Here is a 72,089-nt window from a genome sequence, read left to right as displayed (position 1 = left end):
ATCATATCATAAATAGATAAACAAACAATTCACAAGCAGTCCTACAAATCTACCAGACTAGCATATCAAGACTAGCGTGTATAACTATGTGATACTCAACATATCAACAATATTAGGTTATCAAAACAATGGGCCGACCTTGGTGCCTTCGAACCGAAAGTATAGTGAGGAAGACTCACCTCACAATGTCAAACTGAACTGAAACCTTCGACTTTCGACTCACCGAAAATCCTGAACTATCACAATAAACAATCACCAAATCAACAATTGGAATACCACTCTTGACTAAGGGCCCATAAATAGGGTAATTTTCCATTTACCTTTTCTCTAATTGGGCCAAGGCCAAAGTCTAAAATTTTACATCCAAAAGGCCCAACTATTTCAAGGCTCGTTATTGGCCCAATTTTTTCAAATTGGGCCCAAACCACTTATTGGGCCTCAACTAAAGATCCAGTCCTCTAATTAGCCTAAAACATTTGTCCAGATGGTCCATTAGGGCCCAAGCATCAAAGCCGCCAAACGGCCTAATACCCGAAACCCAATGTAGCTAAACCCAAAAGGCTGCACACGTGGGATGTACTCAGTTGTACGCTCAGCATACCCACCTTATCCAGAAAGCATGACACTGACCACCTACGCCCGACGTACGCCTTGGTACGCCCAACGTATGCTATGGCCATGCAAATCCCCATTAAGTTCTTGATATATCACGTCCAGACGTCACAAGTCAGATCTACACCCAAAAAGGTGTCCCAAACCAAAAAGTTTCCAACTTTATGCTTATGCATGCCCAATAAGTCCCTAGACTCAAAAATCTTGCTTGTCTTAACCACTTAAGACCATTATAACGTGCATGCAACCACTAAATGGGCCAAGATAGCATTTTTTTATGACCTAAAATACCCTAAATCTCCAGAAAGGACGGACCTTTTGGGCTTAGAGTAGCTTGACTCATCAAGACCAAGAAAAGGGACTTAAGCACACATAAAACCTTCCATGCAAGATCTAAGGGAAAATACAAGTAAAGGTAAAAGCTTTTTTACTTTATGGAGCTTCCCAAGGAAATGAAGGTCTCAAATCCAAAGCTTGAATCGACACCAAGGCTCTTTAAGGAATCTCTTTTTCTTCTTCTTCTCAACACAAAGAACCCTAAAACAAACTCAAACTCACACACACAAGGCTAGGGTATTGGAAAACGTCTCAAAGATATGGAGGCTAAAAATGTTAGGATAAATAAGCTATAAGGACGCTTATATACCACCCAAACCCTAAATATTAGGTTTTTATACAAGCATGAGTACGCTCATCGTACACATGTGTATGCCCTACATACTAGGGCGCGCCCTAGTATGCTCACTCTACCCTTATGTAAGCTTAGCATACTCCTCCTGACCAGAATTACCAAAATTGCCATTAGGGCACCCCATGGCTAAAACCTTCTATTCCCAAGGACTAGAAATTACAAAATTTATAATCAAGGAGGGATTTGAAATACCTGAAAACACAGGATGTTACAGCTCTCCCCCACATGATCTAGACTTCGTCCTTGAAGTCAGTTGCAGCAAACAGATCTGCGTAATGCTCTCGCATTTTAGCCTCTGGCTCCGAGGTCCACTCGGAGCCCCTCCAATGTTGGTATCGTACCTTTACCAAATTTACTTCCTTGCTCCTCAAATCCATCATTTTTCTCTCAAAAATAGCTATGGGCCTCTCAACATAGTTCAGACGCTCATCAACCTGAATGTCATCTAGTGACACAATTACATCCTCATCTAATACAAACTTCCGCAGCTGTTAAACATGGAAAGTGCTATGGATCTGATTGAGCTCCTTGGGGAGGTCTAATCTGTAAGCAACCTTGCCAAACATGGCTAAAATACGAAATGGTTTAATATATCAGGGGCCCAAATTCCCACTCTTCTTGAAGCGAATCAGGCCTTTCCAAGGTGAGAGCTTCAACAACACCATGTCACTGACCTGAAACTCCAACTTAGGTCGTCTTTGGTCGGTATAACTCTTATGACGACTCTGAGCAGTGTGTAATCTTTGTCTGATCTTCTCAATCATCTTTATAGTTTATAGAACCACCTCGTTCTGACCCATGACCCCGTGACCAACCTCGCCCCAATAGACTGGGGTGCAACATCTTCGTCCATACAGGAGCTCAAAAGGCGGAGCACCAATGCTAGAATGGAAGCTCATGTTGTAGGAGAACTCTGCAAGAGGTAGGTAGGAGTCCTATATCTCGCAAAAACCAATAACCCATGCTCGTAACATATCCTCAAGAGTCTGAATGGTCTGCTCACTCTGATCGTTGATCTGTGGATGATAAGTTGTGCTAAAATGTAGCCTTGTTCCCAGTTCCTCATGAAACTTCTTCCAGAAACGGGAGGTGAACCGAACATCATGGTCTAAAACAATGGAGTCTGGGCAGTCTTGGTCAATCGATCCACAATAACCCAAATAACATCAAAACTCTTTGCCGTCTTCGGAAACTACTGTGGTACCATATAAACTCTTTCCTAAGACTTGGCAGTGGTCTCTGCCACAGTCTCAGTCGTATGGTGGAGATCTAACACTATTGCGCCAATTGTTGCGCCTCAATCGCCTGGGCACACTCTGCCTAATATCTGGTCTAAAAGTCATCCCATGACATAGCATCAACCGCATCATCACTCAACGCACTACCAACCTCTTCCTATCAATCTCATGCTCTATCCCTGAGAAGACAGGGAGTATGTCAAATCTTGTCTCATTTCGAGAAAATGTATGGTACAAAAGTGTTGGCGGCATCTGCCAACCATCTGTTGCTAACAATGGGGTCCCTAACCCCCATGACAATCTGAAGCTTCACAAGCTCTGAACTCCCGAAACATCAATGTACGCGTCCCTATCATGATTGCCATCTCAGTGCGAAATGCACTCTGCCTCTCATCACAAATCTCTAAACTGCTCTCCTTGATCACAGGAGTATGATCAATGATACTGCGCATACTCTCATATGGAATGGACTCCCTCCTCAGATTATCAACCTGCCCGGCTCCAGAGTCCGATCCTGATCCCTGGTCGTCACCAGAACTCCCATCTAGTCTACCACATAGCGTCACTATACTCGATAATATACCATCACTAACATCACAATACTCATCAAAACTCGAAGGATCTCACACACTACAAGTTCCTTGGTCTTATCTCGGCCTTCCTTGATTCGAGTACGGATCCTCTGCTTTCAGTAGTACGGGCCCATACTATCTTCCACATCTATCCGTACTTTCCTCAAGAACTGCCTCGACGCCACCAAGTCCCTTTTACTAATACTACTGATCTCTTGCTAATCTCATCCTAGGCTTGCCCTAGGGTAATCACCAACCCACTCTCCGCCATCAGCTGCATAAGAAGTCGCTGCTTTATTCCCCTAACTAGCTCGTGAATACTATTACATACTACTCAGACTAGATTATTCTTCGAATGAGAGATCCTACCCTACAACGGTTGGACTCAAACGAGAGCTGCGAAATAGAGCTAGACCTAACCTTATGAAATTATTTAGTCCTTGAAATATGTAACTTATCATATTCGTTTACTAGTTAGTGAAAGACAACTAGAACTCCTAAAAGCACAAAGCAAGTAGCATTCAGGCATTGAGTACACAAAATCAAGCATATACTACTTTGGCTATCATACTGACTAATCTATACTAGCCTGCAGTTCTCAGTAAGCCGGTACACATATAATAGGCACATAAGGCATCCTTCCTAGTTCCTTAGTCCTGAACTAGCATGCAGTTCTCATAAAGTTGATACACATACCATAGGCACATAAGGCATCCTTCCTAGATCCTTAGTCCTAATCTAGCATGCAGTTCTCATAAAGCTGATACTCATATCATAACATGAACTTCTATGGGTAATTTGAGAGTACTTACTTGAGCTTAACTAATTTCATGCACCACACCCTTTTCTCTTTTCAAAATTCTTTTTGCTTTTTCTAAAATTCCTTTCTTTATACTTTTTCTAAAATTATTTTCTTTTCTCAAAATCCTTTTATAAACATGGTTTTTCTCTTGAAAACATTATACTACTTCCTTAGTTTGAGTTCAGACACACCCAAAAGTGAGCCCGAATCCCTCAAACCAAGGCTCTGATATCAACTTGTAACATCCCAAAAATACAGTCAAAAAATTTCGTTTTAATTTAATAATAAAACCATAGTTATCAAACATCATATAAAAATCATAAGCAGTGTATCTCAAAATATCGCAACAATTGTCAAAATATCAGAGTATAAACATCCCAAGCTGAACAGATGGTGTGTGCACTGCAATCTTCCCGAGCTCCTCTTTTAAAAACTGGGTACATGAAACCAAAACTGAAACTATAAGCAGGAAGCTTAGTGAGCTCCCCCAAACTACCACATACCATACAATAACATATAAAGAAACTACTGGGCTTTGCCCACTGCATCAGACCGAAGTCCGGAATAACTTGGGCCTCGCCCACTACATCGGACCGAAGTCCGGAACTACTAGGGCCTTGCCCTCTGCATCGGACAGAAGTCTGGAACTACTAGGGCCCTTCCCTCTGCATCGGACCGAAGTCCGGAACTACTAGGGCCTTGCCCTCTGCATCGGACCGAAGTCCAAAACTACTAGGGCCTTGCCCACTACATCGGACCGAAGTCCGGAATAACTGAACATAGCATAACTTAATCATAAACATATAATTATAACACATATACTGCATTAGGCTTGCCTGACATCGGACCACAGTCCGGAACACATAACACATAGACATGTCTGTATCACAAAGACATCAAGCATACATAACTACTTCTTGGGACCACCCCGGCATCAGACCGCAGTCCAGAACTACTATAATCTAAACGGGTTGGCATTGTGGCCATAGACCCATTCCTACTCGAAGGAAACTCACCTCTCACTACTGAAGTCCTACTGACAAAACCCTAGCTACTGGATGACAAATTCTTGAATCTGTCAATCATCAAAATAACATCCAATTAATAATTGAGTCCCAACATATATATTCATAAGTCCATGCTAGGGGTAAAAGACTGGTTTACCATATTCAAGCTCAAGGCCCAATAAAAGGCCCAATAGTCTAATAATGAACCAAGGCCCAACTATGGCCCATCTATGGCCCAATTTTCCCAATTGGGCCCAAGCCTCTACATGGTCTTGATCAAAGGCCCAACCATTTAGTCGAATCCATCATTTGGCATTCTAATGGCCCAATATCATATAACCATCAAGGCCCAAACTATGGCCCAATTTTCCAAATTGGGCCCAAACCCTCATATGGGCCTTACCCAAAGTCCATTAAATTATTCTAATCCATTTGCTTGTTCTTCGATGGTCAATTATTATCCCAATCACCAAGGCCCAATCGAAAGGCCCAACTCAAAGCCCAAGTGAAATTAGGGTTTCACATAAAATAACGATTAGGGTTAAGTGTTTCTTACTTATAAGTCCTTTACTCTACTAGATAAATGATATAGTGAAATTGGGCTTAATACACAATCCAATCTCAATGGCCAAAAAGTGGGTCCAATAAGTCTAAGGCCCAAATACTCACAATTAGGGTTTTTCACCCAAACATGGCCCAATAAGCCCAAAACTAATCCTTAAGCCCATTAGGGTTTTGCTAGGTTAATTAAGGTTTGCTTGTGGGGCACCACCCACTACCAGCTCGGGTAGTGGCGATCCACGGCGGCTCACAGCGGTGGCCACCACCTTACGGTTGTGGTTATTATTATTTTTATTATTAATCCAAGCTAATTACAATTACAATGCTTAATCCAAGAATAACACTCACTAACTATCTCACACACACACACAGCCACTCCGTGGTGGCCGGCGGTGACTCATGGCGGCAGCCAACACCTCACGGTGGTGGTGGTTATGATCTTGGGCCAACGCAACACCAAAAGTACTTCAATCATCAATCTAAACACACCGGAAAGCCTACAACCACCGGAGATGGTGGTTAACGGTGGCAGAAGGTGGCGGTGATGAGTTTTCTTCATTTTTCCTGTCCGAGAATATCAATACAATATTAAATCACGAACTAGGCCTGCACACACACTAAATGACGCACACAACCACCCTCCCACGGTGGCTGGTGGTGGCAAAAGAGATGGCAGCCACCACCTCACAGTGATGGCAGTTGCTTTCCGTCGAAAATATTGCTCAACCAACCCTAAAAACACGATCAACAACATATATACTCGAACCAATAAATATCCGGCCACCTCCCAAGTGGCTGACGTCACCGGAAAAGGCGAGATCAGCGGCCAACAGCCACCGGAGGCAGTTACATCGTCGATCAGGTGAGAGGAAGGAAGAAATGGCAGGTGGCGATACTTACCAAGGACCCTCAGGTCACGCATGACCCTCTCAACAGCAAAAACGGCGACTGCCACCGATTTCGGTGGCTCTCCGAGCTGTCAAAGACGTCTCCGACCAGCAGCAGTGTCGCGATGGCGTTCCAGTGGCGATGTGGCTTCGTCTGATCGGAAAACGAACGAGGAGGGGATGGATGGCGGTTGTGAGGCTCTCGTAAGGTAGCGGTGGCTGAAGAATGTCCGCATGGTGGTGGCGGCTGATGCATAACATTAGGTTTAGGGTTGAATGGTAAGGTGGTGACGGGTATAAGCCCCGTCAAGTATTAAAACTTTGCTCACTTTACAAGTATGGCCCTTCCCCATAGGATCCTTTCAAATTAAATCCGACATTTACCCTTTTAGCCCCTGATTCCATAATTTCTATTCATTTTGGGTCCCTAATTTACCAATCAGCCCCATAAGCCTTCAAATCACTTCAATTTAAGTCCATTAATTACCAAACGCACCTTGACTTCCGAAATCCTTATCAAATTAAATCCATAACTTACACTTTTAACCCCCGACTTTTAAATTTATAACCTTTGGCACCCGGAAGCCAACCCCACTAAAAATTACGGATTTAGGGCTATTATTCATATTAATTTTATCTATTTATTTCATTAATAAACGGGGCGTCACATGACAGCCCAATATGCTCGATGCTCTAATTTAACCGGTAATCGACAGGGTTTACCAAAAACAATTCGATATGGTGACATACCGATAGAAGTTTTGTATGATGTCCGGTGAGCCCATAACACATCATCCAATCGAATACTCCATTCTATCTTGACTGGATTTATGGTTTTCTCAATAATTCCCTTGAGCTATTTGTTTGAATCTTCGGTTTGCCCGTTGGTTTGCGGGTGATATGCTGTGGATACCCGATGTGTGACACCATATGTCTTAAGAACTGCTTCGAGGGTTCGGTTGCAGAAATACGTGCCCCGATCACTAACAATGGCCTTTGGTGTCCCAAACCTAGCAAATATGTTTTTCTTGACAAAATCAACTACAACCTTGGCATCGTCTGTTCGTGTAGCTTTTGCCTCGACCCATTTGGAAACGTAATCCACAACAAGTAAGATGTACACAAACCCAAAAGATGGTGGAAACAGACCCATGAAATCTATACCCCAAACGTCAAAGATTTCACATACCAAGATTGGAGTAAGTGACATTTGATTACGATATGTCAAAGACCCGGTCATTTAGCATCGTTCACAGGTTTTGCAAAATAGAAAAGAGTCACGAAAAATATGAGGCCAATAAAGACCGTTGTCCAAGACCTTGCGTGCGGTTTGTTGTGGACCATAATGCCCTCCATAGACTTATGAATGGCAAAAATTCAGAATTAACTTGACTTCATCTTGAGGCACACATCTTCTAATCACCTAATCAGCACAGTGTTTCCATAAATATGGCCCATCCCAGACATATCTTTTTACCTCCTTCTTTATTTTATCTTTATGGGCCCGGGTGAGATCTGAAGGGAGTTCTCTGGAGACCAAGTAGTTCATAATATCAGCAAACCATGGAGGGTTATGAATAGCGAATAGATACTCTTCAGGAAATGTTTCACGGATCGATGTCGGGTCTTCCGGTGGAGTGAGTCGACTCAAACGATCAGCCACCAAATTTTCTCTCCCATTTTGTCCTTGATCTCTATATCAAATTCCTATAGCAGCAAAATCCATCTAATCAACCTTGGATTTGAGTATTTTTTTGGCCAGAAGTTACCGAATAACTGCGTGATCAGAAAAGATTATAACTTTCGTGCGCAACAAATATTGTCTGAATTTTTCCAATGCAAAAACAATTGACAGCAACTCTTTTTCTATGGTGGAGTAATTTGATTGGGCGTTGTCCAAAGTTTTTGATGCATAATATATAACATGCGGAATCTGATCTTTTCTCTGTTCTAGAACAAATCCAACAGTAGTGTTACTGGTATCACACATTATCTCGAATGGTAAACTCCAATCTGGGGGCTGAATGATGGGGGCAAAAGTAATAAGATTTTTTTATCACATCAAAAGCCTTCTTGCAATCTTCATTGAAGTAAAATTCAACGTCTTTTTGCAATAACTGGCACATGGGAATAGATATCTTTGAAAAATCTTTTATAAACCTCCTGTAAAACCCTGTATGAACAAGAAAGGAACGCACTTCCCAAACATTCTTCGGGTAGAGTAAGTTCTTTATAACATCTATTATTGCTTTATCGACTTCCAAACCTCTTTTTGAAACAATATGTCCAAGAATCAGACCTTGGTCAACTATAAAGTGACATTTTTCAAAATTTAAGACCAGCTCTGTTTTTATACATCTTTGTAAATTTTTTGTGAGGTTTTTTCAAACAAATATCAAAGGAGTCTCCATAGACGGTAAAATCATCCATGAATACTTTTATGGTAGTTTCGACATACTCGAAAAAGATACTAACCATACACATTTGAAAGGTAGCGGGTGCATTGCAAAGTCCAAAAGGCATACGCCTGTATGCGAATGTCCCGAAAGGGCAGGTGAAAGTCGTTTTCTCCTAGTCTTCTGGAGTAACTGGAATCTGATGGAAACCTGAAAATCAATCCAAGCAACAGTAGTGGGATTTTCCAACAAGCCTCTCTAGCATTTGATCTATAAATGGGAGAGGAAAATGATCTTTTCGGGTGGTTGCATTTAATTTTCTGTAGTCAATACAAACGCGCCATCCGTTCTGAACCCGAGTTGGAACCAGCTCTCCCTCTTTGTTCTCTACCACTATCACTCCAGCCTTCTTGGGAACAACTTGAACTGGGCTGACCCACTTGCTGTCAGAAATTGGGTATATCCTCCCAGCGTCCAGTAACTTCATAACTTCTTTTTTAACCACCTCCATCATTGGTGGGTTTAATCTGCGTTGGGCTTCTCGCGATGGCTTATATTCTTCTTCCATCAAAATTTTGTGCATGCAAAGAGATGGGCTGAGTCCTTTGATGTCTGCAATAGTCCACCTAATTGGGCTTTTATACTCCTTCAAAATTCTAATCAACTCTAACTCTTCTTTTTCTGACAGCTTGTTGGATATGATAACTGGTAATGTTTCTTTTTCTCCAAGATATGCATATTTTAGGTGTTCTGGAAGTGTCTTCAGCTCCAATATGGGAGCTTGCACTACAAAAGGAAAAACCTTGAAGTTAGAAATTGGTAATTTAAGAGTTTAGGTACCATATCTCAACATTCTCTACTGGTCCATATGACCTACCATCTCTTGAACTTCTTTATCAACCACATAGTTTTTTGATAGAACTTGAGTTGCATCAATAGACAAATTTTTGTGGAGCACTAATGCTGGTGACTCACGGTTAGCAATCTTAAAACATTCTACAGATAATGGCTCAATTACATCAATTAAATTAAGGGTTGGAACATTATCAGGATAACACATGGCATCATAAATATTGAAGTTGATAACTTCACCATCAAATTCCATTGAACGGGTACCATCATAAACATCTATTTTGGTTCTTGCAGTTTTCAAAAATGGTCTCCCTAAGAGAATGGAACCTGAATTTGGTGAGTCGTCATCTCCTATATCCAAAACATAGAAATCAACTGGGAATATGAGTTCATTCACTTGAAGCAGAACGTCTTCCAACACACCTTTTGGGTGCACCAGAGAGCGATCAGCCAACTAAATGATGACTCTTGTTCTTTTTAAAGGCCCTACCCCGATAGTTTTAAAAAGTGAGTATGGCAATACAATTATAGAAGCTCCTAAGTCCAACATAGCTTGCAGAACTGAAAGGTTCCCCAACTTTCAAGGAACAGTAAATACTCCTGGATCCTTACACTTTGGGGCTAGCCTTTTCTGTAAAATAGCTGAAACATTCTCGCTTACTTTAACTGTTTCGTTTCCTTTTAATTTATTTTTTATGTACATAACTCTTTTAAAAATTTAGCATATCGAGGTAATTGTTTAATTGCATCAAGAAGGGGAATATTTACCTCAACATTTCTGAAGAAATCCATAATGTCTTTGTCTTCCTTTTCTTTTTTCATGTTTTTCAGTCTTGAAGGAAAAAGAGGAGGGGTAATTTTCACTTCAGCTTCAGCAGGTCCATCTTTTTTCTGCACCTCTTCAGTTGCCTTAGATTCTTGCTCAACCACGATCTCTTCTTCCTCATCTACTTGTTGATCTGGTCCTTTGTAATTTTTACCACTTCTGATAGTAACAACAAAAGTATTGTGCTTCGGGTTTTGTTTTTCTCAGTCTGAGATGAGAATTTTCCTTGGGTTTGTGCTTCTAGTTTGCTCATGGAGTTCGCGAGTTGTGATACCTGCGGCTCCAGATTTTTGATGTTGGACTTTGTTTCATTATGGAAAGCTTGGATATTGGTAGTAAGACTTTAAACTATGTCTTCCAAAGACATGCTGGAACTACTAGCTTGTGACGGAACAGGTGGTTGCTGAAAATTGCTTTGGTGTTGATTTTGCTGAAAAGATTGCCAAAACCCAGGTGGAGCTTGATATTGGTTTCTTTGCTGAAAGTTTGGTTGAGGTCTTGGCTAGAAATTGTTATTTTGAGGCCCTCCCCAAGCTTGGTTGTTGCGATGTTGATCAAATGGCCTTTGCTGAAATCCTCCCATAACCTGCACAGCTTCAGTATCTTCTTGAAGTAATGGGCACATATTAGTTGGGTGCCCGGTTTTGCAGCAGATCCCACAAGGTTTGACCTTTGGCTCAATACCTTTTTCTTTTGTCTACAAAAGGACAACTTTAGTCAATTCTAAAATCTGGGATTCCAGGTGGGCATTGCTCATCTCCTTGACTCCTCTTGGATGGTCTGGGTACCACTCTTCCTCGGTTGCTGAATGTTTTGATTCATTGGCCAGCTTCTCTATTAATGCTATGATCTCTGTTGGTATCATGTCTGAAAGTGAGCCTCCATTTGATGCATTTATAACTCGCCTCTCCATAGGTATCAATCCTTCATAGAAAAATTGATATAACTGATTATAGGGATGAGATTTAGAACCGGAAAACCGGACCGGAACCGGAACCGGAACCGTTAGAACCGGAATATATAGAACTGGTTCCGGTTCCAGGTTTAAAAATTGGCTTTATCCGGGTTCCGGGTAATCCGGGTTTGGGTCCATCGGGTCCGGGTAAACCGGGTCTAAAAACCGGAACCGGTGTTCGGAACCGGAACCACTTTTAGGACCGGAACCGGTTTTTGTGAAACATTTAAAAGATGTATATCTCATTCGTTTCTACTCCGATTGATATGCGGTTTTTTCCAACATGTAGTTTAGAGTTTGTACATGACTTTAGACTATAAATTTTCCATTTTTAGTTTTATATTCATTTACTTACAGTCCCCCAAAGTCGAGATATCAAAGCTGGAAGTTTTTAGTTTTTCAGTTTTTTTGTATTTGGTGAAAGTTTTAAAACATGCATACCTAATCCGTTTGAAGTCGGATTGAGATGTGGTTTTTTCCAAATTGTAGTTTACAGTTTGTACATCAGTTTAGACTATAATTTTGTCATTTTTGGTTTAACATTCAATGATTTACAGTCCTCTGAAGTCAGGATCTCAAAACTGAAAATTTTCAATTTTTCAGCTATTTGTTTTTTGTACTTTGTATTATGTGAAAATGTTAACACATGCATATCTCATTCACTTAAAGTCGGATTGACATGCGGTTTTTTCCAGAGTGTATTTTAGATTTTGTACATGATTTTAGACTATAATTTTGTTAATTTTGGTTTCACATTCAATGAGTTACAGTCCCCCAAATTCGGGATATCAATATGAAAATTTTCAAAGCTCAACCCACTAAGTAGTAAGTAATTACCAAAAAATTCCGGGTTTTCCGGTTCTAAACCCACTTTATCCGGTTCCCACCTACCCACTTTGACGTTTCCGGGTTTTTCGGTTCTAGACCCACTTTACCCGGAACCGAACCGGAACCGGTTCCAACATACCGGTTCGGTTTCCGGTTCTACAAAATCCCGTTAACCGGTTCCGGGTTTTCCGGGTCCGGGTCCATCCGATCCGGGTTTGGACCCACTTTCATCCCTAACTGATTATCACTAATGCCATGTTGTGGGCATCGAACTAATAGCTTCTTGAATCGCTCCCAATAAGTATGGAGAGCCACTCTTTTGCCTTGATTTATACTTAGAATCTCTCTACGTAGATTTGACACCTTCACCTCATAAAATATTTTTCTAGAAAAAGTTTGGCGAGTTCGTTCCAGCTTGTTATTGGACCAGATGGGAGGTCATATAACCATTCTTTTGCTGCATCTTGAACTGAGAAGGGGAATGCCCTTAATTAGATATGGTCTTCAGTAACCGTATGGGGCTTCATTCCAGAATAGACGACATGGAATTCCTTGAGAAATTTGTGAGGATCTTCATTCTCAAGGCCTCACAATGGGGGCATCTAATGGATTAAACCGAAATTGAGCTCAAAGTTTTGAGCCTCTGGAAAGGTGATACACAAAGGTTGCTAGGTAACCTCTTGTGTTGCCCATTCTTGAAGAGTGTTTTCAGCATCGTCTCCGTTTTCACTCATGGTGAATTCTATTTTAGTTTCAGTTTCAGAGGAGTCTATGAGTTCGGTTTTGTCTAAAGATGATGAGTAGTAGGATTTGAACAGACTGTTAAATGGTGAGGTAGGTGGTTGTTTTGGAAAAGGGTGAAATGAGGTTTCTGATTCGTTCCACAAGGGAGTGCCTTGTGGTGTGGGTGAGGTTGAGGTTCCTGCTTGTTGCTTTCGAAGTTTTTCCTCCTTCTTTAGCTTCCTTGCAGTCTTCTCAATCTCTGGATCAAAAATCAGATCACTTGTACGTGAAGATCTTGGCATAAAACTATTAGTGTTTTACCGTGTCCCTGGAAACGGCGTCAATTTGTTAAGACCGCTGTCGTACACGATTTAAACAAATAAAAATATAAAATAACATGCTTTATTGCACTAACAAGTAGTATGGGTAAGAAGGGTCAGACCCTCAGGGACATGTCCTAATGTTTACACCTCTTTACGTAAGGTGTGAACTAATTCTTGATGAATGCAATAAACATAAGGGGGGGGGGGGGGGGGGGGGGGGTTATTTCTGAAAATTAAACTAATAGAAATTGAAAATGACAAGAAAATGAGTAAATTTAAAGTGATGTAAATTCAAATAAGAGAAAGCAATTACAGTTTCGCGGTGACACCCTTGATCATACAATTAACCCAAAACACAGTATTTGACTATGCACTTGTTTAAACTGGTACTAAGGTTTGTTGGGGTGTGAAGTTATCCATGTATGGCTTTGTAATGGTTTGACTTTTGTAGACCCACTTGCATATGGTGCATTAGCCTTTTGACTTATGACATAGAAAGTGAGAGAGAGACATGTAAACACCTCTATATAAGGTGTTCATTCCACTTATGAAGGTGTGCTTGAGAGATATAAAATTGAGTGTGTAAGTGTGTTTTATTTATGTAGATTTAGATGTAGATCCCTTTTTGTAACACCATACATAATTGAATGCATCTCTTAAACACCGAAATCACCGTGTTCATTATGTGTTCTTTAATTCTGCATGCCAAACCAATGTTCGTAATTCAAATCAATTGGTATCAGAGCGGGTCTTCGAAGATCAACATGGTTTTTTGAAGTACGATTCTTGGTTTGGATACAATCATCACAGTTGGAATATTTATGGCGAGTCTCTCTATGATCTCTCTAAATCTCGTTGATTCGTGCGTTGCATTCTTGAAATTTTTGATCATTTTGACTCATTAGATCAATTTTTTTTGAAAAAACCCATTTGTTATGATCCAACAAATCTTTTTATTGATCAAAGTCCGATCCAATCTCATATTTGTTCGTTTGATTTGATTTTCAAATTGCAATCATTCGTTTGAATCAAAATTTGACCCAAAAACATTTTAAATCCATTACTGTCATTCGTTTGTTTTGAGCCCAATTATATGGATATTCCTGTTCATCGATCTTATTTGGGGCCCAAAATGCCTTTTAATCTGATATCATTTCATTGAGCCCAAATCAAGAATACTTACTGTTTAACACGTGAAGGAGGTGAAGAACAGTTGGTTAGTCACGTTATTGATCTGAAATTGGGCATTAGATTCATCAATTTGGTGTTATTTGATCTTTGACTTCGAAAAGTCAAATCCAAAAAAAGTCAAAGTCTATTTTCTGGAGTTGAATCAATGAATTGGTGACTGAAATCGATTGTTACAAGTTGAATATGGGATATGAATATCGAAATCATGTTTGATTTGGATTAAATTTCGAAAGTTGATTGAGTTTGTGTTCTTGTGTCGAACACAGCGACGCAAAGTGATATTGATGACAAACATTGTGGACTGATGATGGTTTGGAACGAACATATGTGTTCGGGATAAATTTTGAGTCATAATCGATTTTTGATATCAAATGACGATGACTGTTTGTAGCTTAAGAACGATTGTCGATTTTGGGTTGTTAACCAATCTATGTCAAAACGAATGTCTACTGGGTCTTGGATTCCAACTGTGAACTGGGTTTGATAATCGGAGAATGAAAAGAAGAAAAATACGGTGGCTGTGATTATGATTCGCATTGAATCTGTTCACATGTTAATAACGAATGGATAGATTTAAGAATCGAATGCCATGAGGTCAACTTTACTTTAGATGAATGAAGCCTTGGAGTAGAACGATTTTGATTTCGATAGTTTGGATGTCGATTGGTCTAACTCAAAAAGCGAATTTGTTGCTGATTAACGAATAGTCGATGGATGTTGACGAAGGCAAAGAATTGAGTTGGGGAAATAACGAATCGGAGGATTTGGTGATACCCGGACTAACGCAAGTTTGTAATTTTCGACATTTCAAGTAAAAAATTTCGTTAAAAATGGTGTTGTGGAAGACTTTGTTACCTGATTAACGAAGTGAAGATGAAATTCCGTTATCTGCATTTAATTTCGCTAGATTGGGGAAGAAAACAATCATTTGCGATTTTGGTCCCTGCATTTTTAATGAAGTGGCACAAATGGTCCAATTTCGACGGTTGGCACAAATGGTCCCTGAAATTTCGACAGTTTGGCACAACATAACCAACTTCGACATTTTGGGTGATTTTCGACATTTTAGGACAAAAAGCAGAAATTTCGAAATCAGTCATTGAAGTTTCGAAAGTTTGACACTTTTTGCCTAATTTCGAAAATGGACTGATTTTGTTGAGAAATTGAAGAAAATGAATTTAAGTCCCCTGCAGTTAATGCAAATTGACACTTTTTACCCAACTTCGATAAAGGGGGAGAGTTTTGCATTTTTGGCTGTTTTGGGCACACCGGGTCACTGCAGAATTTTGAAACTGAAAATTTCTACCCATTTTTGAGAAATTTTGTCAAAGGCGGTCCGTGAACGAAGCTAAAAATTGAAGATTTTTTCGGTTTTCCGGATTGAAGCAAAAAGTTTATGCCACATGTTAAGGGGGAGTTTTGACATGAAAAATTCTGAATAGAGCACATTCTCTTTCCTTGATGGTTTTATAATCAATTTTCGATTATAAAAAGGGGGAGAAATTTATATGGAAATTCGAAGTTGAATTTTTCATATTATGCGAACTTGAAGATCGAAGTGACCTTGAATTTTTGAAGTTTATGAAATGATGCAAATGGAGATTCAAAAGTGATTTTGGTTCGAGATGGGTTTGGATTTATTGAAGATTTTCGGGGTGTGTTTTTATGCTCAACTTTTGGGTGATTAATAAGAGTTTGAGAAGCTCGTGATCATTCGTTGATGCTCGGTTTGTATGGTATCACATCCTAGAGCCCAAATTGAAGAATCATGGAAGAATTGAAGATTTGAAGTTCATCTCAACATGTGCCACACTTGAGGCTCGGATTGCGTAGCTGCTCGACTTTGGAAGATTTGAAGTGGGTCATCCATTCCTAACTTTGAGGGGGAGAATGTTGGGGTGCAAAGTTATCTATGTATGACTTTGTAATGGTTTGACTTTTGTAGACCCACTTGCATGTGGTGCATTATCCTTTTGACTTATGAGATAGAGAGTGAGAGAGAGACATGTAAACACCTCTATATAAGGTGGGTTCATTCCACTTATGGAGGTGTGCTTGAGAGATGTAAAATTGAGTGTAAGTGTCTGTTATTTATGTAGAATTAGATCTAGATCCCTTTTTGTAACACCATACATAATTGAATGCATATCTTAAACACCGAAATCACTGTGTTCATTGTGTGTTGTTTAATTCCGCATGCCAAACCAATGTTCATAATTCACATCAAGGTTCATTAACAAGCTCTAATGACCTTTATTACAAAAATCATTTAATCAAAATAATTTCTTTGAATTAAATCTAACTTTTTACTGAATCAACCAAACAAGCTCTTGATTAACAAAGAAAAGTTGCATTAGACACAATATAATTCCCAATAAAGTTCAATACCTCTCATAAGCTCGGAGGCGTTAAAACTTGTTTGATCAGTTCATATTAGACTTAACCCTAATCTCAGAATTAATCCAATATTTGTCACTTTTAGTAATTAGTCTAGACAATTACGGATCTAAACAACCAGATGACTAGAATGATTCACAAACAATTTAAGTGGCCAATAGAAATTGAAATCAAAATCAAACACTCAATTAAACATAGAATTGATCAAACTAAACAGTAATCACAGTCAAACATAGTGCCTAATGATTAATCATATGAAAAGGTTACATCTTCCGAAACTGAAATATGAGTTTTTACCCTCACATGGCTAAAAATAGATTACAAACAATGGAAATAAAATGTAAACGATAAATCTTACTAAAGTAAGAATAGAAATCCAATCGTCTCCTTTAATGAAGTACTTTGCCATTTCGACGCAATTTAACCAACCTGTGATCGTAGAGGCACAACCTGCGATCGTAGGTATCTCTTTTCCTTAGCTGATAAATATTTTGGCACAAAAAAACCACGAAGGCAAGCTGTGACCCAACCTGCGATCGCAAAGGCAAACCTGCGATCGCAGGTACACAAGGTGCGATCGCATGTACTGCTTCTCGATTCTTTTGTTCATCATTCCTCCTTACAAGCAGTTCTTGATCATTTCCCGGCATCCTTCCTTGGTCTAGACTCCATTTAAGCTCCAAAGCACCAACAAACGCATCCCGAACTCGCGCAATCATCCATGTGCTCCAAATAGCTCTGAAAAGTCATAACAAATGTGAGCAGTACGGGCACTCTACAAAATAATCATGAAACAAGAAACACATAAGAATAATCGGGAGTTAGTTAACTTTTTATGATGAAATACAAAGGAAATTGTGCTAAAAGATGCATATAAAATGCATCTAACAATATGCAATTGACCCTATATCCGAAGCATGTGGGACACAATTCATAATGTCTTACATAAAGACATGATACTTGATCAATCTTTTGCTATAACATTTCTATTTTCCATGTTCTTAAAATTCGAACTATGAAGAGGGATGTCGTACTCATAATCGACTTTTGAGAATGCAAATATCATTTCCATATATAGAATTTCCTTATGTCGAATCTTTTCAACATAACATTCATATATGTCTTTGACTAAATTTGATTAAAAAAATATCAGTCTAAGCTTTTAGAATTGAAAAATTAAGTATAAGTTTCTCTCCCTTAATTATAGCAAAACAACTTTTTCAAACCCTGCAACTTTGCGAATTGAAAACTTTGTTTTCTATAATTAACATTGCTAACTTGCAACACTTACCATAATAATTATGCTCCGTCTAGCATAATAATTATTATCTTACTGGCATAATATTTATGCTCCCACTAGCTTTGACGTGTATCTAAATCAGTTGGACTTCTAGAAATCAATACTTATTGACTTTCTTACCAAAGTTCAGATTTCTGATACGAGATGCTTCGATAAGCCTATATCTAAGCTTCTTCAAAGTCATACACCTTTCCTTAGATAGCTCACATGTGTGTCTAAACTATTTCAGAACTTATAGCAATATGTTCCGAATGTTTAGACCTTTTTCCATTTCTCACAATTCAAACTATAAAGAGAGATGTCGTAGTCATAATCGAATTTGAGAATGCAAATATCACAATTGATAATTTTTTAAAATCTACTTAGTGAAAGCATTTCCTCACAATCATTTTCATGAATTGGAGAGAAACCTTATGACACTTAGATTTTATGGTGTATATGTTCCTATCCACATGAATTTGTCAAAACCATAATCACAAGACAGGGTTAGTGACAAATCCAAACTCATATGGATTGAACTTGTTCAATCTTAATTTTTGCCATCCGGCAGCACAAGGGCCTACCATTGCTTCCAGGTTGTTATGCAAACAATTGAGAACTCATAGAACTCATATGCATAGTCAACTTGAACTGGAATGGGCACACAAACAAGAATATGTCAACACAATAGGTTACCAACCTCAAGTCGTATGCTAGTGGTTAACAATAGGTTTATTCTTGATTAACTTTTGAAACTTATCAAGATCTTTAAGACTCCCACTGACCTCTTGACATCTAAGTCTCTCTCTGTCAAGACACATTACTTGACAAACAAATATTCAAGAGTTAGTGTGATTTCTTATCAAGACAAACACTTTTAACAATCGGTCTTAGTTGATCTTTGTTTTATCTAAAACCTTACAACTTACCAATTTCAAATGTACAAGAGAAGAAAACATTTTACTCTACATTTGCTGATATGTCACTTAATATACAATCTTGGAGGATGACTCTAAGATTTGATTTTGGAACAAAGTACGATTCATCTTAATTGATTTAACCATTTCAACAATTCTTGATTCCTCTTCTTATACAAACAAATGCACTAAGATGTCCTTAGAGGATCAAATTGTGATATGGTTTTCATAATCATTAGGATGATCATAAAACACGATACTCAAGTACTCTCCCATCTTTCAGATTGGAGAAACTTTTATCTTTCTGCCGACTTTGATTCTTTTTATTCGTTCTGCTATACATTGAGACTTTTCAATGACTAAGAATTATACTTAATCTTGTAAGCATAACCATATTTACTAACTTTAGTAAACCATAACGAATAGTCTTATCATTATTTATGGTGGACTTAACGAGTGCACAACAATGTGTACTCGATCCCTTAGTCCTTCACTTGACTCACATTTATATGTGAACAAGGAATTAGTCGTAATTTTCCAAAGATGAAGGTTCTCATACATCACACAATACAAGTTGCATGATTCCAAGTTTCTATCCAATTGAAACTTAGGTGATGAGAATCTTTCCTTATTTGTTAAATTTTAACACTACCACAAACAAAAGAATCAAATCCATATTGCTAAAAAATACAAACATCAATTTTTCACATATGTCATTACAAGGAAATATAAAACAATATAAAATTCAAAATTTCTTTATTTATAAAAATGTGAAGAAAAACCTTTCCTTACAATGCAATTACAAATGAAAACTATGTTATTACAAATTTCTAAGCAACCTATCACAACTCCTAACATCAGCTCAAAAAATCCAATCATTGAACCATGCGATTGAAATCCATCTCTTCGCGATCAGACTCTGCATGCCTTTCCTTTAAGCTTCCTTTAATTATACAAAATATCAAAATGTAATATTATCACATCATGTATTAAGAATCTACTAATAGGAGCTTAATAGAGTTAGATAGTTGACTTACCTGAAGCAGAGTCAAACCTTTTGATTCTACCTTCTCTTAGATCTTTCAGGTAGTCTGGGCAGCTTCGCTTCCAATGTCCCTTCAAATAGCAGTAGAAACAAATGGCTTCTTTTGCATTGGCACACTAGACAATCCCAGAATCGGCCTTTCTCTTGTGATCAAAGATTTTGACCATGGCCAATTCCTTTACTTTAAGAGAAGGAATCATTTCTGGACTATCGATGCCATTGCCTATGTACGTGGCAGCTTTGGAAGTAGATCTTCCAATCATGTTCTCTTGATCGTTGCGCCAAATCATTGCTGATTCAGCAACAAATAGCAAATTGGCAAGATCAATAAGGGTCATGTTGTGATCTGTCACATAGTAGTCTTTAATGAGCTCACAATATGACTTGGGAAGTGACTGAAGAACCAAGTCAATAGCCATCTTCCTCGGGAACACGACACCCAACATTCCCAGCATGTCAATATGCAGCTTCATGTCCAAGACATGAGCACATATAGACTTTCCATCTTGATGTTTCATTGCTAGTAGGGCTTGAGTTACCTTGAACTTTTCAAGTCTTTGAACTTGTGGGTTAGGGAGAATAATTGGAGGAGGTGGAGGAAATGAAGTATGATATTATGGAATATCATCTTCATGTGGAAAGCCTTTTCCAACAGATTCGAGAAGACCATAGTTGTTTGACCTAGACATCTATAAAGGGAGAAATTCAAGTTAGATGATTTAAGTCCTTAATATAACACTAAAAACGAAATATTAAGGCTAGGACCCAACACAATACTTTAAAATTGCAAAGAGGGATGTCGTAATCCAATTGTAAAATATATGAAGGTAGGTAAACGACGATTTACCAATTTCCACCATGAAAAACAAAATATATTATTAAGTTTAAATTGGATTTGAAATTCCTAGATCCTTTGAGATTCATTGAACTTTTCAATGGCATGTTTAAATCTTGGTGTGCCCTTCAAGTTTGTGACTGGGATGCCGAAGATCACAAACAAGGTGTGAATAACCATGAAAATTAGCTTGGTACACCCAATGTTACAGATCACCTAATCAATATGTCGATTAACCACACACGCTCCATTGATCTATGATTAACACAAGGTTACCCTTTTCCACATATTTTCATATTCGGATTAGTGTGCTGGTTAACCACACGCACTCCACTAATGACTTAACAAAGGTACAATGTGTAATTTCATGGATTAGCACCATTTTCATATTTTTCCTAAAGTAACTAAGATTGAGAATTTAATAAAGTTTAGTTACCTTATATTTATCATTATACTTTTAATGAAGGGAGAATTAATGTCCTATCCTACTCGTTCGGATAACGACCCTCCACCAGTCAAGGAAGCGGTGGGTGAGAGTGGACAGCCATTAAACTGCCATTTTATCGGCAGTAACCTTATACCCCCCTTATAGACCGGCTTCATGAATGACGCCTACTAACGGTAAGACTGACTTGTTCTTATATATATATATATATATATATATATATATATATATATATATATATATATATATATATATATATATATTAATTATTAAACTTACAATATTATAAAGTATAAGGGTTGAATTTTAACTTTTAAAACTCTAGGGTTTGGAATTAAAGTTTCATTTAATGAGACTTTGCAAATTCCAAAACTTGAGGGCAAGTTTGAAACTTGTCAAAACTCTTCATATCCATAACTTATGATTTTAATGTGTGTTTTATGAAAAGACTCTTGATAATCCATAACTTGAAGACAGGTTATGGAGTTCATTAAAAACATTTATGAAAAGACCTTTCAAGTTCTATAACTTGAGGATAGATTATGGAACTCATTAAAGAATACTTTACTCAAATCTAACATGAAAAAATTATCATGTAATATTCTAATGATTTAATCTAACTCATGTAGCAAGACAATTCATATCAAATAATACAAATAATTACCCTATTATCTTAATATTTGACAATTGTGCTTTCATTTTCATAACACATGAGTTTAATGTCATTTTAATGTATAAGACTTTTCATTTTCCATAACTTGAGGACAAGTTATGGAGGTCATTAACATTCATTTAGATCATTTTTCTAACAACTAAAATTATCATATAATTTATGATCTAACTAAACTCATAATCAAGATAATTTCAAGTCAACAATTTGAAAAGCAACTTTGTTTATCAAATAAAACAACAATTATTTTGAAAACTTTGACAATTATCTTGTGGTTGGATGAGTACAAGCACTACCATATCATAATAAACATTTCCAATGATCCAAAACAGTTTGTGGTAGTGTTCGTAATCCAAACCAGGCCAAGAAACTCGAAATTCTGCAAACAAGGCCTTCAACTCATAAAGTGCATGAATTGACTCGCCGAGTTGCCCTGTTTACTGAGTGGACCCGTCGAGTCTGTTCATGGACTCAACGAGCTCACCAGTCAGAGGCAAAATTTCGACCTTTTTTAAGCTTTGAAAACTAGTAAGCATCAAATATAATAGAAAACAATCCTAGGCTTTGATACCACTATTGGGCTTTGAGCACTATTACACTTCCTAACTGCACATGCAACCCTGAATGCTTTGGATCTATGTTTTCTCTAATTATACATGCATTTTTCTTTTTCCAAAGCATTCACCCTAGCTAGCATACAATTGAAGCTATATAATTAAACATAGTTAGGATGCTTACCTCTTAAGTAGGGTAGAGTTCTTGACCTTTGAAAGCTTGAGCACCTCAAGTGTGATGCCTCTAATGGTTCACAAACACCAATATGAAAAAGGAGGCTCTAAGAGAATAAGTTACTTGTGTCAAATGTAGGTGCGTCCGATTTTGGTGTATGGAGGGTTCTATTTATAGTTATGGCAAGTGCTAGGGTTACACTTTGTAAACCCTGATGATCCATGACTTTCCACATTCCTATGCTCCATAGATTTAACCTCCATGGACTATCCATGGATTATATTATTGGTTTAGCCCATCTACATAATCATGGATCACTTACCCATACTATAAGAACCATTGATTTACGTAATCAATCCCTCCGTATTTAATTAGTCTCTTTTGACCATAAAAATAATTCCAAATAAATTCTTGGACAATACTAATTAAATAACCATATTAATATATTATACTTATAATATATTAATAAGTCATAAGTAACCTTATTCTAAAAAAAACCATCCTATCAAATTGCATTGGTGAAGGCAACCCAAAAGGACCATGCTACTATCGGGTCAAGTACATACCAGTTATAGTTATGGGCTTAGACACCAAATCCAACAGACTGCCCCCAACATGGTGATGGACGCATCTCTGGAAAACCACAAATTCCTCGACTCCCTTGGGGAGGGTCAAAACTGGGGCCTCGCAAAGTCTCTGCTAAAGGGTCTCAAACGTTAAATGTTGCTTAGGGCCCCACCGTAAATCCACCCCCTTCCTCTTCGGACGAGTTAGGGTTACCACAATTTTGGATAAATCCTAAATAAATCTCCGATAGTACCCTGCCAAATCCAAGAAACTCCTGATATCCGAGGGAGATTTCGGAACCTCCCACTGCATCACCGCCTTGATTTTGGCCGAATCGACCAAAATCCCATCTTGGTTAACGAGGTGTCCAAGGAACTGAACCTCCCGCAACCAAAAATTGTATTTCTAGAACATAGCAAAAAGTCGTTCTCGCCTCAAAATCCCCAGAAGCTTGCAAAGATGCTCCTCATGCCGCTCTCTAGAATTAGAATACACTAATATATCATCAATAAACATGATGACCGAGTGATCGAGCATCGGCCTGCATACCCGATTCATCAAATCCATGAATATCGCAGACACATTGGTGAACCCAAATGGCTTCACCACGAACTTGTAATGCCCATAACGAGTTCGGAACGCGGTCTTCTCCACGTCCTCCTCCCTCACCCTGACCTGATGGTACCTAGACCTCAGGTTAATCTTGGTGAACCAAGTTGTTCCTTGCAACTGATCATACAGATCATCAATCTGTGGATGGGGATAACGGTTCTTCACCATTAACTTGTTTAACTCCTGATAATCGATGCACATCCGATGTGAACTATCCTTCTTCTTGACAAATATAATCGATTCTCCCCATGGAGAACTGCTTAGACAGATGAATTTCTTGCCTAACAGCTCCAACAGCTGAGATGACAACTCCTGCATCGTAGGAGGTGTTAATCGGTTTGACGCCTTAGCAATAGGGGCCACACTTGGCACATGGTCGATCCTAAACTCAACCTTCCTCTCAGGAGGCACACCGGGTAACTCATCTAAGAATACATATGTGAGCTCTCTGACTACAGGAGCACCAGCCACCGATACCTTATCCCCAACTTGTGTATCCACTACATAAGCCAAATAACCCGCACACCCGTGCTGACCTTAATGCCGAGCTCTGACCGCATAACAAAATCTTGAACCCATCCTAGTTCGCTCTCCATAGATAATTAGTTCTCCCCCACTTGGTGTTTGAACTATTGTGTACTAACCTTCACAATCAATCATCGCGCCAAAATGGCTTGGCCAGTCCATACCCACAATCACGCAAATATCCTCCATGGGGATGCATATCAAATCGATCGGATAAGGTACAAGAAATGACATATAAGGATACGAAATACATAAATATGACTAATCAAAGAAATAAACTCAAGATACCACTTATTGAAACCCAACAAAATTCTAAGGTTGACACAATACAGATCAAGCACAATTTAACCACAATATCACTACGAAATTGGGGATCAAATTACACACCTGAGATTTCTTGCAGCTTGACTTTAACCTCCTGAGGAATGATGAGCGTCAGAACCTGGACTCCCTCCGTCCCCAAAGCAGGACAACGGGACAGGAAATGACCTAGCTGGTGACAGTGAAAGCATATATGATCCTTCTTACAATCCCGATGCACATGTCCTTTTTCCCCACACTTGAAACACTTGAACTTGTGACAAGAAAATCCATGAGTTCCCCCACACTTACCACACACCACATGATTCTCCTACCTCCCAGTACCCAGGTCAACAACCTTAGTCTCCTCGATATCTGCTGAGAGAGTCCTTTTCCACTTCCCTAGTTATGTCCACACAACTAGATCTCCTCTAGCAGTCATCCCCTTAGCAGCACTGCCCATAGACTACAATGTTGTGATCTGCTCCTTGAGCCTGGCAATAGCTCTGCCCATGATCTGATCTACGACATTGGGCAATTCTTCTTGCAAGATCTAAAAAACCTCCATGGCATTCACCTTTTGCATCTAATCAACAAACAACACTGCCCTATCTTGGCCACTAGCTCCTGATCCTGATCTGGATCCCGCCCCCAATTGTCTCGTCATCACCGTACTGAACATAACCAGAGAGATATTAGATAATACACATATCATAACGGGGAACCAACTTCCAACAAAGTCCTAGGGGTTGTGATTTCCTTGCTACGCGTACGGGTCCTGTGCTTTCAGTAGTATGGGCCCATACTAACTTCCTCACTTAATCGTATTTGTCTCAAACATCATCACAACGCCCTAAAATTACTCATAATCATAGACGAACACTCAATCCCCACTCCCTATAGGAAAGACTATACATCTCACAACTGGCCGGTTAACCCCACACAACTCATCCTACCACTAACTGCCACACGACCCTCCATTGGTGCCATATAATTATTGTATGAATACAATCACATGTCGTACAACTTAAACAATCTTGGACTAAAAGATTTAATCCTACAATAGTTGGACTCAGACAAGATCTGCGCAGCAAGACCAAATCCCCTATCCTAAGATTATTTAACCCATATAGCAAGTGACTTGTCATATTCACTCAATAGTCAATTCACACACGAAAGACTCATACAACAATCAATCAAGTGCTATACAAGAGATAAGGCATCATATATCAGGCAATCCTAATTCCTAAAGATCCTTATCCTACTACTAACATGGTGTTCTAACATATCTCAATATCAAATAACAGTATGGTATTTTGGGGTCTAGTTACTGGCTCCGGCTGATCGTACACATCGCATCCTCCTTGAGTATTTTGAAAACCATTTTAAAAACATTTTGAAAATTCTTTTCCTTAGTTTGATATTGGATTCACACGAGCCTTCCTCCAATTCACCCAAACCAAGGCTCTGATACCAACTTGTAACATTCATAAATTTTTGAAAATTTTAAACTTTTTAAAACAACCACAAAACCTTCATTTATCACAAATTGTTTTCAAAATAAGTTTCACATCAGAGAAATCCCAAAATTGTAAAACAAGACATGAGGAGGTGCATGATCACCCCTTCGCTTTCTCACGATCCTCTGAGGTACCTGAAATATAATCCAAATTGTAAGCCCAAAGCTTAGTGTGTCCCCCCAAAATACCATTACATAGCAAATAGCACAAATATAATAAAAGCATGCAATGGGTCCACAACTTTGTTGGATTAGATTTCTAAGCCCATAACTATTGTTCGTATGTATTCGAACCAACTTGGCATGGTCCACTTGGGTTGCACTTCACTGGAACAATTGGATAGACAAAATGAGAAAAAGGATACCGGTGATCTGTATTAATGTATTATAAGTTCTAATATATGAATATGAAATCATATTATTTAATTAGAAGTGATCAAGAATTAATTTAGACTTAATCTAGTGATCAAAATGTACTAATTAAATATGGACTCTTATATATACGTGGTGGACCAAGTTCATTTAGGTTGGGCTAAGCATACATGGATAGTCCATGGAGTGTTTAACCCATGGATCCTATGGAAATGAAAGGTCATGGGTATCAGGGTTTACATGAATGTAACCCTAATCCTCCACACTATATAAAGAGGTCCTTGGTTGAAGAAATTGGCACTAGTGCATAGAAATGAGGGCAATGCCAATTTCATAAGAGGAACCTAAGTATCCTTATTCTCTAGTTATTCCAAGTTGGTTTTGGTGATTTGTGATTCCACTTGAGGCTTCCACACTATTGGGGCTAAGATCTTAAAGATCAAGACTTCAAGCTTCATCAAAAGGTATGTTATCTAACTAGTTTCTTGTAGTATAATTGCTTGATTGTATGCTAGTTAGGGTAATACCTTGGAAAGTTCAAGTTTTCATGTACAATAGAGAAAACATAGATCCAAGGTATTTAGGGTTGCATGTACACCTTAGGAGTGTTAAAATGCTCAAAACCCATCAGTCGTATCAGAGCCTAGGCTTGTTTTCAATTATACTTGATGAAAATTGTTGAAAAAGCTAAAAAAAAATCGATTTTCTGGCTTTCTGGACAATGGACTCGCCGATTCCATGAAGAAAATCATCCTACTCGTCAAGTAGGTTCATACACTTGACGAGTAGGAGCCCCAGACAACATATTTTTGAGTTTTTTCGCTGGAATTGTACTAGGAAAATTACCCTAAGTTGTTTTTGAACCTATAAACCTGTTTTTGATGTGTTAATGTTCATTCTAATCCAATTCAAAAGATAATTGTCAATAGATTCATGAATTGTATTAGTTTAATGATTAGGCTAATTACATGAAAAAGTGTTTGATTTGAATTATCTTGTTCTTATGAGTTGATTTAGATTAATAGAAAAGTTATGTGATAATATTTTTTCATTCCAAATTAATCTAAAAGTTGTTCATAATATGTGTTTTTGTAACTTGTCCTCAAGTTATATGAAAAGTCAAATTTATGATTATTAAAACTCATAAGATTTCCATAAGCTATGAAAAAATGGAGAGTCTCATTTTTAAATAATTTAAAGCCTTCCATAACTTGTCCTTAACTTATGGAACTTGAAGAGTTTTTTCATTAAAACTACTTTAAATACAAAAGTTATGGAATTGGAAAGTTTTGATTAATTCAAAACTTGCCCTCAAGTTTTGGAATTTGTAGAGTTTCCCTCATGAATACTTTAATTCCAAGTTAAGCCCATAGAATTTTAAAAGTTAAAATTCAACCCTTATACTTTATAGTATTATAAGTTAATAATATATATATATATATATATATATATATATATATATATATATAAGAGCAAGTCAGTCTTACCATTAGTAGACTTCATTCACGAAGTCGGTCTATAAGGGGGGTATAAGGTTACTGCCTATAAAATGGCAGTTTAATGAGTGTCCACTCTCACCCATCGCTTCCTAGACTAGTGGAGGGTCGTTAGCCGAACGAGTAAGACAAGGACTGGAATTCCCTCTTCATTAAAAGTATTAATGATAAATATAAAGTAACTAAACCTTTTATAAATTCCCAATCTTAGTTACTTTAGGAAAATGTGAATTTGGTGCTAACCCTTGAAATTACACTTTGCACTTCGCTTAAGTCGGTTAGTGGAGCATGTGTGGTTAACCGGCACACTAGCTTGATTTAACAAGGTAGGCAAAGGGTAACTTAATGTTTATCATAGTAGCGAGGGAGTGCGTGTGGTTAACCGACACATCGATTGAGGGGTAAATATTAAGTGTACCAAGTATATTTGCATGGTTATTCACACCTTGTTTTGTGATCCTCGACACCCCAGTCACAAAACTTGAGATGACACAATCGAGATTGAAACATGCCATTGAAAAGTTCGATGAATCTCAAAATATCTAGGAGTTTCAAATCCAATTAAAACCTAATAAATTATTTCGTTTTTCATGGTGGAAATTGGTGAATCGCCATTCGCCTACCTTCAAATATTCTATAGCTTGGATTACGGCATCCCTCTTCCAAGTTATAAAATATTGTGTTGGATCCTAGCCTTACTATTTCATATTGGGTGTTATATTAAGGACTTTAAACCAACTGTCTTGAATATCTCCCAAAAGATGTCTGGTTCAAACATCTATGATCTTCCCAAAAACTCTTGGAACAAGCTTTCCTTATGAAGATGATGTCCCAGAAATCATTCTTCACTTCCTCCACCTCCTCCAATTATTCTCCTTAACCCACAAGTTCAAGGTCACTCAATCCCTAACGGCAAGTAAGGTCTATGTGTGCTCACATCTTGACAAGTCGGGAGAGTTGGGTTACACAATCTTGAGAAAGTTGGTTGTCCAATCACTTTCTAAGTCACATAGTGAGTTCCTTTGGGACTACTATGTAAAAGACTATGACATGAACCTTAATGATCTTATCTATTTGTTTGTTGTTGCTGAATCAGCAATGATTTGGAGCACTAGTAGAGCAAATTTGATTAAGAAGATCAACTTCCCAGACTTCAATGGACATTGAAAATTGGTAACATTAGATATCCAGAAAAGTTTTCTCTTCCAATGGAAAGGGATCGGCCATAGTTAAATCGGTTGACCAAATGGTAAAGAGAAAGACAAGTCTGAGATAGTCCAGTGCACCATTCCCAAAGGGTCCATATGTTTCTGTTGCCAAAGGAAGGGGCATTGGTTGTGAAGCTTCCTTGACTACCTGAAAGATATAAGAAAAGGTCTAGTCAAAAAGCTTGACTATGCTTCAGGTAAGTCCACTATGTGGCTCTCTTAAGTTCCTATTTGAATATTCTTAATACATGTTTAATGTATGGCACGATCAAGCAAAGGCAAGGGAACTTAGAGAAAAAGTATGTTGAATCTGATCGCGAAGATGGATTTCAATCGTATGGTTCGAAGATCAGATTCCTGAGCTACTACTTAGAGAGTTATGATAGATTTCTAGGAAATATGTAATAGCATAGTTTCCATTTAAAGTTTCATTATAAGGAAAGTTTTTTCCGCATTTGATAAATAAATAAAATTTTGTTTTATTTTATATGTCCTTGCAATGACACTTATGGAAAATTGATGTTTGTATATTTCTAGCAATAATGGAAATATGAATTTCTTTCATTTGTGGTAGTGTCTAAATTTACCAAATAAGGAAAGATTCTCATCACCCAAGTTTTTAGTTGGATAGAAACTTGGAATCATACAAGTTGTATAGTATGATGGATGAAAATTTTCACCTTTGGAAAATTATGACTAATTCCATGTTCACATTTATATGTGAGTCAAGTGAAGGACTAAGGGATCGAGTACACATTCTTGTGCGTTGATCAAGTCCACCACAAAAGATCGATAAGACTATTTGTCATGATTTACTAAAGCCTAGTAAATATAGTTATACTTACAAGTTTAAGTATAATTCTGAAACATTAGAAAAGTTTCAATGTATGGCAGAACAAATGTGAAGAATCAAATTAGGCAGAAGGATAAAAGTTTCTCAAATATGAAAAGATAGGAGAGTACTTTAGTATCATGTTTTGTGATCATCTTAATGATTTAGAAATCATGTCACAATGAGTCCTCTAAGGACATCTTAGTGCATTCCTATGGCTAAGAAGAGGAATCAAGAATTGCTAGAATGGTTAAATCAAGAAGGTGAGTCATACTTCATTCCAAAACAATTCTTAGAGTCATACTCCAAGATTGTAATTTGAGTGACACATCTTAAAGAAGGTTTATTAACACTAGTCAAATGTAAGAGTAAAAGTGTCATACTCTTGTACATTTGAAATTGGTAGGTTGTGATGTTTTGGATAAAACAAAGACCAACTAAGGCCAATTGTGTGAAGTGTTTGTCTTGATAAAGAATCCGCACTATCTCTTGAATATTTGGCAAGTGAGTCTTATATGTCAAGAGGATAGTGGGAGTCTTAGAGATCTTGGAAAAACTTCAAGATCTAATCAAGAATAAAATTTGTAGTTTATCACTAGCACACGACGTGAGGTTTATAACCTATTGTGTTGACATTTTTCCTATTTTTGTGCCCATTCCAATTAAATTTGGCTTTGCATATGAGTTTTGAGAGTTCGTAATTGGTTGAATAACAACTTGGAAGCAATAGCAGGCCCTTGTGGTGCCAGGTGGCAAGAAGTTAAGAATGCACAAGTTCAATCCATATAAGTTTTGGATTTGTCACTAACCTTTTCTTGTGAATATGGTTTTGACAAATTCACAGGGATAGGAACAAATACACCATAAAAACTAAGTGTCATAAGGTTTCTCTCTAATTCATGAAAATGATGCTGAGGAAACGCTTTCACTAAGTAGATTTTAGGTAGATAGCAATTGTGATATTTGCATTCTCAAATTCGTTAGTGGAGCGTGTGTGGTTAACCGGCACACTAACATGGACTTGTGAGAAATGGAAAAGGTCTAAACAATTGAGACTATGATTACAACATCCCTTTTCATAGTTCTGAAATTTTTTAGACATATATGTGTGCTATCTAAAGAAAGGTGTATGATTTTGATAAAGTTTTTTTTTTATCAAAGCATCTTGTATCAGAAGTCTGAACTTTGGTAAGAAAGTCAATAAAGTATTGGTTTCTAGAAGTCCAACTGATCTTTGAGGACATCTCAAAGCTAGTGGGAGCAGAAGTGTTATGCTGATATTTCTCATGTTAGTGAGAGCATGATAATTATGATAAGTGTTGCAACTTAGCAATGTTAATTATAGAAAACAAAAGTTTCAATTGGGAAAAAGTTGTTTTGCAATAATTAAGGGAGAGGAAATTATACTTCAGTTCAATTCTAAAAGCTTAGATTGAGGTTTTAATCATCTTTAGTCAAGGATATATATATATATATATATATATATATATATATATATATATATATATATATATATATATATATATATATATATATATATGAATTTTATGTTGGAATGGCTCAACATAAGGAAGTTCTATATATGAGACCATTATTTGCGTTCTAAAATTCGATTAAGATTACGACATCCCTTTTCATAATCTAAATTATGAGAACTTGGAAAATAGAAATAGAAATATTATAGCAAAAGACTGGTCTAGTATCATGTCTTTATGTGAGACATCATGAATCGTGTCCCATATGTTTCGAATATAGGATCGATTGCATGTGCTATAATATTCATCTGTTATAAATTTTTCCAAATGCCTAGATCATTAAGAGGGAAAAAGTACTAGAACTGGATATGACTAATTTTATTAAGCAATTGTCGAGGACAATTTAAGGTTTACCAAAGATTGGTTGCTTAGGGACAGTTGGAAGTATAGTGTTAATTTTGGAAGGACCATATTGACATATTCTGAAAGAGGCAACTCTTGTTCAGAAGTGATAGTCAAAATGGAAATATGGAGATGCATCCATAGGTGGAAGTTATTAAATCTGTGTAAGATTAGGAAACTTAATGCATGAAGGATGTTCAAAGCAATGTACTTTGAATTTGAGACTTTGTTTCCATGGAGTGATCACCGGTAGAATACTCTATAATGTCTGTTGACAAGTCTTTGTGACTTTGTGCATTATCATTACTAGAGGATCAATGCATATAAGTTTAGAATCAAATAGATTTAGGTAAATGGCAGGAATTTGGAATTCTTGCATTTGCGGTAAGGATTTGGGATTGTGAAATGAGAATCATTGGAATTATGTTCAATCGATCTATTTCACAGAGTAAAGATCATAGACAAAAATTAGTGTGCATACATGGTCTATGGCATAACTAATGTTTGGAAAAACATAATGTGCATACTTGGTGTATGGCATGACTAGTGTTTAGAAAAACATAGTGTACATGCTTGGAGCATGGGACAACTATTGTTTTTAATTCAAGTATAAAGTTGATTGTTTGAAACAGTATGCAATGAATGATGGGTAATCAATATGGTGATAAATAAAAGGTATTTTATTTATATTCATAAGTTCTGAGACCATATTGGATTCGATTATTTTTGTGTTTCACTTTGCATGTTTTGACTTCCAGAATAACTAGGCCGTTCTTCCTGAATGACTAAGTTATTCAAACTATCCACATTCGGTCATATGTTGGAAGTAGATATGAATCAATACTATCATGAAGTTGGTTTGTAGATGTCCAAGGTAGAGGACATAACAAGAGTTGCTGCAACATTCAAGACTGCTCATAAATTTTGAGTATTGGATTCAACCCACGCTCATTTGACTCACTTCATGGATTTTATCACGAGTGATCATGAGATGATAATATCTTATATTCTTCAAACCTATAGATATGACTTGTTGCCTATGAGTTTGTAATGCATTGATTGTACGAAAATGCATCGGTAACTCGATGTTATAAAACGTGCCTTTGTGTATGATTCAACAAGTAGTAGAACAAGCATATGAGTTGAAGTTTATCCATTCCTTTTACCCTTAAACGGATAAAAGCGATATCTGTGGGCCCCTCGATGATTTAGTGATGACACCTCGAAGTGCTTGGCCAAACCAGGACTAATGTTATTTGTTCAATTAGTCAGTCGTCATAAATTGGAAATCGAAAAACAACAAACAGACAGAGAGAATGATTATAATCCATGTCTTGGTCCATATGATATCTAGAATGGAGGAATATATGATCCCTTATCTAATGGACTCGTCATTGATTTGTTCAGAGTACGGCAGCAGCTTTAAGAGCTACGATTGCCAGTTGGGTTTTGGAGTCATACGCAATGATAGTTTTAGACTTATCCAAGTGGGAGACTATTGGATTAGATTTCTAAGCCCATAACTATTATTGGTATATATTCGACACGACTTGGCATGGTCCATTTGGGTTGCACTTCACCGGAACAATTGGATAGACAAAATGAGAAAAAGGATACTAGTGATTTATATTAATGTATTATAAGTTCTAATATATTAATATGAAATCATATTATGTAATTAGTAGTGATCAACTCGATTAAGAGATTTTATCTCATCAATTGGTATCAGAGCAGGAGGCTGTGTGACAACCGTCAATTTTCGGTCAAGTCAAAGTCAACTAAAGTCAACAAGTCAAACCGGTCAACTCGATTTGCCCGTAGGTACTAGATTTTACGTTATGTAATTTCTAAACAACTCGCTATTCTAATGAGAGATCATAAATCGAAAAGTGCGTACATCTAGATCTCCTTAACCTAAAACTGTGGTATGTGGCAAGCCAAACCGATAAAACAATGTTGCATTCTCATCGGGAGTATGCAAGATCCTTAAACAAGGCTTAACGGGGTTTACGGACCTTGCATTGCGAAGCCGGACACTCACATTCGTCACACACAAAACCGCTCTCAATCGTTTTCACTCCATCTCTTCTTATCGAGAATCTCTCCCAAATCTCTCCAAGAATGTGAAATCTCTCCCAAATCTCTCTAAGTATGTGAAATCTCTCCCAAATATGTCTATGTATGAGAAATCTCTCCAAGAATGTCAAATCTCTCCCAAATCTCTCTAAGTATGTGAAATCTCTCCCAAATATCTCTTTGTATGAGAAATCTCTCCAAGAATGTCAAATCTCTCCCAAATCTCTCTCAACTTTATATAATCATTTGGGGCATTCCGACCCTCGAATTTGGCGAAAACAGCCCAAAAACGGAAGTCTACGCGAAAAACGGACTTAAGGAGTCGAAACCCCTCTTAGGACCCGAAAGTCCTCTTAGGACCCGAACCCTTCTGAGCCAAAGGCTGCTGAACCGAACCTCACTCAAAGAACCGAACCCGAAGGTCCTCTCGGGCCCGAACCTCGCATGCCACACCCGAACCCGAACCTTCGGTTCATTTCGGATCATGGTGCCCTCGGTCTAGTTCGCTTCTGACCCTTCGGACCGAGCCTTCGGACTGACCCTTCGCCTCTCACTTCCTCCCCCCCCCCATTCGCTTCGTGCCTAGCTGCATTAGGGACCGAACCTCGGCCTAGGACCGAGAGGTCTCGCTGGAATGGCCTTTTTCTCCCGGTTTTCGACTAATTTCGCGTTTTATTTTAGGCCCGTTTTTAATTGTTTTAACACGGGATTTTCACCCAAAACTTTATTTTAACATATAAGGACCCATTATTATTAAATTATCATATTTTTTTTGGATAAAACCTTATCCAAAAGAGTGGGTGAAGTACAAAGGTGGAGTGTTGACTTTCCTTTATTTTATGACACAAGCAACCTCCCATACCCACTCCATGTCACTATTCCCCATCAGCCCTTACCTAGTCACTTCATTGTACTTTTCCCACCTTTTTCCAACCACACAATTGGTCAAAGGCTAGAAAAGTCTCCTATCTCCTCACTTCTCTCATTTTCTCTCTTTTCACCAAAAAGATCAAACTCTTTTCTCTCTCACTTCCTCTCTCTAGAATTCGAGATCCCAAGGCTGATCATCAAGTGTTCTTCCACTCTTGGTAAGTATAATTCATCCTCCTTGTGATTATTGCACTTCATTCTACTCAAATCATTGATTGCTTACACAAACTCCATAACTATGATGCTAGATTCTCGAAAATCTTCAAGGCATCTCCAAGTGTTCTTGAGTTAAACACTTCCATTCTTCAACAATAATCTACTGAAATCACTTAAGGTGAGTTCATACCCCTACATTTCCATGTTTTCTCAAGTTTTTAGGGGGGGAGGGGGGGGGGAATACAAGTAAAACACCAAGAACAAAACTAAACTTTTCTAACAGCCTTCATCAGAAAAGTTCAACTCCATTCACGGACTGTTTTCGACAACTTAAACATTTTAGTTTTCAAAACTGTTTTAGGTGCAAGTAGTTCCACTTCTTAGCTTTAAAATGACTACTTGCACATCTCCACACGATTTTTCTAAAATTTATGGTGATTTTTACAAAACAGCCTGTCTTTTCAAACACAAATCCGGACCAGTCTGTGAATATGAGAATTTTAATACAAGTTAAAGGCTTCCAAAAATCAGGATAAAAATTATGAGTAAACTAGACACAATTTAGGAACTCTCAGAATTTACGGATCTAATTTTCGACTCCGTATGATTTTTCTATGATTTTTCCAAAACAGTGCAGAAAGGTTAAAGTTAGTTAACAGCATATAAATTTCATAACACTTTGTATTATGTTGAGCAAAGTGTATAACAATAAGTTCTAAATATTGAATGTGTTTCCTTGTTATTTTATCATCATAAACTGAAATTTAGTCATTCATGATAAGATTATTCATTCATTTAGAACACGAATATTAAGCTATAATAAGCATGGTTTATGGATTATAACACTAATGCATTTTCATAAAAGAGTTCTTATACATTACAAACGTTTTGGATAAACTATAATAGGTATAGTTTATGATTCATCACATAACACACTCGTACAAAAAGGGTACATTCATACAAAAAGGTTCTACACTTACGCACACTACACGTAAACTTGTTAACTCAGATTGTGAGACTTTCTCTCCCCGTACGTCCGAGTGCGGGATCCAAATTCCTGTAAGTTATAACCAAAATCTCTTGTAGGGAGAGCGTGATAATTGTGTATAGATCTATATTGGGGTTGACATCCCACACCTCGCTGCTAGCTACAGCCGGACCGACAGGTCTGCGGGTGACAAGAGTCATAGGATCAGGGCGTCTAAAAGACGTTGTGCAGGTTACCTCTAGTCATAGTATGGTTATAGCGACTCACATAGGGAGCTAACAATACATAAAGTTTACGGTATTTTTATAAAACAAAAGGGGTTTTATGTCGATTTAAAATCACTTTTATATCAATAATTACAAATATTGCTGTGTATTTTCAGTCTTGGTATTTAAAACTACACACCATTCATTATGGGAGTTTTCTCAAATCACAAAGGGTTTTACGCCAATTTGAAACCACTTTTATATCTTTCAGTATGGTAAATACTTGTTATCTCTCGGTCTTGGGATTTAGGACTACATATACATAATAAGAAAATATTGGATTTTCTGGATACATACTCTATCGCTTTTACAAGGAAAATGGTTTACTTCTCTAACAAAATCTCTTATGAACTCACCAACCTTTGTGTTGACACTTTTTCAAAACTACTTGTATTCTCAGGAATTCAATGAAACAGGAAATCAACCACGTTTTGAGGATGGGACGATAAATCGTCAAACAGTTCATTTTGTATCATAATGTAATTGATTCGAATCATGTAAACATATACTTTGGTGTAACTTTTCAATTATATTTATGATGGTTGTATTTACTTTGAGCACTATTATACTCGTTGTTGTGATACTCTACATGAAGTCCTCCACCCCCGGACGTTTCCGCCATCCTTGGTTTGGGGGTGTGACAGGCTGTGTAATTCATACACTTCTCTTTTGTTGAAGAAGTTATTAGGGTTTTCCACATTGATTGATATTAATTGAGCCGTCATTCCTCATTGGCGTATCTCATTAATTGTTGCTCTTGCCCTAACGATAAATTACAAGTCTGATCTTAAACAGGTTATTGATCAAACATCATCACAATGTCTATGGACGATTCGCAATCCAATCCAATCAACATCTCCAACAGTATTGGATCAACAACAAGGATTCCAATCCTATATACTCTAGATTATGAAGTCTGGACGCACCACTTCGAAGATTATGTAATCGGTTCAGAAGATAGTGGGTATTTGATCTGGGAAGCAATCACAGTTGGTCCGTTTGCTCACTCAAGCACTTCAAAAATTGTCACAACTCAAAAGGAGTATAATCAGCTCGTGAACGATGTGAAAGACATTCATCAAGACAATAAAGAGAAGTTTCAGTGCAACATTAAAGCCTTAAGAATGATTAGGTTTGGTTTCTAATCAGACACGTTTTGATTGGTGAGTTCATGTGCTACAGCGAAAGAGATATTTGATAGGTTAAAGGAATTGTATTCTACTGATGAAGATCTGGAACATTCAATTCAAACTTTGTTACTTTCTGAATTTGGTGATTTCAAACAGAAGTCCGAAGAGAAACTTATTCAGGCTTTTGATCGATTTAATCATCTTCTCAGTAAGATGATAAAGCATGGGATCGAAAGAAAGTTATTGAGCAGAAGGTTACCTTCATGAATGGTCTCAGACCCGAATGGATGGGAGTTGTGTCTACAGTAAAGGCACACGGACAATTCAAATCCTATTCTCTGGTGAAACTGGTGGGAATACTGAAGTCCCATGAAAGTGCGGTGACAAAGGAAGTGAATGTGGTTTCCAGCTTGGGTTCGTTAGCTCTAATCTCCAAAGGAAAAAGTGCTGTTGAAGAAGAAGAAGAGTTAGATCTTTCTGACTATGATCTAACTGGTGAAAAGCATGCCCTGATGGTTTCCGATCCAAGATATTTCATCAAAAGGAAGTTCCCCGCCAACAAGAACAGAAACTGGAAAGGAAGTTATAGTTCTGAAAAGGTGAAGGAGGAACTGAAGATGGGTTCAAAGTCTGAAGAATCTAAGAAGGAAACGAATATTGGTGGTGACTCAGGTTTTGAATGACATTATTGTGGAGGCAAGAATCACTTTGCCAAAGACTGCATGCTGAAGAAGAAATCTGAAAGACTTGATGAAGACGATGAGGAAGCGAACCTCCTGAAACGATCGGAGGAGATCAAGAAAAAGAAATCAGTAGCTAACAATAACACCATGAATGCTTTGATTGTACAGGATCCAGGTGATAATGATGAATTTGGTGGAGCGCAGGTGTGTTCCACAGATTCAGAGGATGAAGAAGTAAGAATGCCTACTCATGGAAAGGCTCTGCTGGTGAAAGAAGAAAAGGTTGAGGGAACATGTTTGATGGTGACGGAAGGTGTGTCACAGATGCGAGGATACAAAACAGATGGTGGACTGGAAGACGAGAAGGAGCGAGAGGACAGATGTTTCGATGCAAAACCTCTCAGTGCACAGATCAACGAATGTGATGAGTTGATCAAGAAGGTACACACTATTCTCATTTCTCTGAAAATTCCTATTACTAACTATGAAAAGGAACTAAATGGACTAAAATCTAAATTTTATAGTATAAGTAGCAGTCTTACCCAAACTCGTGTCATAGACTCTAACCTGACTGATCAAATTAGCAAGATATCGTTGAAGAGTGAGGAGAGGAGAATTTGGATTGAGCAGAAGGAGAAGGAATTAATTAGGTCTAGGGATGAGTCAATCTATTTGCAACGAGACAATCTTAAACTTTTAAAGCAACGAAATGTTTTTTGTTTGATTGCGAAAAGATTATATTTTAATATCACTCAGTTACATCTCGATTGTGAAATAGGAAAGAAGATACATCGCATGATTTTACCCTTCCTTGAGTTGAAGGAGGATGAAGTCGATGCTGAAGCTTACAACTATGAAAATGTTGTATCTTCTGATGAAATATCTCCTGCCTACAAAATTGATCTTGACAAAATAGAGTCCTACATAAAGTCAAAAGACCATAAGGACATGCTCAAAAATCTGTTGGATGAAAACGCTAAACTGAAACTGAGAACCGAAACTGTACAGAAATTTGACTCATTGAACGCCAAATTAAGTTCAGAAAATAAAATTGATGTGGAAAATGCATCTGAACTTAATGAGGATGATGACATGAGTGAAATCTCTGTAGAGGATGTGGTGGACTGTTCTGAATTTGTCAAGTGCGAACCCGAAACAAGTAAATATCTCATTTCTGAAAACTATGTTGAGTTTGCTCGCTCATCGATAGACAAGAACAAAGTCCTCAAGGGAAAAGTTGTTGTATATCAAAAGGTTTAAACCACTCCAAATCAAGTTTACACAGTTCAAGGAGTCACACCACAACAAATTAACAGTCGAACTGACAGCATTGGTAGAAGAAAATAATGCTAATGGATGTGATGATTTTTTCTGGTGAACACCGATAGATAACGCTGATGAAACAGAAGGTCTATCTCAGAAAACATCATGGAGAGTGAAGAGTGGGTATGTGAAAGAACCACTTAATGAACCTATACGATATGATGTGCCGAGTACAAGTGGCACCAAAACTTCTTCAGGCGAACCAGTGATGGCATCTAGTGAGACATGTTCGTCAAAGAGCGAAAGTCATGCTCAAGTACCGAAGAAAAAGGCCAATATTCATAAAAATCCAAAACAGGTGGTAGAACAAAAGCACCAACGTAACCTGAGATACAAGAAGAATCTCTCAGAAAGAAAACAGTTTTTGCGATCCCAGAATCCTCATTACGTTAGGTATGAAAAGACAAATAAGTCACGAGGAGAACCAGGAGCCAACCGAAAGGAAAGTTTCGGGCATCAGGTGTTCCACAACCGAAATGGTAACTTCGGTCCACATGGTAATAACAACCGAAAGGAATGTTTCGGTCCTTAACATGTAAGCAACCTAAAGGAAGGTTTCAGTCATCAACATGTAAGTAACCGAAAGGAAGGTTTTGGTCCTCAACGTGTAAGCAACCGAAAGGATGGATTTGGTCCCAGATCCAATTACCAGAAGAACCAAAGGGAACAAAGTTTTCATACTCAACCAAGGAAGAGCTATAATCAACGATCTAATCTTGCTTCTAAACCTCATTCTTCTCATTCTTATTCTAATTCTCATTCTTCTAAAGATTCAAAGGGGAAAGGAAAGCTCTTTCCAGAAGAAGATAGACGGCCGAAAGAGACCCAAAAGCATGCAGACGTCAAAACCACAAATCCTACGACTAAACCAAAGGAGTCCAAGTCAAATAAAATCAAAGTTTTTACCATAAAAAGAAAAGATGAAACAACACTAATAAAACGAACTTATCTGGTTGATGTTTCTCTTACTATTCCCTATCCTGTAAAAGGCTCAAAAGGACCCAAGAAGCTTTGGGTTCCTAAATCTGCTTGATATTTTGCAGGTTATTCGTGACGAGCAGTTTGACGAAGAATGGTATATTGACAGTGGCTGCTCGCGTCACGTGACAGGAAGGAGGGAAGAACTGAGGGAGTTTCGGTCTCTCAAGGATGGTGGAACGGTGAAATATGGAAATAATTCGTTTGGAACTATCAAAGGCTATGGAATGATTACAAATGGCAACTTCTCGATCAGAAAGGTAGCATACGTTGAAGGATTGCATCACAACCTCATCGGTGTCTCACAGCTGGTGGTTGGCACCGGATTGAAGGTCTCCTTTGATGATGAAGGCTCGGAGATTGTCGAAAAGAATTCAAATAATATTCTGCTGAAGTTGAAACAAAAGGGAGAAATGTACCCTTTAAATCTCAATCCAATTCGAGGGAAACCAGATGTTTGCTTGCTAACGAAGGCACACTGAGACAAAAGCTGGTTATGGCATCGAAGGCTCTCTCATCTCAATTTCAAAGATATCAACAAGCTGGTACTTGGAGATCACGCTCGAGGTCTTCCAGTTCTCAAATTTGATAAAGAACATCTATGTGCAGCTTGTGAAATGGGAAAGCAAAGTCGATAGAGTCATCATTCTATTATCAACACAAAGGTGATAGAACCGCTAGAGCTACTACATATCGATCTATGTGGTCCTTCCTTTATCAAAAGTATTGGTGGAAACAAGTACATACTTGTTATCGTAGACGATTTCTCTCGCTTCACATGGGTATTTTTCTTGAAGCAGAAATCAGAGGCAACTCCCAAGCTAAAGCTCCTCATAAAGCAAGTAGAGGTTCAGCTACGAAAAGTAGTTCGTAATGTAAGAAGCGACAATGGCTTGGAATTCAAGAAAAATAATTTTGAAGATTTTCTAGCTGAGAAGGGAACGACTCACAATTTTTCTGCTCCATATACTCCACAACATAATGGAATTTTTGAAAGGCGAAATCGTTCTCTATGCGAAGCGGCTCGAACTATGCTGAGCTTTGCTTCCTTGCCTTTATATTTCTGGGTAGATGTTATTGTTGTTGCTTGTTACACTCAGAATAGATCGAATCTGAACAAGCACTTCTCAATCACTCCTTATGAGATCTTAAACAACCACAAGCCTAATGTGAAGTTCTTTCACGTGTTCGGTTCAAGATACTTCATCTTCAACTCAAAGGAGAATCGAAACAAGTTTGATGCTAAGGCCGATGAAGAGATCTTTTTGGGCTACTCCTTGAACTCAAATGCGTATAGAGTTCTGAATAAACATTCAAAGAAGATTGAAGAAATATACTATGTCACTTTCGATGACTATTATGTCAAGAAGTTGAAGATAACTGAAGATGCAATGCAAGAAATCTTTCTAAAGTCTGGTCAAGTCACAGTGCCGATTTCAAATCTTTTCGAGCAATATATGCTACTCTTCGATGAACCAGAAAAAGCTATTGGTTCTGAATCCAAGGCTAAAGATAACTGAGTCGACAATTTACAACAAATTATTGACGATGCTGCAAAGAAGATGGGAGATGAACAACCGAAGGAAACTGAAAGACTAGACTCAAGCGAACCGTCAGGTGGTAGCCTTTACATCCAGGGGGTTCGTCTCTACCAAATAATCAAGGTTCATCATTCCAGGGGGAGAATCCATCATCATAGTCATCAGGTTCAACCGAAAGTCCAAACGAAGGGGAGCATCCTGATCCAGAAATTGAACTCGTGTCATCATTCGAGGGGGAGAATACGAATGCCAATGATGATGATACACAATCAGATTTTGAAGAAGAAAGCAATGCAGAACTAGATCCCTCTTGTGATCCAAATTACCCTCCTCTCATTAAATGGACCAAAGACCATCTTCAAAGTCAAATCATTGGAGAATCTTCTGAAAAGGTGTTAACTCGATCACAGCTGAAAGTGAAGCAAGTTGCATTATTCTCTCAAGTAGAATTTTGCATGTTCAACTCTTTCGTCTCCAAAGTTGAACCGAAGATGGTGAATTCAGCTCTTGATCATTCAGATTGGGTTCAATCCATGCAAGATGAGTTGAACGAGTTTGAAAGAAACAAAGTATGGCGTCTAATTCCAACTCCAAAGGATGCTTCGGTTGTCGGTCTCAAATGGGTATTCAGAAATAAGATGGACAAGGAAGGGAATGTGATTCGCAATAAGGCCCGGTTGGTGGTGAAAGGATACTGTCAAGAGTAAGGTATACATTATGAAGAGACCTTCGCTCCAATTGCAAGATTAGAGTTTGTTCGAATCTTTCTTGCTTATGCTGCACACAAGAATTTTGAAGTCTATCAAATGGACGTGAAGTGTGCCTGTCTCAATGGAGAACTTAAAGAAATAGTGTATGTAGAGCAACCGCCATGCTTCGTGAACGAGAAGTATCCAAATCACTGCTACATTCTAGACAAGGCAGTATATGGCCTGAAGCAGGCTCCCAGAGCATGGTATGAAACCCTTACTCGATTCTTGAAAATGTCTAAATTTAAACAAGGTTCGGTTGACCCAACCTTATTTCGTAAGAAAGAAGGTAACCACCTTATGATAGTCCAAATTTATGTTGATGACATCATCTTTGGCTCCACGAATCCCAGCCTAACAGCTGAATTCAGGAAGTTGATGGAAACTAAATTTGAGATGAGCTCAATGGGTCCAATTAACTTTTTCCTTGGCTTGAATATTAGACAAGGACCCGAAGGCATTTTTATCAATCAGGAGGCGCACACAAAGACATTGCTTGCCAAGTTTGGCATGATGGGAGACTCAAAAGTGAAAGTTCCTATGGCATTTGGAACTAAGCTTACACCATCGTTGGAGAAACCAGCTGTTGACATGACGCTTTATCGTCAGATGATTGGGTCACTGATGTATCTCACAGCCAGCAGACCATACATCATGTTCTCTGTCTGTTATTGTGCCCGGTTCCATGCTAACCCACGTGAACCTCACATGTTGGCAGTGAAGAAATCTTTCGCTATCTGAAGCAAACTTCCTCTCTTGGTCTATGGTATCCATCCAACTTAGGTTTCTTTGTCCAAGCATTCTCAAATGCTGACCTAGGGGTTTGTGGATTGGATCGTAAAAGCACTACTGGAGGATGCCAATTTCTTGATGGAAAATTAGTAAGTTGGCAATCAAAGAAACAAACATGTGTTTCTCTCTCCACAGCTGAAGTTGAATATATTGTTGTAGCCTCATGCACATCTCAGGTCGTTTGGATACAAAGTCAGCTTAGGGACTATGGGCTGAACATGAAGAAAATCCCACTATATTGCGACTCAGAAAGTGCAATTAGGATTTGTCATAACCCAGTGCAACACTCGAAGACAAAGCACATAGCACTGCGGTATCACTTTATCAAAGATCATGTGGAAGATGGTAATGTAGAGATTCATTTTGTTAGAACCACTGATCAATTAGCCGATATATTCACTAAGGCCTTACCTGAAGCAAGTTTTAATAAGATCCTACAAGGCCTAGGAATGATGGAAGCTGAATCAGTACCAAAATCACCTTCGCTTCATTAAAGGTTAGAAGCGAAATAGAGCGAACGCTCGGTCTATTTCGGGTTCGGTTCACCCAGGAACCAAAACGAACCGAACGCTCGGTCTATTTCGGGTTCGGTCCTACTGAACTCAGCTCGCTTCATTTTCATTAAAAGGAATTTTGGTTGTATTCTATTCTACACTCTTTTACATACTCAGTTTTCATGTTTTTCTTTTCATTTTTTTATTATTTTCATAAAATCCAAAAATATTTTTTTTATGTTTTTCATTTTCTTTTTTTTAGAAACTTTTCACAAAATACAAAAATATTTTTCCTTTTATTTCACTTTACTCTTGTTTTTCTATGTATAAAAGTTACTCTCGATGGTGAAGCTGAAGCAGGTAAAAATTCTTTTTTATAGATTAGTTAAGTGTCCCTAGATGCATGCTGCTGCATGTTGACCAAAGCCTCTAAAGATTTTGAGTGAAGCCTTAATAATGTGATATATACAAATCATGTTTTCCCAAACTAGGCTATTACATTCACTCCAATCGTGAGCTACCTTACTCTTCTCATATTGAGTTTACAGTTTTCTGCTTGGTCCCTCTTTTATAGTAGAGGTACATTCGATTTCTTAACCACCTACATTATTTTTCTTCATCTCACTTCATATCAATCATGTAACCCTTGAGACTCTCAACACTTACCACTGAGGTTTATGGTTACACAAAAATATGTGTTTATGATCTTAGTCTCGTGTCACTACGTACTAAGTGAAACCCATAATTCACTACCCTTAATGCATTCACGGTGAACAATTACTATGTTCTAGCTTTCACCAATGAAATCTCTTTTTTTGAATGATCCTTTTTGAAACTGTTTATCACCAAAACGTTTCTTCCCCAAGGATCCAATTTTATTTTGTTTTGAGATTTCTCATTTTCAACAGCCACTGGATACATGTCAAACCTACTTATTCAATAGGCCACATTGGTCTCACAAGTACTTCTTTCTCTTTCGGTCTTATATTAAGGACTGAAACTTGAATTGAAGCAAAAGCCACCCATATAAGCCTAATATATAAAAGATGCCTTTCATTGCCTCTTAAAAGGCATTTGATCGTATTCTAACGGGAAACCTCACAGACACTTTGAAGTCTCTCTTGACTTGAAAGGAAGAGATTCGTGCCCGGGATCCACTGTTTCATGTCTTAATCGACATCACAATATCCCACAAAGTTTGATTTATTTCTTTATCATTCACACTCTATGCACAAAAATCTTTGATTTTCCAAAAATCTAGTTTCATTTTATATGAGCTATTTTTTCGCTTGGGTTTGATTTTCAATCGAAATAATCAGGGTGACGACGGTTCATGATATTTATGTTGGTGACGTTTCAGATAAAGCACAATGGATGAGTCAGCAAGTATCCAATCGTTTCGTCGATTTGAAAAAAGGTACTTTATATGGAAAGGCGCGTAAAAAGTGAAACGTCTTTTCTCTCTCCTGCGTCATCATCGGGGTTGCCAACTATCTACTCCCTATCGCATCAGGAACCGTTTCACAAAAGACAAGATTTTAGGCGGATCTTTCTCTCTCCTACTCTCACGTATAAAAGGGTTTCTCACGATCAACTTTACTCTTTTACCACTCTCAAATCTTCTAAAAGAAAAAGGCGATTTCTCTCACTATTCATCATCTTCTTCTCAAGCTTCATCCATGGCGGAATCCTCTTCTGATCAAGATACCTCAATTCACTCCAACCTTCTGACCATCAAGCCTCAGCAAAACCTCATCATTGACCTTACACCATTCATCTATGAACCCTACATGTTGTACGTGGTGGAATGCCTCAAATACTCTCCACTTTTCAATGCTCTTACAAAGGTGGAAGTTGTCCCCATGTCTTGCCTCTCTCACATCTACTCAACCGCTTGCTATGACAAGGTTGCTGAGAGGGTTCACTTTGACATTCACAACGAGAAGACCTCGATTTCCAAGAATCACTTATGCTCCCTACTTGGTCTTGCTCACAAATCCACTCTGGTAAACCCTGATTCCATCACTACTGGTTAACTGTTCTCGATGTTCTACCAAATGGGGTACACTAAAACCCTAACCACTGTCACGAAGTTCAAGAAATCCTGCCTTCCCCCACAATGGAACGGCCTCTTTACTCTCTTGTTCAAGGGCCTCTCAGAGCGAAGCGCTGGATCAGATGGGGCAAGAAAGTCATTTATGACTATGCTTTATGGGTTGTACAATGGGGTACATCTGGATTTTGGGGCGGTCCTATGGCAACAGCTTGTTCAGAGTTTATACTCCTCTTCTCGCCATTCTGAAATTTCGTGTGGCAGGTACTGGTCGATTATCACAAAGTGGGCGATGGATCGTCTTCATGTACCAATCATGGTGGACTCACTTCTCTCATCCATCGCAACATTTCACACAACGAAGATTATCATCACTGATCCGTCCAAGTTTTTCTTCATTGGATCGATTCCAAAAGCCATGTAGGCTTGTGTGTCTGAGGCAAGTAATGTCCTTCAAGAATACAAGAAGCTTCTAGCTTCGGGCCCAAGGGAGCTCACACCTGCTATGATTCACTCCATATAGAAAGCAGACAAGCCGGCTAAGAGGGGAAAAAAACCAGAACAACAAAACAAAGTGAGGGTTATCAAAGTAGCTAAGGGGAAAACTCCAGGGAAGCGAAAGTCTGACAAGGCGGCTCCTTCCCAGCCTAAGCAGAAGAAAACCAAGAAGCCTGCTCGGAGGCTTATCCTTCAATCCTCCAGCGATTCAGACTCTGAGTATGTTCCTCCAGGCAACAAACCACCTACTCCTACCACATCTGAGAACGAAAGATCTGACGAGGCGGTTTCGTTTCTTGGTGATACTCCTCCTAGATCGCCTACATCCGAGGTACCTGTTCGCTCCCCAATACCTTCTTCACCACCTGCTTCTGTTCCTATTTCATTACCAACAACCTTCCCGGTTATAACATCTCAACCCACCTCTACCATTCCCATTCCCATTCCCACACCTCTCTTTATTGAAGCCAGGACAACAACCACCACTTGAGTTCCAACCAACGTATCTGATACGGGAGTTCGGTCTTCAGTCCCAGAAACAACCAAACCACTTTCTCCCACACCTTCAACCGAAACCAACACTGTCTTGGGTGGTGAAGAAATGGAATTCGATTCTTTCTATTACAGCCCCTACCGAGTTCAGAGTGATGAAGATGATGATGCTCTTATTACCAAAAAGCATATCAAGGAGCTGAATGCCAAACATGATACTCTCAAGGCCTCTTCTTCCTCTCACAATTCCAGTTCTGAAACTACTATTCAGACCATGCTTGACTCCTTTGTCAAAGAACATGAGGCTTCCATTTCTAATGCCACAACAGCTATTACCACTTCAACCAAAGTGTGTACAGAAGCGACCGAAAAGTAGATAAACTAATTCAAGACGCTAATATTTTTCTTGAGTCCTTACAGGGAGTAGCTGAGTTGAACGCTTATAAAGTGACCAACTCCATCACCAAGCTCGAAGAAGCCTTCGCTGTTGAGAAGCAAAACTTTGTCACTCTTCGCCAAGATGTTCAAAAGGACAATGCTGCTCTTTTATCCTCTCTCAATGAGCGTTTCACGAAGCTTCAAGATGATCTTGCCATGGAGAACTCACTCATGGATGAACTTGCTTGCAAGACTACCCAGTTGAAGACCAAGAATCTCCAACTTTCTCAGGCGAACAACGAGGTCATTCAACTTCGCTCTGAAAGTGCAGTTGTCAAGAGTTGTGTCTCCGACATACATGCTATTCTCTTGAACGCTCTGGAGGCTCATGACCCTATTCTGACCATCTCGGTTAGACGACATCTTGCTAACAAATTCCGTCCTGCTCTTGGGATGTTGAGTCGTATTGAAGGTGTTTCAGAGATTATGGTACCTCCGAAACAAGTGGAGAAGGACTCACATCTTCGTCTCAACCTCCTCCTAAGTCTCAACCTCCTCCCACTTCCCATCCAGAACAACAGAAGACTGAGCATACTTCATGTTCGGGTCCTAAGGATAAAGGCAAGGGTCCTATAGTGGATGACAGTGATGAGGAAGAGGAGACAATCGTTGAAGCCTTGAAGAGAAAGGCAAGGGAAAGGGAAATCAATCTCAACGCTAAGATTGTAAAGGAAGTTGAAGAGAAAGAAAGAAGATTAAAGGAGGCTCATGATCTCCTAGAAAGCAAGGAAACCCTTTTTCCCTTCTGGACGTTGGAGAAGCTGCTTAGAGAAGCCATCGACTCTCCTAGAACTCATTGGCTTGAGCCATTAGAGTCTTTGGATTGTGAAAACACAAAAGACTCTCAGTTTGATATGCCTATCACCCGAAAGGCGTTTGTGTTTCACTGCTTTCTTCCCATTGCAGAAGTCCCACATCCAGACCCGAAGGTTAATCGTGAGCTCGTTGATTACTACCTGGAGTTCGCTCAACCACAATATCTCACTTGGAGCGCTCAGAAAATCATCACAGTTCAGGTCATTAAGCCTCAAGCAGCAAGGAAATACATCAACATCAAGTTTAAAGTTACTATAGGTTCGGCTTTGTCTGAGCATACCTTCTCTCTTGCTGATCTGCCTAATCTCAATCCTCATGATTGGGATTGTTCTGCATAACATTCTTCTCTCCAACCCTGTGGAGTATGAGTCGATAATTGATCATTTGAAGAGAATGTTAGTCTGCTATGTTCTGGAGGTTGCTAATATGGATCAAGAGATCGCATCGATTCTCAGGAAGAACCCACTATTTTGCCTGTTGGTTCGGCAAGTGATGTCAACAAGATGAAGATGGGAAAGATTGATCCAGTTTTAAACTCTGTGATGTTCACCAAGCAGGATGGTAAGAAATGTCTGTTCGCTTTGACTGATAAACATCTCTATACTACTTCGTGCTTGGAGTATGTTCCGGGGATTATTCACCGATGCAAGCAGAATAGTGAAAGCGATAAGAAGTACTTCACAGATATGATAAGATAGTATATCCACTTTTGCCAAGTTCTTCTTGCCGTGATTCCATGCTTATTCAAGGTGGTGAAGCGAGTTGCTGTCAATCAACCAAAGTGAAGGTCTCGCCCCAATTGACGCAAAGGGGGAGATTGTTGGGATCTTTGTGTTGCGTCTTGGGCTCGTTCCATTTAGCCCTGTTTTGTAACCGGTTTGGGCCTATCAAACCGTGTATTATTTTATTCTAGGGTTTTAGTATTTAAGGTGCGTGTATGCATCCTTTGTTAGACGCGCTTTTGATAATTCTCATTATAGTATTGTAAACCCTAGCTCGCCTCTACAGTGGAAGTTCTTAATCGAGCTCTATTGAGGCGTGACTTCATTTGAATCGTAAGCTTAATATTGATTCTATATTGTGTTCATTGTCGTGTTTGATTTAATAGTTTTTTCTTCTTTAATATACCTGTGAAAAATCTAAACGATCAAGAGATTTTATCTCATCAATACAACTATTGGCCTATAAACAAAATATCTTCACAAGTTGTCCAACTTATGCTCTCGCGTCACTACCTGTAATACAAATAAAACTGAGTGGGTCAGGCTTGGGAGCCTGGTGAGCATATAGGGTTTTCAGCCCACAATAAATAATTATATTTAATTTCATCAACCAACAATAACCCGATTACCCATTCCTGTTATCCTCACTTTACGTCCCTAAAACAACAACTATCACAAGGGACCTAGTCTAGGATTTTTAATCAGGATGGACATTACTGCAAAGGGGTTTCCTCAACAATAGATGTCCTAAATGAAACCATGAGGGGGATAGAGTACACCGGTGAACACATCGTTCACAACACCTACAGGTTATGAACCTGCCAGCATTCCACTGGACAATCTAGAAAGAGTTTGTGGTCGTCATCCATACTCCGCTAGATGACTAGATCAACAACAACATCGAGGCCTCTCATCATTTTTATTTCATCACACATCACTATCTACCCATGTTCTACCCAACATATTTGTAGATAAAATATACTTGATTATATACAGCTTAAAACTTGTATAACGTATTCATTCAATACTCATACCACATAACAAATAGTATATAATCACATAGCACATATTTCATAGATAAATAATTCATATCTATGTGTTAGAAGAAAGCAACAACACACTCACCTGATAAGACGATGCTTGGACACCACTACGGCTCTTAAAATAACAATCTTCGATGAAACCAGGATATCTTCCAAAAATTGGGCTTCTCGCGGGCAGAGTTTCAGCTTGGAAACTCTTTTCTTCCCAGGATCTTCAGGGCTTCGGGACTCGCTTCAGGTCTCGAGATGATACCGGGGATTCGCGGGGGGGGGGGGGGGGGGAGGGGGGTATTTCTTGCCAAGTAGAAGAAAGAAAAGGGTGAACAAGTGGAAAATTAGCAAACAAGATCGGTAGCCCTCGAGTTCTATTTATAGGGGCTGAACCCCTTGGGCGTACTCCGCTGTCGACATGTACGTTGGGCGTACGCCTAGTAAACTGGGCATACTAGGTGGATCAGACCGGATGCGTCACGACTTCGGATAAAGTTGAAAAAAATGCACTTTTGGTCGCTTTTGATGCTTAAAGGCTAGATCTTGGTGGTTTGGATCATTCTAATGGATAAAGTTGGCAACTTTATCCATTATGGAGATTTAGGATCCATAAAAATGTAATATTGATCCTTCTATACCTTCCATGAGAGTGTCATGATGTCTTAATGGATTGATAAGTTAAGGTTTTAGCTTTTGGACCTTTATTGACATGGAAAGTCATAAACTGTTGGAATAGTGTCTAAGGCTGCAACTATATTAGCCAAGTATTTGACCCGGTTTTGCATGGTACTTTTGGGTTGCCTTCACCATAGCAACTTGACAGGATGATTTATAATGAGAGAAGAAATATTACTAATATATTATGAGAATAATATAAGGAATAATAATATTATTATTTGATTAATATAAGTCATAAATTAATTAGGAATTAATTTAGTGACTTAAAGAGATTAATTAAATAGAAGGGCATAAACTGTCAATTGAATGATAGTTGTACTTTGGGCTATAATCCCTTAAGGATAAGGGGGGACGGTTTTGAGGGCTTTGGATAGACCTTGAAATAGTCCAAGGCTTATCATTAGGGTATTGGATTGCTTAGGCGTAAGTTATCCAATTAGGGTTTAAGGGTGAAACCCTAGGAGCCTTACAAGTATAAAAAGACCCAAGGGGTTGACGAAATCGACACTCTTGCCTTTGGAAGAACCCTGGCCAATTTCTAGCTCCCTTCCCTCTCTCTCTAATCATCCTCTTGCTAAGTTGGTGTTTGTAAGCCATTAGAGGAGTGACAATTGTAACTCTAAGCTCCAAGGATAAGAAGATTCAAGCAAGCAACTTAAGGTAATCTTCTAGATCTATTTTTCTTATGTTATTACCTAGATCTATTGTTCAAAAGTCTTGGATTCAATGCATGTTCAATTAGAGAAACCTAGATCCAAGCATTAGGGTTTGTATGTGCACATAGGAATGTTCATATGGCTAAAACCCATCCGTGGTATCAGAGACTAGATTGGTTTCTATTGAATTGATGCATTGGTTGCTTGTTTGTTGCTTGAAAAATTCGAATTTTGTCATTCTGCCTGATGAACTCGGCGAGTCCCATAGTGAACTCGGCGAGTAGGCTCAACTCGGCGAGTCCATTGTGGTACTCGGCGAGTTCGAGCGTCAGAAAGAACTAATTTCGGGATTTCTTGTTGTTTATCTTTTGGATACTTACCTTAATCATGTTAGGTCAATATAAATCCGATTTTAAGATATATTTGAGTATATTCTTGACCTAATTGAAGATATTTATCAATTAATTAAATATTAATTTCCTTATGTGATAACTGATTAATTATTTTAATTAAATTGGTAAATTGTTTTGCAAGAAATAATTAAATAAATCAAATATGGATAATTATGTGATTAAATGTTAATTTAGATTATTTGTTATTTGATCCCCTATGTTTTGAAAAGTTTAAAACTTGCCCTCAAGTTTTGAAATTTATGTTTTGTGATTAAAAGTTTAATTTAGACAATTTAAATTTCAAACCCTAGAATTTTACAAGTTTAAAATTCAACCCTATACTAATATAATATTACAAGATTAATATATATATATATATATATATATATATATATATATATATATATGTATTATTAAAATGCTAGTCTTACCGTTAGTAGGCCTCATTCACGAAGTCAGTCTATAAGGTGGGTATAAGGTTGCGGCCTATAAAATGGCGCTTAATGGGTGTACACTCACACCCACCGCTTGCTTGATCGGTGGAGGGTCGTTAGCCGAATGGGTAGGATAGGGCAACCTCATCTCCTCATTAAAAGTATAATATGAAATACAAAGTAACTACATGTTTTTCAAAAATTCCCAATCCTAGTTACTTTAGGAAAAGTGAATTGATGCAATCCCATGAAATCACACTTTGCACCCTTGCTAAGAAGTTAGTGGAGCGTGTGTGGTTTACCGGCACACTAATTGGGTCTAAGCAAAGGTGGCAAAGGGTGATTCATTGTTTATCATAGTTCGATGGAGCGTGTGTGGTTTACCGGCACATCGAATAGGTGATTGTTACAATGAAGGCACCATGTGAATTTGCATAGTAATTCACACCCACTTTGTGATCCTCGGTATCCCTGTCACAAACGAGAGGGGCATATCGAGATTTAAACATGCCATTGAAAAGTTTCAATGAATCTCATCCAAACCTAGGAATTCTCAATACATTTAGAACTTAAAGTTATGTTTTCATGGTGGAGAATTAGTGAATTGTCATTCACTTACCTTCAAATTGTTTGCATGTTAGATTACGGCATCCCTTTTCTAATATGTAAATATTTTTGTTGGATCCTAGCCCTAATTTTCTTATTAGGTGATTATTAGGGATTCAAATTCTAATCTATCTTTGTCCTTTCTATTTGTAGATGTCGAACGCGAACAACGTTGTTGCTAGCTCGTTCACATTGATGAGCCTTTGCCAAAATGTGACTTTCGATGGGACAGACTTTAGCCAAAGGATAAGATACATTCGCACAATTGCTCGCTACGAGGACAAGGAGTATGTCCTCGATGAGAAGCTCGAGAAGATCAACCCAGAAATCGCTACTCCGGCTAAAATGACTGCTTTTGAGACTCATGAACGTGATGCAACGAAGGTTCATTGCATCATGATAGCCACAATGAACGCCGAATTCCAAAAGTCCTATGAGGACATGTATCCATACGAAATGCACCAAGACTTGTTGGAGAGATACCACCAAAACGCAAGGCAGGAACGTTACGAGATCTTCACTAACATGATCTCCGCCAAAATGGGTCATGGAGAATCTCTAACCGTGCACCTGCAAAAGATGCAAAGGTATGTCGATCGTCTTCGCAAGTTGAATGTTGACTTTGGGGAAGACTTGGCGATCGACATGGTGCTTCACTCCTTGCCTCCGTGTTACAATCAATTTAGGATGACCTACCACATGAACAAGGAAGAGGTCACCCTAAGTAAGCTCCAAGGTCTCCTTAGGGTTGCTGAGAGCAACCTCAAGGACAAGTCTGCTGCACCCACTCCCAATCCACCTGCTGCTCCTGTTTTGGCCATTGGGCAAGGAAGAGGCAAGAAGAGGAAGGCTCCGTCAAAGATCCACCGCAAGGGAAAGTCTCGAGATGGTTCCTCTTCTAGTGGGACCAAAGTTGATCCCGCTAAGCCTAACCCTAACCCAAAGGAGGCAGAGTGCCACCACTGCCACAAAATAGGGCATTAGAAGAGAAGCTGCCCAGACTACCTACAAGCCATCAGGGAAGGAAAGATCAAGCCGTCTTTTGCAGGTATATACACAATTAAATCTAATGATTCATCTCATGCTATTTCTTGGGTCCTTGATACCGGGTGTGGTTACCACATTTGTTCTGAATTGCAGGGACTAAGAAGAAATAGGGATGTGGAGCATGGAAGAATAAATCTAATCATGGGGAACAGAAGATCGTCACCTGTAACCAAGATTGGAGTGTATTCTATAGTGCTTAGGAATGGTTTATGTTTAGATTTGAACAATTGTTGCTAGTCGCTAGAAATGGCAAGAAACATCATTTCATTTCATGGTTTGTTTAGACAAGGATTTAGATTTTCTTTTAATAATGAGAATGGTTCTATTTGTGCTTATCTAAATGGTGTCTTATATTTTGAAGCAATACCGTGTAATGGAATTTATGAAACTGTTATGATTGTAGATAACCTAGGAAATGATGTTTTATGCATGGATTCTTCCAATAGTATGGATAAAGCATCCTTGTGGCATTGTCGTCTTGGACATGTCAACAAGAAGCGCATAGCCCAACTCCAAAAGGATGGAGTGTTGGAGTCATTTGACCTTAGGGAAGATGACACATGCGAGTCTTGTTTTCTTGGAAAGATGACCAAGTCACCCTTCACTAGTACATGTGAAAGGGGTGAGGGTCTATTGTACCTCATACATACCGATGTATGTGGACCGTTTAGATCAACCACAAAGGATGGGAACCGCTTCTATGTGACTTTTACCGATGACTATAGTAGATATGGGTATATCTACTTAATCAAACAAAAGTCAGAAACATTTGAAAAGTTCAAAGAGTTCAAGAATGAAGTGGAGAATCAATTGGGCAGGAAAATCAAGATGCTTCGATCCGATCGAGGAGGAGAGTACCTAAGTCTTGAATTCCACGACTATCTCAAGGAGTGTGGAATAGTTTCACAATTGACGCCACCTAGGACACCGCAGTTGAATGGTGTGGCAAAAAGGCGTAATAGAACCTTGTTAGACATGGTCCGCTCTATGATGAGTCGTGCTTCACTACCTATCTCATTTTGGGGGTATGCCTTAGAGACTGCCGCCCATATCCTTAACTGAGTCGCTACTAAGAAGGTTTCCAAAACACCTCACAAAATGTGGACAGGGAAGGCTCCCTCGTTAGCACTTATCAAGGTTTGGGGTTGCGAGGCTTTCGTAAGATGAGATACTCACGACAAGCTCAAACCTCGTAGTGAGCGATGTATTTTCGTCGGCTACCCGCAGAAGTCCTTTGGATATCTCTTCTATAGACCGAAGGACAATGTTGTCTTTGTTGCGAGGAGAGGAGTTTTCCGAGAGCGAGAGCTCATAAGCCAAGGAGACAGTGGGAGGCAAATCGAGCTTGAAGAGATTCAAGAGTCGATAGATGAAGGAAACTCTACCGCTGGCACTCAACCCGAGGAGGAAACTCCGGTTGAACCAATTGACGAGTCCTTACCTCTTAGACGTTCCGAAAGAGTTAGATTTCAACCCCAGTTTTATGGTTTTCATATTACTACCGAAGGGGATACGTATATTAGTGATGGTGCACTAATAAATCTAGATGAACCTAATAGCTATAAGGAAGCCATGGCAGGCCCGAAGTCTGTGAAATGGAAAGAGGCAATGGATAGCGAGATCCAGTCCATGTATGACAACCAAGTTTGGAATTTGGTTGATAATGTGCCCGGACGTAAGACCATTGGGTGCAAATGGATCTTCAAGAAGAAGACCGACGTAGATGGAAACGTACACACATATAAGGCACGATTGGTTGCGAAGGGCTTTACTCAAACTCCTGGAGTTGACTATGAAGAGACCTTCTCACCAGTTGCGAAGATAAAATCTATTAGAGTGATGCTAGCAATTGCCGCATTTCATCATTATGAGATTTGGCAAATGGATGTCAAAACCGCTTTCCTTAATGGGAAGTTGGCTGAGGATGTTTACATGGCTCATCCAGAGGGTTTTGTTGATCCGAAGCATCCAAATAGAGTATGTAAGCTTGAGAAGTCCATTTATGGACTTAAGCAAGCATCTCGCAGATGGAATCTTTGCTTCGATGAGAAAGTCAAAGAGTTTGGATTTATACGAAGCGAAGATGAATCATGCGTATATGTCAAAGTCAGTGGGAGTATAGTAAGCTTCCTCGTTTTGTATGTCGACGACATACTACTCATAGGAAATGACGTCCCGACTCTACAGGAGGTTAAGTCCTGGCTCGAGAAGTGCTTCGCTATGAAGGACCTCGAAGAGACTTCCTATATTATGGGAATAAGGATAGTGAGAGAACGAAGTAAGAGACTAATAGGACTTAGTCAGAACACTTACTTAGATAAAGTACTAAAACGTTTTAGTATGGAAAACTCGAAGAAGGGAGAATTACCGATACAAAGTAATGCCAAGTTGAGTAAGACTCAAAGTCCGAGTACCGAAGCCAAAATAGCAGAAATGAGCCGAGTACCATACGCTTCCGTAGTTGGCTCAATCATATATGCTATGACTTGTACTCGCCCTGATGTAGCCTTTGCTTTGAGCATGGTTAGTAGATATCAAGGGAACCCTGGCAGAGCCCATTGGATTGCGGTCAAGAATATCCTTAAGTACCTTCGGAGGACGAAGGAATGGTTTTTAGTCCTCGGAGGGAGTGATGACTTGAAGGTGCGAGGGTATAGTGACGCCAGCTTTCAGACCGACAGGGACAACTACCGTTCGCAGTCGGGCTGGGTCTTTACCCTGAATGGAGGAGCAGTAACTTGGAAAAGTTCCAAACAGGAAACTGTAGCTGATTCAACGTGCGAATCAGAGTACAATGCGGCGAGTGAAGCGTCGAAAGAGGCAATATGGTTGAAGAACTTCATCGGTGATCTTGGAGTTGTACCTGCCATAAAGGAGCCCATGGAGATTTTCTATGATAATGAAGGAGCGGTTGCCTTGACCAAGGAACCGAGGGATCATGGTAGATCTAGACATATCGACAGAAAATATCACTTTATTAGACATCGATTAGAAGAAGGACAACTCGTGGTTAAGAGGATATCATCAGAAGATAACCCAGCAGATCCGCTTACGAAGGGACTGAGCAGGGTTAAGCACTTGCAGCATGCTAGGAGTATTGGGCTGAAGGATGATATTAGTATAGATTACATAGTATTAGAAATGTGTAATAGATAAATGTAAGTAACATTTGATGAGTAAATAAAAGAGTATTATTTATGAGTAATGTAACTGTCTTATGTTAATTGTTTAACTATTGTTTCACTTTGCATGTTTTGACTTCCAGAATAATTGAGTTTATTAAGAATAATCGAATTATTCAAATTGTCCACAATCGTTCATATGTTGGAAGTAGGTATGAATGAAGATTGTCATGAATTGGTGTGTAGATTGTCTAAATGGTATTAGACATAGCAAAAGTTTGCTGCAACGTTCATGAGTGCTTATGAACTAGTTTTGAGCATTGGAACAAACCCGCGCTTGTTGGAATCACCTTATGGAATGTTATAAAGGGTGATCGCAAGACGATAATATCATATGGTCTTAAAACCTAGATATATGGTTTGTTATTTGTTAATTGGTTGTACATTGATAATGCGAAACCGCATCAGTAACTTGATGTTATAAAACGCATTGTTGTGAATAGTTGATTAATGAATAAGTAAATGCATATAAGTCGAAGTTTATCTGTTACTTTTATCCTAAGAGGGTAAAAGCGATATCTCGTCCACTCGATGATTTGATTTGACTTATGTGCCGGGCCCAGTCAAAACTGATTTGATGTGTTCGATTAAGTTCTATGTCGAATAAATCTGAGATCGAGAAACCAATTGTGAGACAAATTGGTTCCATAGAATTGTCAGCATGATATCTAAACAGAGGACTGTACGATCCCTTATCTAAAGGACAAGATTGATTAGATCAGAGTTTGACAGCGTCTTTGAGAGCTACGATTGCTAATCGGATTATGCTTGTATATATAGTTACTAGACTTATCCAAGTGGGAGACTGTTGGAATAATGTCTAAGGCTGCAACTATATTAGGCAAGTATTTGACCCGATTTTGCATGGTCCTTTTGGGTTGCCTTCACCATAGCAACTTGACAGGATGATTTATAATGAGAGAAGAAATATTATTAATATATTATGAGAATAATATAAGGAATAATAATATTATTATTTGATTAATATAAGTCATAAATTAATTAGGAATTAATTTAGTGACTTAAAGAGATTAATTAAATAGAAGGGCATAAACTGTCAATTGAATGATAGTTGTACTTTGGGCTATAATCCCTTAAGGATAAGGTGGGACGGTTTTGAGGGCTTTGGATAGACCTTGAAATCGTCCAAGGCTTATCACTAAGGTATTGGATTGCTTAGGGCCTAAGTTATCCAATTAGGGTTTAAGGGTGAAACCCTAGGAGCCTTACAAGTATAAATAGACCCAAGGGGTTGATGAAATCGACACTCCTGCCTTTGGAAGAACCCTGGCCGATTTCTAGCTCCCTTCCCTCTCTCTCTAATCATCCTCTTGCTAAGTTGGTGTTTGTAAGCCATTAGAGGAGTGACAATTGTGACTCTAAGCTCCAAGGACAAGAAGATTCAAGCAAGCAACTTAAGGTAATCTTCTAGATCTGTTTTTCTTATGTTATTACCTAGATCTATTGTTCAAAAGTCTTGGATTCAATGCATGTTCAATTAGAGAAACCTAGATCCAAGCATTAGGGTTTGTATGTGCACATAAGAATGTTCATATGGCTAAAACCCATCATAAACGTGGAAACTTTATGACTTATAATGATGTTGTGGGACAAGATCTGAGTGTTGGATGAAAGGACTTAAGAGATTAAGCACTTAATGGAAAAGTACCATTTGGCCGGGTACATCAGGCGTACCTATGAGTACGTTGCGCGTACTCGTATGGGATCCCGATTCTGGTTGGTAAGTACGGCATGTGTACGAGCTGAGTACGTTGGGCGTACTCAGCCTAAAGTTTAACTAGTTGACTTTGACTTTTGTTGACCGTTGACTTTTGACCAAGTTTGACATTGGGCCAAACTTGAGGGTTTTGGCCTATTAACTAAGATTTTATATGGTTCTGGTATTGATAGCTTGGGAAGTCGGCAGGGCAGCAGCTAGGGAGTCTTCCAAGAAGCTTCTGCAATTGAGGTGAGTCTCCTCACCGTTTGTATGGGTCGAAGGCACCAATGCCGGCCCATTTGGTTTATGTATGGTAGGTAGACCCGGGGGTTAGCCCTAGGCATTATGTAAGAAAGATCGGGAGGCGGCTCCTGGCACACTGTATGCTATTACGTATGGTAGAAAAACCCGAGGGTTAGCCCTAGGCATTATGTATAAAAGACCAGGAGGTGGCTCCTGGCACACTATATGCTGATTAGCTAAGTAGAGTAGTATGTATGCTAGTTGTCTTTGTGATGCTTGCATGGAAGACCAGGATGTAGCTCTTGGCACTTGTCTGTAAGACCTTGGGAGTGGCCCCCGGCTTGGCAAGAAAGACCACAAGGCGGCCCGTGGCATAATGGCAATACTATGTATCGACACATAGCATCTTTATTGATTATGATATATGAATGATATGTATGGCTCGTGGTTATGTATGACAATATCTGGTTGAAAGAGATCGAAAGGGTAGGCTAGCACCCGGATATGCTGGGCAGTATGTTTATTTTATGGTATGGTATTTAGGGAACTCACTAAGCTTCGTGCTTACGGTTTATAGTTTTGGTTTCAGGTACCTCCAGTTTTCAAATAAGGGAGCTCGGGACGATTACAGCGCATACACCTATATTTTCCACAATATGTGATTTCTGGGAATGAACTCTGATAAATGTTTTATTTGAAATGTTTTTCAATGCGTGAACCGAGTTACAAAATTGTTTTAGTTATATTAAAAATGAAATTTTGGGTCATGAAATTTGGGATGTTACAGAGAAAACAAATACAAAGTGTTATATGAAATTTTTTTACTTTACCATCAAAGTACTTACCTTATTTATATGGTACCCACGGACTAAAAAGTACAAGGACTAGACATGACAATATGAAAATTTCTTATGCCTTATAAATACATTAATATAACAAAAGTCCTTAGACTTTCGCTATTTACAGTGTTGGGTTAAAAATATGGTTTATACTTTACTTTTCTAGGAAAATGTATTTTTGTGTCTTGGACCGTAAACAACTTGGTGTTTACGCCCGTGAACAGGTTTACGGCCTTAAACCCATTCACGGCCCATGTCTACTATATATAGGGTGAGGAGTGCATAATTATAGATAAAAAAAGGAGTTTATGTGTGTGTATTTGAAGGTGTTCTAGAGAGAGAGAAAAGATAGTGTGTGTTAGTGTGTGTGAATCTTGTATTCGGATCTTCATTCATATCAATACATACAAGATTCATCATATTATTCTTCTCCTTCTCTTCTATTTTAATCTGACATCATCCGTTTAATTGAGATTCTGCACCATCAAACGGATTTGATTGATACACAAGCATTTTAGGGACTTACAATTGGTATCAGAGCTTGGATCGTATCAATCAATTTTGTCAGATCTGGAGCTTATTTGATCTTATTTTGGAGGGATTCTTGCATTTCTAGATAGATCTCTGAAAATTTTTGGGGATTTGTTCTTTGTTTTTTCATAAAAACAAGTTTTGGATCGAGTTTTGGAGCAAAAATGGTGAAAACGTCGTTTTTTTTTTCACGGTCTGAAAGCAGTGTTTACGAACTTTGAAGGGTTTACGGCCGGTGTTTGCGGCCCGGCGGTTTACAGCCGGAGTTTACAGTCCTCAGTTTGCGGCCAGCACCTCGCACGCCTTCTCGTTCAGCAGCCTCGGTCTCGCGCCTCGCACCTCATCCTCGCAAGAAGCAGGGAGGCACATCTTCAATATGGCAAACCAGCTGGATTTGTGTCAGGAGGTATTCAGGTTGAAAATACTAATGCTTCTACTTCATGTGCAGGTAAAGTAGCAGAGGATGAGAACAAGGAGAACACCACTGAACAAACCAACATCTCCTTGAACTCTGAATCAGTTGCTTCGAACTCAACTGCTTCTAACAAACCTGTTGTTGAGAAATACATGCCACCAATTCCAGTGAAACAGAGTGCTTGTTGCAAGTTTGCATGTGGGAATAACAAGAAACGAGGCAAGGATACGCCACCAGGGGCAGGAAGAAATAACTTCACAGTGAAGAAAAAGACTTGTTTTCACTGTGGAACACCTGGACACATTGCCAGAAATTTTCCTAATTGCGCATACGTTCCCTTCTATGCACAAGGCTGGCAGAATGTACAAAGAGGGAGATTTTCCAAAAGAAACCCCTCAAGGTCACGTTCAGACAATGGTGACTGAAACGCGCAGAAGGCCAAGAATCAAACCCACAAGGCCAAGAATCTGAATCCCAAAGGCAAGAAGGGAATGCCGGTGAAGAAGCCAAATCCAAGAGATGCTCCTGTGAAGCCAAAATCAAAGTCATCTCAACGGCCGACATCAAGATCAAAAGAAAGTACTGAGCCACCCATCAAATCGAAAAAGAAATGGGTTAAACCCAACTACAAATGGGTTCTGAATGCTCAATCTCCCAAATCAACTAATGACTCTGATATTTCTTCATCTTCTATTTGTGATAAACAGGATATCTCATGGGAGAGAGTACCTTGCAATGATGAAAAAGGTCGACCCAGTTTCAAAATGGATTGGATTCCAAAGACCAACTGATCCCGCTCTATGTCGGAGCAGCTATGGAGGCATATCATCAGACTTCAGTTTGTTGGTAGTGGCTGCTCCTGGCATATGATAGGGGACATCTCTCAACTGTACAACACTCAAAACTTTGTTCGAGAGTATGTGTCCTTTGCGGGAAAGGAAATAAGGGAAGAAAGGAAGGGATCACATGGGGTTAGTGCTTAATGACATAAAGAATTTTCGGATTTGTTCTGAGATTATGCGTGCTGTTCTCAGACCTTATGGATGCAAATTCAATCGGTGAATTACGGTTAGCGTTTTCTTCTCTATACTACTAAGTTTATCTTACACTGATTCGTTTTGAAGACAATCTTTTATTTTCTTCTAGTTTTTCGTTAGTAAGTATTGTTTGGGAAGTGATATCAAGAAAGTGATAACGGGCAGTCTAAAACCAGTGTAAGGGACTGAATCTGAATTGTCTAGACTCTATGTTTGATGTGCTGGTAGGCACGAAGGGTTTGACAGTATGGATTCAGATAGGATTTTTTGGACTGACCATACGAAGCTCAGGTAGATTGAGCAGTGAGATAAACACGGGAACCTATAGGATACACTAAATTAATACGCATCTAGAACAGTGGTTCGAATTTTGCTTGATGTACGGACTTATGTCCTTAATTCTGGTTCTGATAGGGTGACTGGGGGGTTTTTCTAAAGTATGTTTGTAGGAAATTATTCTCTTGCTTTCTATCTATCAGTCATATGTTGCTTCCTCTGCGTGATCGGAAGATCCGACCTGAAATGCAACATATACAACTCTATTTCTACACACCTTCTTATCTATGAAACTATTTCTATTGTTAGCCATATGTTGTCCCCTCTGCGTGATCGAAAGATCCGACTTGGGACACAGCATCTGCAATATTCTACCTCTCAATCCCTCTATCCTAGTTAACCATATGTTGTCCCCTCTGAGTGATTGAAATATATCCGACCTGGGACACAACATATGCATCTATCTCTAAATCTGACTTCCCCTTTAATAATTTTGTACTCACCTAAAGTAAGGAGTTCTTTGGAAGTTCTTGGTAACCAGGGTATATCGGGAAGCAGGAAACACGTTCAAGTGCAACTAAAATTAAACCATTTAGAGGTTGTCTGTAGATCTCGCTGCTTAATTTAAGTGGACAACAATACCCGTGGTCGTTGTCAGCTAAATGGTATATTTGGAAATATTATCAATATCCTTCGTGTTTAAGTGGACCACAATAGCGACAATTGACCAGATCTATTCATGAAAGTGAAGGTACTGATAAACAAGTTAAGGCTGTCTCACAACTTTGATCCCAAATATTTTTCTTTTTGTTAAATTTGTTCATAGTTTTCCTCTATGCACAAATTTAGGGGGAGAATTAAAAAAAAGAAATTCAAAAATCAAACAAAAATCAGAAAAATTCAAAAAACAAACAAAAATCAGAAAATTCAAAATAAAAAATAGTGTTATATTCTGTTTTATTTCTTGTTCAAGAAAATCAAAAATCCAAAACTATTTTTGTTTTTGTTTCTGTTTTTTTTTCGGAAAATATGAAAAACCCAAAAATATTGTGTGCTAAATTTTCTTTTAGTTTTGTTTTGTCTTGAAAAGTGAATTCAGGTGTAAATGAGACTCATGGAGACTGTATCGAAGATTTTCTGAGCCAAGGCTTCATCTGTGATCATCGAAGAATTCTCATTCGAAGGAACAAGAAATGAAGATTATTCTTTCAACATTCAATCCTTCAACCCCAGAAGCAAGGTGAAGCAGAAATTGAAGATTATGTGATGGATTGCATTGAAGCCTCCTCAATTAGTTTGCTGCTATCTTAAACCTGCTAAAGTGATCCAGAAGATTTGTTCTCTCTGATGTTCTATCTGAAGATTCTCAAGCTGAAAGCGCAATCTTTCAAGAATCAGTACATCAAGCCTCCTCATCCAATGTGCGTTCAATGTCAAATTCTGAAGAAATGTCCAACTGCTCAAGATGAAGTCATTTATTGAAGATTCATCAAGTTCATCTTGAAGTTGTGAAGTCATCGAAGATAAACGCTGAATCCAATCTCCAACTGAAGATTAACAAGAAAAGTCAACTACTTTTTAGAGGGAGCTTGTTGGGTCAATTTAAAAAAGAAAGTTATAAACCAAGGGGGAGATTGTTGGGTCAAAAATATGGTTTATACTTTACTTTTCTAGGAAAATGTGTTTTTGTGTCTTGGACCGTAAACAACTTGGTATTTACAGCCATATACGTGTTTATGGTTGTGTTTACGGTCGTGAACAGGTTTACGGCCGTAAACCCATTCACGGCCCATGTCTACTATATATAGGGTGAGGAGTGCATAATTATAGATAAAAAAGGAGCTTATGTGTGTGTATTTGAAGGTGTTCTAGAGAGAGAAAAGAGAGTGTGTGTTAGTGTGTGAATCTTGTATCCGGATCTTCATTAATATCAATACATACAAGATTCATCATCTTCTTCTTCTCCTTCTCTTCTATTTTGATATGACATCATCCGTTTGATTGGGATTCCGCACAATCAAACGGATCTGATTGATACACAAGCATTTTGGGGACTTACATACAGACACAATGACAAAGACACTACAATTCGACTCTCACAATAACTTTCGACCTAACACGGTCAATAGTCAAAGTCCACTTCAGTCGATCGCCACGACGTCCTTACCAAGGTCTTGATGGATAAAATTTCCAACTTTACCTATTAATACATCCCAAAGAGTCGTAATCTCTTAAACCTAAATTCTTAATGACAACTTAAGGCATGGACTCAACCATAAAACTCTTAATAACCAAAGCCACAAGTCTATAACTCCAGAAGGAATTCTTACGTCTATTCCAACATTAAAATCATAGTTTTATAGACATGCATGTCCAATACAATGCTACATCTCAATATAGGTCAAAATGGGGGAAAAGACCAAAATATCATACAAGGAGCTCAAAGAACAATCAAACTTCAAATCCAAAAGATATAGTGATTAAGGGACCAAGATGAGTTATAAGTTGCAAACTTTATCTCATCAAACAAACCCAAACTTGAATATGAACCAAGAATGCAATAAATATTAGATCTATGAAGAGAGAACCAAAAGGTGGAAGCTTTATACCTTCCAAAGCTCCACAAGATGCATGAGGTGCAAGACTAGAAAGCACATCTTTCTTGCTTCCAAAATGCAATCCAAAGCTCCAAACTTCAAGAATCACCATTACTATAACAAAAATCACCCAAGGAGACTAGGTTTTCGTTTGAAAAGAGTTGGAGGTTGAACAGGATGCCCTAATCCTTGAGATTAGGTGTTTATATATGGAGAAAACTCTAAAAATCATGGGCTTTGCCCGTCACACCTGCCACGTCTTGTCAACCAACTAAGCACGCGATCATGCACAAAATACGCCACGTCGTGATGCTCCAATCGCCATGTCAAGGCACCTAGGTTTTACCAAAAAAACTGATATTTGATCCCACCAAGCCCTCACTTGATTTATTATGGGAAACGTGTATTGCATGTTGACTGTAAATTTATTTATTTATTATTATTATTATTATTATTATTTTGTATTTCATCTTTGTAATTGGGAGAACCAAAATGGTATGACGTTTGTTATGAAATTCGTATGTGAAAGCTATTGGAGCAAAAAATAAAATATATGACTTCTTGGCTTTCAAATTTGGAGTGGAGTATGTCTATGAAAAACTTTTATTACAAATAATACAATTTAAAAAAACTGTTATAAAAGTTCTTAATTTGCAAAGAAAAAAAACAATTTTGAAGCCAACTGTGAAAATCTTCGTTGTCGTAGGTGGCTAATAGTAAATTAAAGTAGATATTTATATTATTATTATTATTTTATATTTAATATATTGTTTATTATTAATAATTTATTATTTAGAACTTTTAAAATTTATTTATTATATTTTAAATTACTATATACTTATGTTAATAATTCTAAATGTGCTGACCTGCCTTACCATGCTCTCGTTACATGCCCATTTGCTCAGGAGGTTTAGGAGCAAATAGTGTTCGGGTGGATTGGAGTCATTGGACTTTCTCAATTGCATTTTAGTAAGAATGGGGAACTTACTAAATTCATAGCCCATTGAGACTTTATGGGGCGTATGGATCTAGGAATGATATGATCTTCAGCGAACACGCGTCTACCCCTACCAATGTGGCGGAAAAGATAAAATCAATGATTTTTCTCTGTGTGAAATGCACGGGCAATATGGATACTTGTATTTGGTCCACGCTATTTCTTATGTTTGTAATCTTTGCTATCTGTAATCGTACTTTGTTCCTTTGGTTTGGTTGGTCCTGGCTGGTTATTTGCTACACGGGTCACCCTTTATAAAATTTACCGTTTCAATATATATATATATATATATATATATATATATATATATATATATATATATATATATATATATATATATATATATATATATATATATATATAGGGTTAGGTTATTTTGTTTTCGTTATCTATTGTGTGCATGTATGACTGATTCTGGACCAATCATTTTAGTTATTTTAAGAAAAGTAATTAATGCATATTACATGTTGAAGATATAATGAATATTAATTACATCTTCAGCATTTAAAATGCATTAATTACTTTCTTAAAATAACTAAAATAATTGGTCTAGAATCAGTCATACATGCACACAATAGATAGTGAAAACATTTGAACCTAACTATATATATATATATATATATATATATATATATATATATATATAGAGAGAGAGAGAGAGAGAGAGAGAGAGAAAAAAAAAAAAAAAAGTTAGGTTCAAATGTTTTTGACAACTATTGTGTGACTGAATGCACCAATAGGAATTGAGGAATAATTAAATAATTAAAAAATTGAATAAGGGTAATTATGTAACTTTAGAATGATAATTAAAATAAAATCCCTTAATTAATGGGAATTACCATAAAAATCTTTTTGACCAACTACTTAACCCTAGCCCTAAATCTAACTCATCATCGTTTCTAATCCACGGCTTCTGCTTCTTCTTCTACAATCAATCATCAAGATTCAAAACTCATTACTAGGTAATTATCCTTCTCCAATCAATTATTAAGAATATTTAAAACCATTCTGCAAGAATAGTTTATTCTGTAAAAATATTTTTGTTGTATTCTGAAAGAATTGCAATTAATTATTTGTATGCTTAAGGTGCAGTTGTTAGGATGATGCAGGAATGATGAGGAAACTTATGAAAAAAAGATATATGATACTTCATTCTCAAAGAATGAAGAAAAACAATAATATTCTTTCAGAATTTCAAGATTCAACATCCAAAAACAGTAATATTCTTTCAGAATTCAAGAAGAAAACATGGCACACGATAGTATTCTAGCGGAATGTTGTTATTTTTTTTTAAGAATGTTATTCATTTTTGTTTATATTCTTTTAGAATTTTTATAACTATATTAAAATGTATAAGACTTTTAGTCTGTAAGAATATGTATGAATTTGTATTTAAGTTCGGATGTATAAGAATATATTAGAATGTTTGTTATTTGAACATCTTATTCATGAATTTTGTTTTTCTTCAGTAATATTTTGTTAGAATAAAATTCTGAAAGAATATCATTTTAACAAAAAAAAATTCTGATAGAATAAAATCGATAAAAATTGAAATTGAATTAATTAAAAAATTCAGATTTTTTAAATTAGGAGAATTAATCATCCCTAAAAATCCGAAAATTTCCTTTTATAAATGTAGTTAATTGTCCAAAATACCTTTTTGATAAAAATTGTGTGATTATATGATACATGATACCCTATTGTAATATCATAGACCCTCAGATCATGATTGTTGATTCTATTCATCCGATGGTCCAGATCTGTGCATTCTGGCACACAATAGTTACTGGAAATAATATAACCTAACCCTATATATCTTTATCTTTACTATATTATTAAACATATTGTCCATTTCTTGAAAATTAAGAGGTATACCTCTTATAACACCATGGACAATTCTATTAAGCTTACAATGTAAGCGTATACACATGCGTATCATCGTAACTTACGGTCTAAGCTTCTCCTTTGTTTTGTTAGATGTTGGGAAACCCTAATATCTTCCACCAGCCGTCATTTCTCCCGGATCTCTTCCGTCTCCTTCCTTACTCTCTTTAATCACCGGTAGCCTCGGTTACCACCAACCTCCTAACACTGCCATTACCTTCACTGGCATCTGCCACTCGCTTCTACCTTATGTCGAGATGAGAAACCCTAACTCTATCTCGCTGCCACCATCAATGCCACCATCGCACATCGGAACCCCTAACCCCAAATTGGCTCAATCTTCATGGTACGTATCCCCCTCCATTCAAAATACCTGTAAGTATTTTTGGAATTTCCTATTTCTCAGTTCGTCAGATCTCTTTTTCTCCCACTCTCTCTATCTCTTTCTCCCATGATTCCTCTTTTTTTCTTACTCAGAGAATTGCCAGGTGTACATTTTCTTACTTTGACAAGAAGCCTATTAATAACCCTAAACGGCGCAATAACATTTGTTTGTTCCAAAAATTTCTTGGATTCGACAGCAAGTTCTACATGTTGGTCAATCTTCATCTTCCTGATTTTTAATTCCTTTCGATCTAACCTTTCTTTTTAAATTTCTTGGATGATTTTCCTTTGTTTCCAAAATCAAAAGAGGTTGACATCTACACGTTTTGCTCTTTAACGAAATTAGGATTTGTTCTCTCTGTCGCTTTTCATTTATCTTCTTTTTTGCATATTTGGCTAGGAGGGCTTTTTGGAAGTGGTTGGAATAGTGAAATTTCATTACTATAATTGGTGATCCCCCAAAAGTAGATTGGTATATTGAAATGTCGATAACTACCTAATGGTGCTTTCTTACCCCTGATGACATTATTCATACTTGGGTTGTGATAAGTTTGGAGTTCTGTAATTCAATGTTTATGGACAACCTTTTTACTGTTTTCACAAATGTTTAATACTTCCATTTCATGGAGTAACCTTATGATGTTCTTGATGGATAGGTAATGACTTAGGTATGCTCTTTTTTACAACTTCATGGGAGTGTGGCTGGTCAACCCAGCCAACTTAAAATAATTTCACTATTTTACCAATCTGAAATAATATACTTGAATCCACTCTGTCTTTTATTTTAAGAATCTTGATTCTTCTGCATTAACGTGATATAATATAGTGATTTTTTTCTTCTATTCAATAATTAAATTTTCTAGGTTGTATTTTTCAGTAACTACCGACCTTAATCTTTTCTTTTTCTTTGTTTTTGCAGTCAAAGATGCAGGCGAAATTGGTGAATCAGTTCATTGCTAACATTTATTTTGCATTCTATCTTGCTTTTAAACTTTTCATTGACTTAGTTGTATTGGTTTTTGTGTTTTTCAATCATGTATACATGAATTTTTAGTTTTTGTTGAAGTTGTTACAAGAGGGAGGTTGTGGTCGGATAAAAGTATAAAGATTGGTTTAAAGGTGTTGAATAATCATCTAATGTGAGGGACATTATTATTTTAAACGCATATTAAAAACGATGTTTTTGTCCTCCAAATAGGTGCTACTTACTGATCTGGAACATGGTTTTTGAGAACCACATGCAAGCATTTTATCACAAAGAGAAGACAAAGGTATGCAATCATTTCTTTGTGTAATTGACCACGATCTTCTAATATATCTATTGTTATATTGCCATGGTTCACAAGTATTTTCCAGACAAGTAATTCTCCATGTTATAAAATGGCTACATGTCTAGAAATTTACTCTCAAATGAATAAGTAGTACACAATAATCTTTTGGTGATTGATATATGCCTACTTCAGCCTCAAAATGTTGTGGTGGTGTGTTCGTTTGGTTTTTTTTTCCATATTTGTATCTAATGTACAATCAATGTCAATGTATGATCTTTTGTTTGTTTTCCTTTTTGACAGTGCTAGAAGAAATAAAAGAATACGTTGGGGGCATTATTTTTCTAAAACTCAGGTTAAAAATTTTGAAGTTTCTATGAGCAGAAGAAGGGCACCGCACCATGCCGTGTTTTCTTTGTTGAAGTGTAAAAGACGGGTTTGTAACTGCCTAAAAGTTAAATCTTGTGGCTGTAATTTTGTTTGCTTTCGGAGTTACAAAAATAAAAATAAAAAAATAATGTCGTGTATGAAATTTATATATAGATTTAGATGACAAATACTTTATAACCCACAGTGGGGTGAGGTTGGATGTTCGAATCTTTGGGACTCCATAAATCCTCTTTAAATGCTCATTGTGGGGGAATTTTCCCTGGAAATCGCGTCGGGGGCTGGGTTTGCCCGCTTTGCAGAGCTCGAACCTGGGGTGCGCATTTAAAAGTATGCGATTTGCCGTTTCCAAAAGAAAATAATTTATAAATTTATAAGATCTATTATAAGATATTGACGTATTAATATAACTTTTTTCGTTTGCATGATTGTTCATATATTTAACTCATGAGTTTCCTTTAATAGTTTTTCTATGGGGAGATTTAATTTTAATTTTAGATATATTTATTGATTTTTTATTAATATAATAATATTTTTTATCAAAAAATGTTGTGAACCTTTGATTAGCATTCATGCATATATAAAAGTTATTCAATTTGAAAGGATATATATATATATATATATATATATATATATATATATATATATATATATATATTAATGTTAAATAGATTTGTCAACAAACTATGTTTTTTGTAAATATGATAATTAAAAAAAAAAAATTATTCGACGCCAACTAAAAGGAAACAAAGCGTTGAGAAAAATATTAATCTTGTATGCAACGACGAAAGTTGAGCAACATGAGTGAACTAGATTAGCTCAAATACCACATTAAACCAAAAAATGTGATTTCAAACCTAAAAAGCTAACGAAAAAGACTGATAGAACAACTGAGCTTCAAGGAAACCCGATCGAAAAATAAGACAAGTCAGAATCAGTTTTTTCACATGACCGACTTTATGTAGCATTATCCAGAAGGATATAATTTGCCAATGCATATGAGTGAACTCTGACAAACAATTATATGTCAGTGAAGTCTATACATAAAATGTGATGTATAAAGAAGTGTTGCACGATTAATAATACACAATCAATCATGTGTTCATATATACATTTGTAAAGAATAATTCTTATTGATTTCATGTATACTAGCATGACTATTATTCATATTTGTTTATATGTAATAAAATATTTGCGTAAAAGAATTAATCGGCTGTAGAAATTAATTTGAGTAAAAACTATTCGTACCCGTCGCTTGGCGCGGGTAAACGGCTAGTATATATATATATATATATATATATATATATATATATATATATATATATATATATATATATATATATATATATATATATATATATATAGTTGATGATGTATATCATTAACATCATTTTTGGAAAAATGTTCATGTTGCATGGATACAAAGATAATTATAAAAATTAATTTGACATAACCAATGACATTACACTCACTTCATGATCATATAACCTTAAAATTAAAATGAATAGTCTCCGATATATATAAAACAAAATAAAAAAATAAAAAATAAATAAATTAAAAAAAAACAACTCATCATGATTAGTGTGTGACTGGTAGACGTAAAAAATACGCAAGCGGCATTTGCATGAATTTGAATTAGAAATAAGAAAATTTTGACATAAACACCATTCATATATAAATACCAGGTGATCATTTAAAGATGAGATGTATTCAAATTCCTTAAAGACCATTTAAACTTGATTTTAATAATCAATCACTCGCTAAGGTAAATCTTTCTATACAAAGTAATGTTTTATTTATTAAATGTTGTTGTTGTTATTATTTAAGCATTTTTTAAATCAATAAAAAGGATTATTTTTTGTTAGGGAAATGATTTGTATAGAATATTCTTTGTATACAACAATTTATTTTTTAGAGGGTTGTATTGTTGTACATGAAAAAATAATTTATGTTATTTGATACTAACTATCGAATAATAAATTTTACATTTATCAGATACATATTATCGTAATTATTTTAAACAATATTATAAGATAAATATCTGTTATAATCATACAATGTCTCCATTTATGGCTTGCATATGAATAAAACTCAAAGCGGTTCTCCATTTAATGTAAATTTTAACATTATGATCAATTAATTTTAAAAAATAATTATTTGATTTTTTTAATGTAAATGATGATGATTATTTAAAACACCAATCATTGTTAGTAAAGTAATACAATACAAATTATAATTGTATGTTTGCTTTAAATTATTATTATGGTT

The sequence above is a fragment of the Lactuca serriola genome, chromosome 7 (genome assembly GCF_051521515.1).
Source record: "Lactuca serriola cultivar US96UC23 chromosome 7, Lser_US96UC23_V15, whole genome shotgun sequence".
Taxonomy (NCBI): domain Eukaryota; kingdom Viridiplantae; phylum Streptophyta; class Magnoliopsida; order Asterales; family Asteraceae; genus Lactuca; species Lactuca serriola.
This window is presented reverse-complemented; position numbering follows the sequence as displayed.